This window comes from Hemiscyllium ocellatum, chromosome 7, assembly GCF_020745735.1.
Source record: "Hemiscyllium ocellatum isolate sHemOce1 chromosome 7, sHemOce1.pat.X.cur, whole genome shotgun sequence".
NCBI lineage: Eukaryota > Metazoa > Chordata > Chondrichthyes > Orectolobiformes > Hemiscylliidae > Hemiscyllium > Hemiscyllium ocellatum.
The window spans coordinates 102,523,790-102,595,878 of NC_083407.1; the positions used below are offsets into that span (position 1 = coordinate 102,523,790).

At 43.7% G+C, this 72,089-nt stretch overlaps 2 protein-coding genes and 1 long non-coding RNA gene across 3 annotated transcripts; 1 reads left to right on the forward strand and 2 right to left on the reverse strand.

The window, feature by feature from the left end:
- Positions 1-1,333: 1,333 nt before the first annotated feature.
- LOC132817576 (putative uncharacterized protein DDB_G0290521) lies at positions 1,334-15,103 on the reverse strand. The gene is made up of 4 exons (XM_060828085.1): positions 15,045-15,103; positions 6,994-7,124; positions 6,155-6,253; positions 1,334-2,297 (listed from the first exon to the last, which is right to left on the reverse strand). The coding sequence occupies exons 2-4, from the start codon at positions 7,033-7,035 to the stop codon at positions 1,851-1,853; spliced, it is 588 nt and encodes a 195-aa protein (XP_060684068.1). The 5' UTR covers positions 7,036-7,124; positions 15,045-15,103; the 3' UTR covers positions 1,334-1,850.
- Positions 15,104-23,890: 8,787 nt separating this feature from the next.
- Positions 23,891-49,659, reverse strand: LOC132817578 (alpha-aspartyl dipeptidase-like). Its single transcript, XM_060828087.1, has 9 exons — positions 49,589-49,659; positions 46,602-46,733; positions 39,594-39,682; positions 36,286-36,360; positions 32,840-32,919; positions 31,945-32,118; positions 29,920-29,979; positions 28,932-29,014; positions 23,891-24,013 (listed from the first exon to the last, which is right to left on the reverse strand). Exons 2-9 carry the CDS (start codon positions 46,694-46,696, stop codon positions 23,947-23,949), a joined length of 723 nt encoding a protein of 240 aa, XP_060684070.1. The 5' UTR covers positions 46,697-46,733; positions 49,589-49,659; the 3' UTR covers positions 23,891-23,946.
- A 12,841-nt stretch (positions 49,660-62,500) lies between these two features.
- Positions 62,501-66,953, forward strand: LOC132817579 (uncharacterized). Its single transcript, XR_009644893.1, has 4 exons — positions 62,501-62,567; positions 64,656-64,700; positions 66,609-66,677; positions 66,932-66,953. It is a non-coding gene; the product is annotated as an uncharacterized LOC132817579 (long non-coding RNA).
- Positions 66,954-72,089: the final 5,136 nt, after the last annotated feature.

Below are 72,089 nucleotides of genomic sequence, written 5' to 3' on the forward strand. Positions count from 1 at the left end.
GGTTACAGGGATAGGGGTCTGGATCAGGGTGCTTTTGGTTGGGTCAGTCTGGACTCGGGCCAAATGATGTGCTTCCACACTGTGAGGATTCTTTGAAAAAAAGTTACCTTCACAGAACTAAAACCAAAATCCATCTGCCTCTGTATTAACATATAAATTCCAAAATGATAATATATTAGAACGATTGTCGTAGCTTAAAATATTAGGCTTAAATTTGCAGTCTAACCAGAATCATTGTAAATTTAGAAAATTTGTATGAGTTTTGCTTTTATTTTGGAACACAGAAATATTGAAGAGAAGTGTGAAATGGTTCACTTTGGTCAGAAACATGGAGAATATTCTTTTAAATGATAAGAAACTATTAAACATTGAGATTCAAAGTGTACATGAAAACCTTGATTGTAATCATAATGTATGAACATACAGTTACAACAAGCAGAGTGGTGGAGTGGTGGTGTCACTAGGTTAGTAACCCAAAGCCACACGTTAATGCTTTGGCAAATTTGATTTCAAATTTCATCACAGCAGCTGGTTGAATTTTAATTCAATGGATACATTTTGGAATTGAAAGCTTGTCTCTGCAATGGCGACCACGAAACCATTATTGAGGTCTGTAAAAATTCAGGCCAGCCGCATATGTCTGCAGACCTGCATTCGTTGCTCCATGCACTAGCAGTTATGGATAGATAACAGGCACCCGCACTGGCAAAGCATGAAGATAAATTTCGGAAGGCGAATGGTAAACTGCCTTCTTTGCAGGAGGTTTAGTGCACAGGGGAAGGAATACTTGTAAATGTATAGGCCTTTGGAGTCCTGTACTGTGTGCTGCTTTAATCTCCTTACTTGGGGCCGAATAATTTATATTTTTAGAAAGGCGCAATGCAGGTTAAATTTATTAATTTTTGAGATGGCTGTTCTATGTCTAGGGAGAGAGTGGAATGGACATCTGGAGTTCAAAACAATGGGTTGCAATGTCATTGGGACACAGAATTCTCCCACAGTTTAACAGAGCAGCTTCCCCTGGTTAAAGAGTCTAGATCTCAGGATCATATTATGATAGTGAGACAGCTATTTAAGACTGAGAAGAAGAGGAGTTTATTCATTCATGATGACTGTGAATCCATGTCTGCGAGCTGGGAATGCTCAGACAGAGAGTACACTGAAGGTGGAGTTTGTGACATTAGATTAGACTTACAGCGTGGAAACAGGCCCTTCGGCCCAACAAGTCCACACCGACCCGCTGAAGCGCAACCCACCCATACCCCTACATTTACCCCTTACCTAACACTACGGGCAATTTAGCTTAGCCAATTCACCTGACCCGCACGTCTTTGTGACTGTGGGAGGAAACCGGAGCACCCGGAGGAAACCCACGCAGACACGGGGAGAACGTGCAAACTCCACACAGTCAGTCGCCTGAGTCGGGAATTGAACCCGGGTCTACAGGCGCTGTGAGGCAGCAGTGCTAACCACTGTGCCACCGTGCCGCCCATGTTCAGAGACTAAAGGAATCAAAGGATGTGGGAAGCAGGCAGGAAAATGAAGTTGAACAAAATATGTGTTGTTGAATGGAAGAGTAGGAGTGAGGTGCTGCATGGCTTAACCCTCTCTAATGTTTCCTTTCTACAGGGAGCTAAGATTTTGCAACATCAGCACAAAAGGTAATGGCAATGTAATCTTAGCAGAAAGAAAGGATAAGCAATCTCCATAATTTTTTGCACTGAGAATCAGCTGATCTTTACTTTTGTTTGTCAAGAAATTGCAACTCATTGCAGCCCTGTGCATTTTTTTTATCAGTTAAAACAAAAATCCCGAGGCTTTTTACTTTCTTCTCAATGACTGTTTTGTGATTATGATTCATTGCTATCCGACGATTCATTGCTATCCGACGATTCATTGCTATCCGACGATTCATTGCTATCTGATGATTCATTGCTATCCGATGATTCATTGCTTTTTGACGATTCATTGCTGTCTATTGATTCATTGCTTTCTGATGATGATGGTTCTGGCGTTGGTGTAGGTGTTGTTTCTGGTGTTGGTGTTGTCTCTGGTGTTGGTGTTGGTGTTGTTTCTGGTGTTGGTGTTGTCTCTGGTGTTGGTGTTGTCTCTGGTGTTGGCGTTGGTGTTGTTTCTGGTGTTGGCGTTGGTGTTGTTTCTGGTGTTGATGTTGGCTCCGATGTTGGCGTTGCAGATGGTTCAGGAGTTGAGTTTGTGGAAGTTGAGTTACAAACTAGAGAAACTATGTCAATGGTGGTATTCTCAATCATGACTTGGCTCGTGCAAGTCAAGTTTATCTGTAGATCAAAAGGCTGAGATTGTAACACAGTGACAGTTCTCCAAACAGAGTGGAAATTGTAGTGACAGGGCGCCATCAGTAAAATTTTGAATGAGCGGTCACATAGAACCATTACATTGCAGAAGAAAGCTATATCAGCCATTGTGCTATGCTATCACTCCAAAGGCTATTTCACATGCTGACACTCCCCTTCCTTTGCTCCATATCCCTGACATTCCTCCTCTATCCAGAATGGAAGCGTCAAAGGGTTTGATTTATACGGGACTTTTTTATTGTCGTGTTGAATCTTCTACTACAGATTACTGGGATACAATGATAGTTCTACAGCCATAGAGAGATTCCTAAGCACCCACTGAGGGACGCTGAATTCACTTTGTTCCTTTTCAGATCTCTGCACATCACTGTCACATCCTAGATTTTTCATTAGGAGTGACAATGGGACTGCCCAAAGGCAAACTGCAGATTACAGTAATGGGATTGCCACCTACCCATTATTAACAGTTTAACAACACAAGGCATTGGGAATACTGTTGCATTTTGAGATCCAGCATTGAGCAAGCAGTGGAAGAAGCTGTATAAAAAAATGCAAGAACTGCCTTCCATAACACAGCTAACCATGGAAGCAAACGAACTGAACCTGAAGGGGCAAAGTGAGCACAACAGATGCTGGAGCTCAGAGTCGAAGAGTGTGGTGCTGGAAAAGCACAGCCGGTCAGGCAGCATCAGGCCAATTTAACTGAACCTGAAGTCTGACGGTGCTAAGGGGTCAGGTTGAACGCTGAGAAGCAGTTTTGGAGACAAGTCCTGAATCTTTTAAATAAATAACTTTTAATATTTAGACAGATTTATTGCATTGTAGCCTCCCCTTGACTATCAAACCACAGCCTGTGATTCCTATTCTAATCAACACACCATATTGTCTGCACCCCTCTGTTTGCCATATTTTGGATATTTGGTCAGTGAGTACTTTTGTATTAAACTTTAGGTGCTATGGAATTGATGGAACAATTATTATTTCAAGCAACCATTCTGCTTGCAAACGTCAGTCACTCAGAATTGTTTAATAAAAACCGAAAGAACTGCGGATACTGTAAATCAGAAACAGAAACAGAATTGACTCAGAAAACTCAGCAGGTCTGGCAGCATCTGTGGACAGAAATCAGAGTTAACGTTTCAGATCAATGACCTTTCCTCAGAGCTGATGGTAGCTAGGGAATGTCACTTTATATGCATAAGTGTGGGGTGGAGAGGGATATGGAGTAAACAATCGGTGTGGATAGAGTCCAAAAAACGAGAAGAGCAATTGAGCAGGCAAAGGACTGGATAATGATCTCCTATGAGGATAAATAGCTATTAATGGGGTCTGTTAGTCATTAACAATGGGTTGTGTAATACCAGACTATGCAGAATAACAGTCCTTACCCCAACCCCAATCACCAGGCTTTGTTATCCAAGTTAGGAAAAGCATATAACCATGTAAAATCTGCTGCCATGGCTGTTGCCATAACTAGCAGGGTATAATTGTAGAATTTGTGCTGCATGAAGGATTGCGCAATCTATCATTGTCACAGTGGGGTGGCTATGACAGCATAATTCACAGCTCCAAGTGTTATAAAGTCTATGAAGTGGGGTGATAAATACAAATTTTTATTGTTACAAGTGATTAATAGTTGTAAGTAATTTTTAATTTAGTGAATTGATTTTTTGAGTGTTTTCTCATATCGTAATATTATCAAAAGAGTTCGAGAATGTTCATTTCAGCATGGATTCTGAGATATGTCAATGGATAATGCTGAATGAATTAACCAGGAAAGACAAAGGACGGGGTGGGGTTTGGGTCAGTATAAGTTAGTATAAAACTAGCATAGGAGCTATGAAGGGTTGTGGATGTAGATAAAAGGGCATAGGTTGGTATTGAGGCTATAATCGGGCATGAAAGCATGTGGCCACATTTTCTTTCTGACTTACATATTGGAATTTGGATTGTCATGTTCTCCATTTCTCAGATTTCTTTTTTCAAGCCAATTACAATCACAACAATGACTCAGTCCCACTCTCGTCTATATTAGATAAATGATAGCATCTAGATCATTTGCAAAAACTCCAATTATATACTTCCCCTGGAGTAGACTATGGAGCTATTGTACAAGGGTGCGGTAAATTGCCTAGCCTGTGACGAAGTGAAATATAGAAATTATTACCTCTGTTGATAACTAACAACCACTTCTGTGAAGATGCCTTTGCTATTTGTATAGTTCTTCCCAAAGCACTGTGTTTTGCTGCGTGATTATGATACAAATAGATTCCATGCTCATTTAATTAAAGCTGAAAGAACTGCAGAAATAAAAACAGAATTTGCTGGAAAAACTCAGCAGGTCTGGCAGCATCTGTGAACAGAAATCAGAATTAACATTTCAGGCCAAGTGACCTTTCCTGAAGAAACTGCGGGTGCTGTAAATCAGAAACAAAAGCAGAATTTGCTGGAAAAACTTAGCAGATCTGGCAATTTGTGGAGAGAAATCAAAGTAATTGTTTCAGGTCAAGTCACCTTTCATATTTCTGAATGGGAATTTCTTCTTACTTAAACTGTGAACCATTATCTAATGCGAACACCTCCAGGAACTGATAATTGTAAAACAGCTTCTCAAAGTCTCAACAGCTTTAGTGCTTGCAGCATTTGGCACAGCTTCAACAGCAGGCACAGGGTTTGTCCCATGAAGACAGGCTGACAGTTTAACCTTCTATTCACTGGAGTTTAGAAGAATGACAGGAGACCTAATGAGATATATAAGATTCGAAAGAGGATGAACAAAGTAGGTGTCGAAAGGATGTTTCCTCATGTGGAGAAATCCAGAAGGAGAGGGCATGGTTTTAGGAGAAGTGATGTCGCAGATTTAAAAGGAGAAAATGAGGACTGAAGACGCTGGGGGCTGGCCATACTGGTTCTGATGAAGGGCTCTTTACTGAAACGTTGATTCTCCTGCTCCTCGGATGCTGTCTGACCTGCTGTGCTTTTCCAGCACCCACGAAGAGATTTAAAATACAGATGAGCAGAATGACTTCTCCCAAAGGGTCATAAATCTGTGGAATTTGCCATCCCAGTTGTGGTGGATACTGGGACATTGAGTAAATTTAAGGAGGATATAGACAGGTTTTTAATTAGTAAGGGTTGCAAGGTTCAAGAGAGCAGACAGGAAAGTGGAGTTGAGGCTGAGATGAGATCAGCCATGATTGTATCAAATGGCAGAGCATGCTCGAGGGCTAAGTTGCCTACTCCTACTCCTAATTCTTATGTTCTGTCAATCTATTTACTAGAATGATCTCCTTTCCCCTTGAAAAAAAATTGATGTACTATTTCCCACTCTTTTCTTCTGCTTAACTATGGACAACCACAGTTAGGTCCATTTTTTGTAAGCCCTGAGACAATGGAAGATTGTGTGAGCTTGCAGAGAGATAGAGCTGGGTATTATCTGCAAATATATAACACCATCTCTTTGGGCAACATTGCCAAGGGACAGCTTGTAAATGAGCAAGGTTTGGGCACATTCCACAGGTAAAAGTGTGGTGATGGGCTGAGGGGTCATGACTGGCAATATCCCGATGAAAAATGAGGTAAACAGGGAGGGAAACAATCCAGGTCAGTGCCATTTAGCTGGAAAACACAAAAGATTCATTTGAAGGGGCTTTTTTTATTTAAAATCAACATCAGTGTTACAGTTATTAACACTGAACCAACAGAGGATGTATTTCAAATGCTCCACGACGGATCATTGTGCCATTTGCTGTTGCACTAAAAGTGACAGGATGAGGATTAACTACAAAACAGAAGCAAATGATCAACATTCTAATACTCACAGCACTTGAGAGATTCATTCCAGGGGCAATGCTGGATGCAGCTTCCTGCACGTCAAAGGCTAAATCCAGCTTAATTACAAAGCTTCCAATTTCGTTAATCTAACCAAAAGAAGAGTTATACGTAGTGAGGGGTGTTTCAGATAATGGTTAGAAATAATGACTCGATACGCCAGACAAGAAATAACTGCACTTTCCTCTGAAGAGTATCCCACCCAGATTCACCCCATCCCTGTAACCCTACATTCCCCATGGCCAATCCACCTAACCTGCACAGCCTTGGATACTCTAGGCAAAATAGCATGGCCAAACCACCTGCACAACTTTGGACTGTGGGAGGAAATTGGAGCAACTGAAGGAAACCTACAGAGACATGGGGAGGAATTGCAAACTCCATGGAGACAGCTACCCAAGGCTGCAACAGAACCCAGGTCCCTGATTCTGTGAAACAGCAGTGCTGATCACTGAGCCATTATACTGCCCTAATGTCTTGACACATTTTAGTTTGTTAAAGATGGTATGCATATTCAAATAGCTGCATTGTGGTCAGTTCATAGAATCATGTATAAAGTTATTGTGATGATCATTTGATTCTCATAAGTTCTTTGCTGAGCCAAATGATTGACAAGTGATTCACTAATGACTAATTCCAAAACTAAATGTTAACATCAACAGGTTCAGTATTAAATGCTGATATGAAAAAAAACTTATATAAATCCCTCTTTTCAGCAACATAAATTCTCAGTAACATCATGCATAGTCAAAAGAAGGAATTAATTACAGTAACACTCATTACAAAGTATGAGGACAAACAAAGGTCAATTGGATTTGGTGTTACTTACATTTGTTACTCTACAGTTCACAATCGTCAAGGGGTTACCCATTGCGAAAAGTGTATTCACCCTTGCAGTTGTAGCATTCAAGACTGAATCAATCACGGGAATGGTAGTTGATTCGCATGGACCTATCGAATCTAAAAGCAAAAGGTTTTAAGAATAATTACATTTATGACTATTGGTAATTTGGATTAATACCCAATGATACTCTGATTGTTCCTCAGCACAACGTAATACTTGCCAGATTGATAAAGAATCTGGGCTGCAGCAAACAAAAACAGAATAATTTTCATTTTGCCAGCAGAGAGGTGATCGACTCTCCAACTCTTTCTCCACTCTGCCTGCTGCCTGCTGCCTGCTGCCTGCTGCCTGCTGCCTGCTTTCATTCAATATTTATTGTGGGGCATTGATGAAACATGACCACAATCCCTCTGCTTCTTCCATTTCCTCCACACCCTTCCCAGCTGTTAGCAACATGTCCAAATATATGTTTGAGTGTGGCAATCTATTTTATAAGGAGTTTCGTGCATCAATTTCCTGTTTCATAATCAATTCAATTTGGGTAACTTTACAAATTATTTATGATGAACTGCAGTAGAAAAAAGAGGAGATCAGTTTTCAAATTAAAGAATTGAACTCCACTCCCCCAAGTTCCAAAGCACAGAGCTATCTATCACCAGCGCCTGTCCACTGTCTACAAGTCAGAATTGTGATGGAATGCTCCCCACTTGCCCAATGAGTGCAGCTGTAACAACATTTGCCACCATCCAGGAAGAATCAGCCTGCTTCATTGGCAGTGCATCCAGCAACTTCAGTGTCAATCCCTTCACCAATGACGCACAGCAACGGAATTGTGTATCACTTACAAGGTGCACTGTAGTAGCTCACCAAGAGTCCTCTGACATCACCTTCCAAAACTGTGACTTCTCCACCCCAGAAGGACAAGAGCAGCAGAGGCATGAGAACATCCACCACCTCCAAGACCTCCTCTAAACTACATACCATCCCAACTTGGAACGATATTGCCATGCCTTCACTGTCATTAGGCCAAACCCCCTCCTAACAGTATCCCTACACTCAAGGACAGCAGCAATCAACTAATCCCAATGTCCTCCAGGGCAACTAGGAATGGGCAATAGATTCTGGCCTTGTCAGCTGTGCCCATATCCAAAAGAGCATTTTTTTAAAAAAATGCCCAGCATTGTGAATGTGTTCCAGGAAAAAAAAGTCATATTTTTATTCTGGGGTCTTGTAGAGGTAAGTACAGGGTGGGGGGGGAGGTGTGTGAGGGTGGTGGTGAGGTGTTGATGGTTAAATGTCTCCAATATGTCATTATAGATAGCGTGTGGAAGGTTAACCTTAATGTTAGCTGAGAAGTCAAATGGATAGCCATTGACAGATCAGAGGCTTAGAGGGACAGGAATCATCAACTTCGCCCCACAAAACTATTCTGCCATTGGTTGAGACCATAACTGATGAATGACTGTCAACCATGAAGCTGCATATGCACCAGAATCCAAACATTGTGTCTCATGATGCTGATGGGATATTAATGCCTGCTCCGCCTCACACTTCATCCACCTGTCCATATGTTCACTTCTTTCATGTTCTTATGTCCCTTACCAATTTGCAGTGGCTCAGGTAATAATCCAGAGATTACAACTTTTGAGATCCTGTCTCCAATTTTGTTCTTAATTCCTGATCTTCCCCAAACAGGACCACTTGTCTATGTTGTTTGTGTCCATGGACAACAACAATAGGATCCTACTTCTCCCTCCCCAGTGTCCTTTCAAGTTGCCTCGAGATACCCTTCATCTTGGCACCAAAAAGGCAACACACCCTGGATCCTTCTCACAAAGGATGCTACCGGTTCCCGGAAATATAGAAACCTCTATCACTGTCACGTTTCTTTAGGCTCTCCGCACTTCACTGTCTTCTAGGACCATGGTGCAATGATCCATTTGACTATCCTCCCACAGACTCTTTCCTCGTCCATAAAGGAAGCAAGTACCTCTTACCTGTTGGACTAGATTAAACCTGAGGCTTCTACAATGCTACATTCAGAATCCTTCTACTTACCTCACTCGTTGTCACATCCTTCTGTTAAAACTATCATATCATGGAATCCCCACAGTGTGGAAGCAGACCATTTGACCCATAGAGGCCACACCAACCTTCTGTACAGCATCCAACCCAGGTCCACTCTCCTACTCCATCCCTGTAATCCTGCAATTCCTATGGCTAATCCACCTAATCTGCACACTCCTGGATATTATAAGCAATTTAGCACAGCCAATCCACCTAACCTGCACATCTTTGGACTGTGGGAGGAAACTGAAGTACCCAGAGGAAACCCACGCAGACAAAGGGAGAATGTGCATTTCCACATAGACAGTTGCCGGAGGGTGGAATCAAACTCAGGTCCCTGGTGCTATGAGACTTCAGTGCAAACCAATGAATGACTGTGTCTTCCTCTGACCAGCAGCCAAATTTGAAATTTTTAAGCTACAGCGTGTGATTGCCTAAGACACGGTGTCCAGGTAACTCTCCCACTCCCAGGTGTGTTGCAGTATCTGAAGCTCAGATTCCAGCTTATCAACTTTGAGCCAAACTTCCTCAAACTACAGACACTTAATGGAGATGTGGTCATTGTGGCTCACAATGGGATCCACCAACTCAAACATACGCAAGAACACTCATGTCTGGCTTCATTTATATAGAACCTTGGTGGTGCTACACCTGGAGTACCAAGTGCAGTTTAGGTGCCTTTATCAAGCAAAGAGTATATTTTCCATAGAGGAAGTACAGTGGAGGTTCATCAGAGACCAGGAACTGTGGGATTGTCCTTTGAAGAATGTTTGAGGAGACTGGGCCGACATTCTCTGGTGTTTAGAAGAACATGGTGAGCCCACAGAAACTTCGAGAATTCTAAGAACCTCGACAGCGCAGGTGCAGAAAGGACATTTGCCATGGTTAGAACACAGAACAATACAGTGCAGAACAGGCCCTTCAACCCTCGATGTTGCGACGACCTGTGAACTAATCTAAGCCCATCACCCTTCACTATCCCATCATCATGTGGCACGGTGGCTTAGTGGTTAGCACTACTGTCTCACAGCGCCAGGATCCCGTGTTTGATTCACGCCTCTGGCGGCTGCACATTCTCCCTGTGTCTGTGTGGGTTTCCTCTTGCAGTCCAAAGATGGGCAGGTCAGGTGAATTGGCCACATTGGATTGCTCATAGTGTTAGGTGCATTAGACAGGGATAAAAACAGGGAAGGGGCTGGGTGGGTTACTCTTTTTGTCAGTCAAGGATAGTAAAACGGTGGCTGAGAGAATTTTTAATGAGGACTCGTCTACTGAGGTAGTGTGGGCTGAGGTTAGAAACAGGAGAGGAGAGGTCACACTGCATGGAGTTTCATATAGGCCTCTGCAGAGTTCCAAGGAGGTGGCAGAGAGGATGACCAAAATTATTCTGGGTAGGAGTGAAAGGAACAGAATGGTCATTATGGGGGATTTTAACTTCCCCAACATTGACTGGAAATGCTATAAATCTAGTACATCGGATTGATCATTTTTTATCCAATGTGTCCAGAAGGGTTTCCTGACACAGTATGTCGAAGGGCCGACAAGAGGGGAGACCACACTAGATCTGGTGCTTGGTAATGAACCAGGCCGGGTGTTTGATTTAGTGGAAGGTGAGCACTTTGGAGAGAGCGACCATAATTCAGTTACATTTAGTTGAGCAATGGAAAGGGATAGGCAAATACCACAGGTCAAGAGTTATTGATGGGGCAAGGGCAAATTTAATGCGATTAGGCAAGAATTAGGATGCATATAATGGGGTAGCAAAATGCAGGGGACGCAGACAATGGAAATGTGGAGCTGGTTTAAGGAACAGATATTGTGCGTCCTTGATAGGTACGTCCCTGTCAGGCAGGGAGGAAGTGATAAGGTAAGGGAACCGTGGTTTACTAAAGAAATTGTATCTCTTGTTGCGACGAAGAAGGAGGCTTATGTGTTGATGAGGCAAGATGGTTCAGATGGGGAGATGGAGAGTTACAGATCAGTTAGGGCGGATTTAAAGAGAGAGTTAAGTAGAGCAAAGAGAGGACACGAGCAGTCTTTAGTAAATAGAATAAAGGAGAACCCTAAAGCTTTCGGTAGGTATATGAGGAATAAAAGGATGATTCGGGTAGGAATAGGGCCAGTCAAAAACAGAAGTGGGAAGTTGAGTATGGACCCTGTGGAGATCAGAGAGGTGCTAAATGAACATTTCTTATTGGTGTTCACTCAGGAAAAGGAGAATATTGTAGAGGAGAAGGATAAGGTACAAGATATTAGACTGAAAAGGATCGAGGTTAGTTACGAATAGGTGCCACCAATTCTAGAAGGAGTGAAAGTAGAGAAGTCCCCTGGGTCGGATGGGGTTTACCCAAGGATTCTCTGGAAAGCCAAGGAGGAGATAGCAGAACCTTTGGCTTTGATATTTGAGTCATCATTGTGTACACGTTTAGTACCAGAGGACTGGAGGATTGCAAATGTTGTGCCCTTGTTCAAAAAGAGCAGCAGAGATGACCCAGGTAATTATAGACCAGTGAGTCTTACTTCTGTTGGAGGAAAGGTTTTGGAAAGGATTATAAGAGATAAGATTTATAATCATCTAGCAAGCAACAATTTGATTTCAGATAATCAACATGGTTTCGTCAAGGGCAGGTCGTATCTCACAAAGTCCCCCTGCAACCTGCAACATTCTCCCACACTGTCCACCCTCCACCAACTTTCGTTTCATCTTTAAACTTATTAACCCATCCACCTATGCCTGTGTCCAAGTCATTTATAAAAATAACAAATAGCAGTGGTCCCAAGACAGATCCTGGTGACACATCACTTGTAACCGGACTCCAGGCTGAATATTTTCCATCAACCACCACTCACTGCCTTCTTACAGAAAGCCAAACTGCTAAATCGTCTTCAATCCCATGCCTCCGCACTTTCTCCAATAGCCTATCATGTGGAACCTTACCAAAGGCTTTACTGAAGTCCATGTACACCATGTTAACTGCCTTACCCTTATCCACATGGCTGGTCACTTGCTCAAAAAATTAAATGATGTTTATGAGACACAATCTGCCCTTGATGAAACATGTTGACTACCTCCAATCAAATTGCTGCTTGCTCGATGATTATAAATCCTATCTCTTATAATCCTTTCCAAAACTCTTCCTACAACAGACAGAAGGCTCACTGGTCTATAATTACCCGGGTGATCTCTACTGCCCTTCTTGAACAAGGGTAAAACTTTTGCAATCCTCCAGTCCTCCGGTACTAAACCTGTGGATAATGATGACTCAAAGATGAAGGCCAAAGGCTCCATCATCTCCTCCCTAGCTTCCCAGAGAATCCTCGGATAAATCCCATCCAGCCCAGGGAACTTATCTACTTTCACACCTTCTCGAATTGAAAACACCTCCTCCTTACTAACCTTAATCTTTCCAAGTCTAATAGCCTGTATCTCAGTCTTCTCCTCTACAGTATTCTCTTTTTCCTGAGTGAAAACAGATTAGAAATATTCGTGTAGCACCTTTCCAATCTCCAAAGGGTCCACACTCAACTTCCCACTTCTGTCATTGACTGGCCCTACTCCTACCCTAGTCATTTTTTTATTCCTCACATACCGATAGAAAGCTTGAGGGTTCTCCTTTATTCTACCTGCTAAAAACTGTTCATGTCCCCTCCTTCCTCTTCTTAACTCACTCTTTAAATCCTTCCTAGCTAATCGGTAACTTTCCATCACCTCATCTGAACCATCTTGTCTCAAAATCACATAAGCCTTCTTCATCCGCTAAACAAAGGATACAATTTTTTTAGTAAACCACAGTTCCCTTTCCTATCACTTCCTCCCTGCCTGACAGGGACAAACCTATCAAGGACATGCAATACATGTTCCTTAAACCAGCTCCACATTTCGATTGTCCCCATCCGCTGCATTTGGCTAACCCATTATTTGCCTCCTAAGTCTTGCCTAAGTGCATTATAATTGCCCTTCTCCCATCGCTAACTCTTGACATGTGACATGAACCTATCCCTTTCCATCGCTAAACTAAATGTAACTGAATTATGGTCAATCTCTCCAAAGTGCTCACTTACCACTAAATCAAACACCCGGCCTGGTTCATTACCAAGTACAGATCCAGTCTGGCCTCCCCTCTTGACGGCCCTTCGACATACTATGTCAGGAAACTCTCCTGCACACATTGGACAAAAACTGATCCAACTGATGTATTAGAGTTATAATATTGGGCCTCCCTTCCTCCTCCTCATGCCTCAAGCCACATATTGATCCTCCTTGTCTTACAGTTTTCTGTGGCTCTGTGTAAAGCTGGGTGTAATCTAGAGATTTCCAGATCCTATCTCTGTACTTTGCCAGTCATGTATGACCTTAAAACCTCCCCTCTCTATGTTGTTTTCATACAAAGTGTGGCACAGGTCCTGGCTCATTCTGCTCCCCTGCCCCCACTACAGAATAATCTGCACCCTCTTTGTGATCTCTTTGTGACATCCTGCACCCTAACATGAGGAAGGTAGCACAACATTTATGGTACTTTACAATGACAGGTACAGAAACGTGGGCTCATGTGGAATCCTTTTAAGAAATGGCATTTCACCGCTCCATCCTGTGCAATCCAATGCCCCACTTGTTCAAAAGTACATTCCATCACATTAAACATTTTACAATCAGTTGGAAAGTCAATCTTCACTTCAGTTTAATGTATCCACAAAGTAAAACATTACATGTGTGTATCCCTGAAATCCCCAGCTGCTACCAATATCAATAAGTGTCTCTTTTTAACTGTCTTGATGCATTAATCAACAAATCAATAATCCCTTTTAAGGGCCATTTAACTATCATTACAATAAAAGCAAAAACAATAAAAGAAAATGATTTACTAAAGTAATGGTGACTGATGACACACTGCAGCCCCTGTGGTGCCCATCAGTCATGGAAATGCCTCAACTGTACCCGCAGGCACCACACCTACCCTCTCCAAGGATACTCAGTGCCAAGGAGGAGAAAGTGCAGATACTGGAGACCAGAGTCAGGAGTGTGGTGCTGGAAAAGCACAGCAGGTCAGGCAGCACCTGAGGAGCAGGAGAATCGACATTCCGGTAGTGAACAGCTTATGACTGAAACGTCGATTCTCCTGCTCCTCAATGCTGCCTGATTTGCTGTGCTTTTCCAGCACCACACTCTCCACCCATACTTGGTGCTAACCTCACCGTGAAATCCAATGACCCGCTTGACTGCTCCTGTGTGACTAGGCTGAACAGCAGAATGAGGAGCAGGGCTTTTAATCTGCCTCTTGTATCCCCTCCCATCCCTCCCACCCAAACTGGGGAGCCAAAGACCAACGGGAGGTTGGGCTGAGTTGCAAACATGAATTGATCAGCCAACCTCCCTACAGCCACAGATATTGAAACCAGGCCTGCAGAGTCACACAATCAACAAAAACCTGGAGAACAAAACCCTCCAATCACCAGCTGGGAATCCAGGGATCATTGTAAAGCCCTAACACACAGGACTGTCGTATACGTCTGCCTCTAACTCCAAATCCCTGCTGGAGAAAGGGAGGGGAAGTGAAGGATCAGAAGCCGCAGCCTGGAAAGGAAACCTCTCTGCGCGGAGTGGAATGAGGTGGGGGTGGCTTAGATTGTGGAGCTAAGGCTCCTGTGGGTGGTTCACAGCCCTGGAATCTATGAGGAATTCTGTACAAAAAGGGAAACAACTCAAACAGGAGTGTGTCTCATCAATAAAATTGATTGACAAGACTTGTGTTATTATCCTCTGTGCTAAGATTTTCAATTCAGCTTCAGATGATACTTCCTATTATCAAACCAACCATCATCAAGAAAGGAAATTTATCTTTGCTTTATTCACTCATGGGATGTGGGTGTCATTGGCTGGGCCAGCATTTGGTGCCCATCCCTAGTTGCTTTGAAGGAGGCAGTGAATCATCTATTCTGTGAATAGATTGCTGTGAATGCTTCAGTCTTACCTTTTGCACTGATCTGCTGGGTTCTCCCATCATTGAGAATGGGCACATTGTTGAGCTTCCTCCTGCAGTGAATTATTTAATTGTACACCATCATTCCTGCAGTTGCAGGACTGCAAAGCTTAGATCGAATCCATTGTTGAGTTCTGTTTATCACCTGCTACTTATGCTGTCTGGTACCTTCACCTCATTTTTAGGTCCATCTGGTGCTGCTCCTGGCATGTCCTCCTGCACTCTCCATTGAACCAGGATGGTTTCCCTGGCTTGATGGTAACAGTTGAGTGGGGGATATGCTGAGCCATGAGGTTACAGATTGTGTTGGAGGATAATCCTGCTGCTGTTGATGGCCCACAGTGTCTCATGGAAGCCCAGTTTTCAGTTGCTAGATCCATTCAAAGTCTGTCCCATTCAGCAAGGTGATAAATCTAGTGCTGCTGCCAATTAACTCTTGGTGGTGAATGTTGAAATTCCTCCCCAGAGTACATTATGTGCCTTTTGCCACCCTCCATGCTTCCTCCAACTGCTGTGCAACATGGAGGATAATACATGGTGAACATCAATTATACTTAATTCCCCCATTCTTAAATTCACATAAATATGTTAGTTGCGTAATTTTTAAAGCCATTATGCCTCCTGAAAGTTCACATATCTTTATCCATTGCACAACACTCACTTCCTCATAATTTACGTGTTTAAAGATTTCTAGCAGATTAATGATGACTTTTTGCAGATTCATGATGACATGATGCAGTTATATTTAGTTTAGCTAATGATTCCTTAACTATCATTTTCTTGTCTTCTGTATTACTGCAATTTCTTAAGTAACAGAATATGTTGTCTGCTCTTTAATACCATCTACCTGTCATTTCATATCTGAATACAAAACTTGTGACTTTGTGTTTTGCTTCTTCTGATATCCATTTTAGCTATCTTTTATAAGGCTCCCATTGTCCTTACAGTTTGGTTTGCTAGTCTTGATAAAAACATTGCTTCTTGATCTTTATGCTTGTTATGACTATCTTATTCAGCAATGGTGCTTTAACTGTGTTGTCACTCCGTACTAATGCACTGCTAAGAATTGCTGTCTTTAGTATGTGATGCTTAACTGAGGTCCGACCTATCTGCTTGGTTGGATGTTAAAGAACCCATGGCCTTATTTTGTATCAGAGCTGAGCAGTTACGTAAGCTCACTGCACTGCTGCATTTCCTCCACCCATGGCCACACTGCATTAAGAACAATATCTAACTTTATGTTTAATTTGTGTTATGTATGGTTAAAAAGAGCAAGATGTAGTCTGTTAATTTTAGAGGGTAGAATCTTTCCAGGCATTGGATGACATGGGCATTGTAGATGCAATGCTGCCTATGATTCGATCAGGGCTGTGTTGGAGCATACATGGAGTTGCAGAAGGTGTGGTTCTACTGCATGGATTTGTCTGGGGGTGTGAGGTTATAGGGGAGGCTCTAGTATAGACCGGATGATGTGTGCTGCATCATTCTGGTGTGCTGTGCTCGCACAGCTGGAATAGACAATGAGATGAAGTGCTGGATGCTGAGGAACTGAGGAGTGGGATCAGTTTCCCTGGGAGGAGGATGAGACACTGGGGAAAAAGGAGCTAAAAGAGGAAGTGGTGGGGAAAACTGAGCAGCCCTGGCAGCATCTGCGTGGAGGGAGCAGAGCTAAAACCTTGGGTCCCGTGACACTTCTTTGGTACTGAAGGGTCAGTGGACAAAGATCGACTGTGCTTTCTCTCTACAGGTGCTGCCAGACCTGCTGAGCTCCTCCAGCTATTTCTGGTTTTGTTTCTGATTTCCAGCATCCTTTGGTGTTTGTCTTTTGGAGGAAGAAGCTCTCCTGGAGTATTCCAGGGTTTGGCTGCATTAGGTATTACTCGGTTCGAGTAGATGAGAGCTGGGTACAGTGGACCATCATGGAATGGTCAATAGTTATTGATCACTATGCCAATATTTAGTGAGCGTTGTAGGGGGACAGTCATAGACTCTATTTGGTCTGTTTGTGTTCAGTAAAATAAAGCTTGTGTTTGGAAATATCCAATTGTTTGCCTGTGTGTGATATTCTCCTATTGGGCAATGACAAGTCATAGGTCCCCAGTGGGCACTGGGAACAGAGTAATGTTGACATAGACAGGGTGTCTAGACACGATGTAGTTAGTGTCAGGTAAATTGAGTGACCTGGTGGTTAAACAGCAACGAAGGGTGAGGCAATGCAGCCATACGTGTGGGCAACAGTCAGCTGTTCTGAGTGTCAGTCATGACTATTACGTTCTTTGGGCAGCGTGGTTTTAGAACATGGAACATAGAAAATGACAGAACAGTACAGGCCCTTCACCCCTCAATGTTCTGCCGATCTCAGATCTAACAAACCGACATTCCCACATTTTACTATCATCCATGTGCCTACCCTAGAGTCACAAAAATGGCCCCAGTGTATCTGACTCTATTACCACCAGTGGCAGTGCATTCCACTATGAATTGCTATGAATCAAAATGGAATTTATATAATTAATTCATGGGATGAGGGCATTTCTGGCTCAGCCAGCATTTATTGCCCAACCTAGAGGGCAATTAAGGTGCAACCACAAAGCTGTGGGTCGGCAGTCACATCCAGGCCAGACCAGATAAGGATGGCAGTATTGTTTCCTGAAGGGCATTAATGAACCAGGTGGGTTTTTCTTCTGGCAATCAACAATCATTAGGTTCTTAATTCTGGATATTTTAAAAATTCAAATGCCACCACCCGAACCCAGGTCCCCAGTACACAACCTGGGTCTCTGGATTAACCTTCCAGTAACAATGCTGCTAGACCATCACCTGCCACTGTCATTGAGAATGACAAAAATTGCCACTTCAACAAATGGCACTTCATTTCAGGGCCAGTATCACTGAATAAAAATCGTATATACACGTTTTAAAATTTCATGTTTCTGTTGAATATGCCTGAACTCTCCTTCTCTAAACTCGGACAACCACTTGAATATTTTACTGGGTTATTTAAGACCATCTGAGAAATGTTGATAAAATTGATTGTTTAAATTGAATCGGACACAAATAACCCGATGTTTTGGAATTTGAGATGATAACTCTGGAGAAGACCACCAGTAACATTAAAAGTAACTTACCATCGCTCAGTATCATTCCTTCAGTGTTTCTAGGTCAAAATCCTGAATATTCCTCTCTAATGGCAATGTGGGTGTCCCTACAGCAAATGCACTGCAATGATTCAAGAAGGCAGCTCACCACCACTGTCTCAAGGACAACCAGGTTTGGGCAATAAATGCTGGCCCAGACACAGATTCCCACGGCCTGTGAATGCACTAAAAGGGCCATTCTCCAGCTCACCCTCTTTCTGGGAGCAACTTGAAGAAAGGACATTGGGAGAGTAACCTCAAGGATTATTTTTCACAACAGAACTGACCTTTTGTGCTTATTTGTTGAAATGTAAACTGGATATGTGCAACATGGCATATCGGGCACAGGGAAACCAGGAAGAAAGGAACAATGCCTGGGCTATAATGGCAGCATCACTTATGCAAATGACAATAGATGTCCCTTGTCAAAACCGAACTGACTTGAAATGTTGCAATTTTGAAAATTTCGTAACTACTTACGTCAACTACCTGCTGTGTTTCCCATCGCAATGGTTTGATATTTACTTGGTCATGCCTTCCCCCATTAATGAATGGGTGGTTCCTGATGATAACTGGAATGGTGACTGCATTTTTATCTCATCGTCAGAAGATGCAGGATGGGAATTGGACATTTGTTGGCTTGAAATCTTCTGCTCATTGACAATGCTGGGTACATCGCCGCTGTCTGCAATGTTATTCCTGACCTGGTGACACCGCCCATTTTGTCTGTGATTGTCCGATTTTGACTGAAACAGATATGGGCAACACAGTGTCTCCAGAATAGGTCCAGTGAATGGACAATATGGAGGATTATGATAATAATTGTGCACTCACGCTCATCTATATAGCTGTAATGTCCTGATGTAGTGGGTGAATCAGTGGATGAGTGAGTGACTGGGTGAGGTGGATCAGGGGGTGAAATCTGTAAGTGGGTAGCTGGTTGAGGTGAACAGCTAGGTGGGCAGTGAGACGTAGGGGTTGATTACATTAGGGATTAGGTTCATCAATGGTTGAGGGAAATATATTATTGAAAGGTTAAATCTGGTAATAGTCAGGTGTGGTAGGATGGTGATTAGTTGCTTGGGGATGAGTTGACAGTCGTTGAGTGTTTGGGGGGTAGTTGGGTCTGGTTCAGGTGAATAATCAGGTCCTGTTCTTGGGTAGTAAGATGTTTGGGACAGTTTGGGATCCAGTTAAGTCTGTTCAGTCCTGGGGCCTGGTTCTATGGTTAGTGTTAGGGGAGTGATGGTTGTAGTAGCCTTGTGGTTAGGTTATAGCTGTGAGAGTAGCCCAGCCTGGTCTCCAGATTTTCTGGATTGTGAGTGGAATAGTTGAGCTTTTGTGGGGAGAGTTGATTGGTCAGAGATAGACTGGCAGATATCAGGGTCATACAGCACAGAAACACACCCTTCCATCCTACTCATTTATGCCAACAAAGTTTCCCAACCTAAACTGGTCCCTGCATTTGGTTCATGTCCCTTTAAACCTTTCCTATCCATGTACTTGTCCAAATATCTTTTAATGGTGTAACTATACCTCACTTACCACTTCCTCAGGGTGTTCATTACACAAACACAAACCACCCTCCGTGTGGGAAAATTGTCTCTCAGTCCCCGTCTAAATGTTTCTCCTGTCACCTTAATCATATGCAAATTAGCACTGGACTTCAATATCCTCAGGGAGGAAAAATGCTCTGTCGGAAGGAAGTAGCCTGTCCAATCATCTCTCACCAGAGCCTTTCATTAAAAAGTCACTGATTGATGATCCATTGGTGCTTGAATATATGATTACCGATGTACTGCCAACAACACATACTTCTGAATGATAACTTTAGATTGTGTGGTGGGCCTGGTTTTGAATCTGTCTTTCAGATCCAATAAGACCTTCCAGATGGAACTGATGTGTTTTGTGTAACTTCTCACGAATTGTAAGTAATAAAATTATAAACATGGATCAACTCCATCTGCTTCATACACAATAGCAATATTTAAATAGACAAAGAGTTAAACACTACCTTCTTTATGAAACATAGACAACAAAACTATTCTTTTTATCTAAATACAGAGAAAAGGCTTTCTTATAATAATTATTCCGTGAAAACAAAAAATGTGGGAAATCACACTGGGTCAGGCAGCATCCATGGAGAGAGGGCAAGCTAATGGTCATAGTCATGGAGTCATACAGCATGGAAAAACACCCTTCACTCCAACCAGTCCATGCTGACCATGATCCCAAACTAAACCAGTCCCACCTGCCTGTGCTTCGCCCATATCCCTCCAAACATTTCTTATTCATGAACCTACCAAACGTCTTTTAAACGTTCTAACTGAACACGCTCCCAACACTTCCTCTTACAGTTAATTTCACACATGAACTATGTGTAAAAAAGTTACCCCTTATGTCTTTTTTCAATCTTTCTCATCTCACTTTAAAAATATGCTCCCGGCTCTCAAAATTGCCAATCCTCGGGAAAAGACACCTGCCATACACCCTACTCATGATCTTACCTCCACCCTCCTCATGATCTTATAAACCTCAATCAGGTCACCCCTCAACTTCCTACGCTCCAATGAGAGAAGGTTCATCTATCCAGCCTCTCCTTATATCTGAAACATTGGAATATTGTCTTCTGCAAAGTCCCCTCTTAGCCACGCACCATTTTGATATGGAAGTATATGACTATTTCTTGTTATTACTGGGGTAAAGTCCAGGAACTCGCCCAAACTGAACTGCTGATGTCCCTACAGCTCATGGTCTGAAGATTACTTGTATCTTCTCAAGGTCAAGTAGAAATGGGTGAGCCAGCAGCATGCACATCACATGGATGAACAAATATAGTATCAAAATCTGACATGTCTCATGTTTTGAGTCTAGACAACTCTTTGTCAGACATTAATGAACCAGGTGGGGTTTTTTTCAACAAAGGACATTCATTAGATTCTTAATTCCAGACCATTTTTCAACTCAATGCCATTACTCAAACCCAGGTCCCCAGTACACTACCTGGGTCTCTGGATTGACAGTCCATTGATAATACCAGCACCTGCCACTGCTATTGAGATCCATAAAAGCTGCTGCCTCAATGAAAAAATCTTTTCTTCATTTCAGTGCCAGTGTCACTTTCTAAAATGTGTATATATACTTCTTAACATTTCATTTTTCTGTTGAATACGCCTGCACTCTCCTTCCCGAAACTGGGGACAACCCTTTGTATATTTTACTGGGTGATTAGGAGCCACCTGAGAAATGTTGATAAAATTGATTGTTTAAAATGAATTGGGAAAAAGAAAGAATGATGTTTTGGAATTTGAGATGATAACTCTGGAGAAGACCACCAGTAACATTAGAAGTAACTTACCATCGCTCAGTAACCTGACTTGGACATTCCTTCAGCGTTTTTTGGTAAAAATCCTAGAAATTCCTCTCTAATGGCAATGTGGGTGTCCCTACAGCAAATGCACTGCAATGATTCAAGAAGGCAGCTCACCACCACTGTCTCAAGGGCAACCAGGTTTGGGCAATAAATGCTGGCCTAGACAATGATCCCCACGGCCTGCGAATGCACTAAAAGGGCCATTCGCCAGCTCACCCTCTTTCTGGGAGCAACTTGAAGAAAGGACATTGGGAGAGTAACCTCAAGGATTATTTTTCACATCAGAACTGACCTTTTATGCTTATTTGTTGAAATGTAAACTGGATATGTGCAACATGGCATATCGGGCACAGGGAAACCAGGAAGAAAGGAACAATGCCTGGGCTATAATGACAGCATCACTTACGCAAATGACAATAGATGTCCCTTGTCAAAACCGAACTGACTTGAAATGTTGCAATTTTGAAAATTTCGTAACTACCTGTGTCAACTACCTGCTATGTTTCCCATCTCAATGGTTTGATATTTACTTGGTCATGCCTTCCCCCATTAATGAATGGGTGGTTCCTGATGATAACTGGAATGGTGACTGCATTTTATCTCATTGTCAGAAGGTGCAGGATGGGAATTGGACATTTGTTAGCCTGAAATCTTTTGCTCATTGACAATGCTGGGTACATCACTGCTGCCTGCAATGTTATTCCTGACCTGGTGACACCGCCCATTTTGTCTGTGATTGTCCGATTTTGACTGAAACAGATATGGGCAACACAGTGTCTCCAGGATAGCTCCAGTGAATGGACAATATGGAGGATTATGATAATAACTCTGCACTCAGGCTCGTCTATATTGTTGTACTATCTTAATGTAGTGGGTGAATCCGTGGATGAGTGAGTGACTGGGTGAGGTGAATCGGAGTAGGGGGGCTGCGAGATCTGTACGTGGGTTGTTGGTTGAGGTGAGCAATGAGGTGGGCAGTCAGACGTAGGGGTTGATCAGTGGTTTACATTAGGGATTAGGTTCATCAGTGGCTGAGGGCTCCTTGTCCCACTGAGGGCTCCTTGTTCCAGTGATCTGAGAATCTGTCCCTATTCCTCATACAGAGTCGTGTCTGTCAACAGGCACTGGGGCTGGTCAATCTACTGAAAGCTATTGGTGCTTGTATTCTTTGTCAGTGGCTTTGAAGGAACAGCGTGGCAGTTTGACACTTGAAAGATGGTGAATTCCAGGCATGATTTCTGCCACCATATTTATTGCAGGAGCATGTTTATTTCTCTGTGCGTGTATGTGTGTCTGTGTGCATGTGTGTGTGTGTGAGTGTGTGTGTGTGTGAATGTGTGTGCGCTCGCCCCGTATGGATATGTGCATGTGTTTGAGGCACAGTCTACATTAGAAACAGCAGCAGCAGCAGTTTCACTGGGCGTTATTGGGCATGTTAACAATCTCATTTCCCAATTCTGCAATTCAAAACAATGTGGGAGTTCAATGTCAGCATGGCATAGTGCCAGTGTGCTGTATTTACTTTCAGATTGGCGGAAACAGTATTGAGGTAACACGGCCAAACTCCATGCAGCTACCAATGCAACATTACATAAAGGCCTTGTACAGCAGGAGCCCTCAAGCTCCAGAGAACAATAACCTACAATCGCATAAAGCCCTCACTCTAATTGGCTGGAGAGTCCTCCTGGCACCTTCTCCTCATCACACTGGTGAAGCACATCGACAATGAAGGAAATGGATGTTGATCCTACGTCATCGGGGTCAGTGAGACTTTAACCACCAGATGCATTGAGCTTTTGTTCACTGAGAAAACCAAGAAGTCTGGCTGAAAGGTGCACCCCACCCCCCTAGGATTTCAGACCATGGTTTCATTTCAGCTCTCCGTCACTCCTTGCCCCCCACTCAAAGCCACCTCTCTCCCTGTGCAATGTCCTGGGCTGCCATTGACAAATACAATGATGAAGGGCTCTGGCCCGAAAGGTCGAATTTCCTGTTCCTTGGATGCTGCCTGACCTGCTGTGCTTTAACCAGCAACGCATTTTCAGCTCTGATCTCCAGCATCTGCAGACCTCACTTTTTACTCAAATACAATGACTGCCTTACTGCAGACAGCTTGTGGGTGTTCCTGGGATTGGGAATGTAACGGGAGAATATGGGATGCAGTCATCACAACAACGATGCTTAATGTGGTCTAGCCAATCAAAAATGACCAAACCAGTCAAGCCCCAGATTCACACGGGAGTCTGAATTGGATCAGTTTATTTTCATTAGATATGGCATTATTTGCTAACAACTCTACTCAATATTTGTATTATTTCATCAATAGTTTTATTCATTCAATATTATTTCCTTTGTTGTATTTGGACTCCTATTAGCAGTTCAGTCAGTGAGAGTCTGTCAGAAGGAAGCTGAAGTCTGCTCCAGGGTCATGCTCTGTGGCTTTCTCTCCCCTAGGGAATGAGAACACAATTGCAGTCAGTGCCCCATCAGTCACTTGTATTTTCACACACTATTTACAAAACTAGATTATCTGCTTGTTACAACATGGCTGTTTGTGAAAGCTTGCTGTGTGTCAATTGGCCATTGCATGTCTTAGATGGCAATGACAATGCCATATATTTCATTGTCTCAAAGTGCTTTAGGTGTCCATAAGATCATAGGATAGAGGAGTAGATTTAGGCCATTAACCCATCAAGTCTGATCCACCATTCAACCATGGCTAATAGGTTTCTCAACCCCATTCGTCTGGCCTTTCCGTGTAACCCTGGAACCCGTTCCTAATCCATAACCCATCTATTTCTGTAATAAAAACCCTCAATGGCATAGCCTCCACAGCCTTCTGTGATAGTGAGCTGTCTAGATTAGAATGGTGCTGGAAAAGCACAGCAGGTCAGGCAGCATCCGAGGAGTAGGAAAATCGACATCTTGGGCAAAAGCCCTTCATCAGGAATGATAGTGAGTTTCACAGAGTCACCAACCTCTGGCTGAAGAAATTCCTCCTTATCTCAGTTCTAAAGAGTTGTTCCTTACATCTGAGGCTGTGCCCTTGGATCCTTGTCTCTCCAATAGTTGGGACATGTTCACTCTATCTAGGCCTCTCAGTATTCTGTAAGTTTCAATGAGATTCCCCTCTCATCCTTTCAAACCCATTAAGCACAGATCTAGAGTTTTCAACTGCTGCTCCTATGACAAGCTCTCATCATTCTTGTGAATGTCCTCTGGAATCTTTCCAATGCCAGCACTTTTGGTTCAAGGCCCAAAATTGCTCACAGTATTTCAAACTCGGTCTGACCAGAGTCTTGTACAGCCTCAGCAGTACATCCCTGCTCTTGTATTCTAACCCTCTTGATACGAATCCTGAAATTGCCCTTGCCTTCCGAACTGCCAGCTGAGCCTGCATGTTAACCTGAAGAGAATCTTGAACTAGGATTCCCAAGTCACTTTGTGCTTCAGATTTCTGAAGCCTTTCCGCATTTGGAAAGTAGTCTATGCCTCTATTCTTCCGACCAAATTGCATAACCTCACGCTTTCCCACGTCGTATTCCATCTACCACTTCTTTGCCCACTCTCCCAGTCTGTACAAGTCCCTCTGCAGCCTCCCTGTTTCCTTAACACGACCTGTCCCTCTACCTATCTTCGTGTCACCTGCGTCAATGCCCTCAGTTCCTTCAACCAGATCATTAACATAGGACCACAACTTTTCATGTCATAACACTGATCCCTACGGATATTCACTCATCACAGGCTTCCATCTGAAAAAAAGACCCCTTTACCAACCCCCACCCTCTTATCATCTGCCAGTCAGCCAATCCTCTATCCATGCCAGTACCTTGCCTCTAACATCATGGGCACTTGGTTTATTTAACTGTCTTCTGTGTGGCACATTGCCAAAGGCCTTGTAGAAATCCAGCAGATGACATCCACTTTCTTTCCTTTGTCTAACTTCTCAAAGAATTCGATTAGATTTGTCAGGCATGATCTTTCCTTGGTGAAGATGTGCTGACTCAGTCCTATTTTACCGTGCTTTTCCAAGTACTCTACAATCTCATCCATCACAATAGATTCTAAGATCTTACCAATGACCGAGGTCAGTCTAACTAACATATAATTTCCTGTCTTCTGCCTCCCTCCCTTCTTAAACAGGGAGTGTTATATTAGATATTTTTCAGCCCTCTGGGACCCTCCCTGACTCCAGTGATTCCTGAAATATCACCATCAATGCCTCCACTATCTTCCTCAGTTATCTCCTTCAGAACCCTGGTGTTTAGTCCATCTGGTCCAGGTTGTTTGTCCAATTGAGACCTTTCAGCTTCCCCAATACTTTCTCCCTAGCAATGACCACTATTGTCACCTCTACCAGCTGAGGTTCTGGTATGCTACTGGTGTCTTCCACTGCAAAGACTGATGCAATATACCTTTTTTTCAAGAGGCTATGGCCTAACATACATTTTGCCCATTTCTAAGGATTTATGATCCTGGGTTACTGGATCACGGAACAGTGACATTGCAGAGGGTTCAGTGCTATCACCTCCAATACAGGAGGAGAGAAAATGTGACCAGTGTGTGACCACAAATAATGTGCAACTTGAAGACCGAGTCCTGAGAAAGTTAATGGTAATCTATAAATGCAAGTCTTTATAGATTATATTTCTCTGAAGAAATAACACTGCAGTGTTATGTTGTTCTAAAGTGTACCATTAACTATTTAAGACTGTTGATGATAACCCATTCTCACTGACAGCTGTAAATCCTTACAAAGAGGTAGAAGGTATGCTAAGTCACAGACAATTGACAAAAGGTTATCAAACACATTGAACAAGGGAAAGGTTTATTGCTTGTGGTTTCCAGATAATGTTTTGTGATTCACATGTCGGACTGTACTATCGTGGCAAGGGAGAATGGGCAAAACAATGTATCAGTAACTGCTGATTTCACCCCCATGTTTGTAGATGAATTGCAGTGCTTCATACAATCTTAAGGGCAGAGTTCATGGACACACTGTAATTATGTTCCATGGGTTTTGTTGGCTAGTGGCTGCAATGATTGATAAGGTTCTATAAGCAAATTTCTCAAGATTGATCGTTAGGATTAGCCAGCTATCTCATTGCAGCATGACACTACCAAGGTGAACAGAATGTGAACAGGATAGACTTTGTTCTTTTTACATCTAGCAATAATCATGTAGTGCACTTTGAACCATTGAGGCGTATCAGTTGGTTTGCTTGTATTTTCATCCTCTCCCATGTCACCAGAAATCCAATGGACACTTTTGCATTCTTGTCTTCTCCGATAAGTTATCATTCCAGAAGAAAGTATTTGAAAAATTAGAATGAAAGCAGCAGACCCATTGTAACTTTAATTTTGAATCTCACCTCTTCGCTTTGTCACTCGGACTAGATCGCAAGAAATTTTCATTGGCGTGAATAGGAGTGACGAAAGGAAATAGATTGAGGATAATTTGAAGCAGAGGAGAGATGAGGATTGGTGAGGCCACTTTTGGAATATTGCATGCAATTCTGGTCTCCTTCCTATCGGAAAGATGTTGTGAAACTTGAAAGGGTTCAAAAAAAGATTTACAAGGATTTTGCCAGGGTTGGAGGATTTGAGCTATAGGGAGAGGCTGAACAGGGTGGGGCTGTTTTCCCTGGAGTGTTGGAGGCTGAGGGGTGGCCTTATAGAGGTTTACAAAATTATGAGGGACGTGGATAGGATAAATAGACAAAGTCTTTTCCCTGGGGTCGGGGAGTCCAGAACTAGAGGGCATAGTTTTAGGGTTAGAGGGGAAAGATATAAAAGAGACCTAAGGGGTAACTTTTTCACGCAGAGGGTGGGACGTGTATGGCATGAGCTGCCAGAGGAAGTGGTGGAGGCTGGTACAATTGCAACATTTAAAAGGCATTTGGATATGTATATGAATAGGAAGGGTTTGGAGGGCTACGTGTCGGGTACTGGCAGGTGGGACTAGATTTGGTTGGGATATCTGGTCAGCATGGACAGGTTGGACCGACAGGTCTGTTTCCATGCTGTACATCTCTATGATTGGTTGTTCCCTAATTAAGTTGGATTGGGCTGTCTGGAAGGATGTTTCAGGAATAGTTTTCAAAAGGGGATTATTTAGATACTTAAATGGGAAAAGTTTACAAAGCTATGGGGTAGTGCTGGAGTTGGGATTAATTAGATTGTCTTTCAAAGAGCCAGAATCGGCACGAAAGGGTTGAATGGCCTCGGAATCCAACTCCATTACTGTTCCGACAGCTGAGTTGGTCACTTTTATAGTTGAATATAGTATTGTAACAAAAGGGCTTTAATTCTCACCTTGCAGTCCTCCCCTTCAACAATGCTCTGCCTCTCCATAGCCACTGGCACACTCCAGGGAGACTGAAGTGGTCACTTGAATGGCGTATGAGATGGCACCCTCTTCTCTGTGGAACTGGCAAGTGACCACACTTCCAGGAGAGAAGTGATAAAGTACTGGAGGATGCCAGTTGTGTCATAATATCCATGCCAGCTCTTTGAGAAAGCTCTTTCCCCATTGTCCTAGATATCATTCTGTTTCATGTCTTCCTTTTTGCATGGAATTATTGACTCTGCTTCCACCATCCTTTCAGGCATTGCAATCCAGATCATAATTTGCCAAGAAAAACAATCTTCTGTTTTCAGGTTCTTTTGCTCACTGCTTGGCAGACATTCATGGAGATGCTTCATCATTCTGAACAAATACATATTCCATTGTGACAGAAGGGTACAGGAAGAAGGATACCCCCAACATGGCTAACTACAGAAGGCAAATTGAAAGCAAATTGTAGACAGTTTATGGGAAATGGGTAAAGTCTTAGAATCAGAAATTTGTGAAATTGTGAGATTGTCAACTTTGCTGAGAAGAAAAAAAAACAATGTTATTTAAACGGAGAAAGAGACTGCAAAATTAAAAATTAATGACATGGGAACTGCAAAGTTAAAGATCACACAACCCCAGGTTTATTTGGAAGCACTAGCTTTCGGAGCGCTGCTCCTTCATCAGGTGGTTGTGGACAATAAGATTGTAAGACACAGAATTTACAGCAAAAGGCCACAAGCACATATGTGCTGGGAGAGCAGGATTGAGGGATCAAATGGCCTACTCTCACTAATCATGTTCTGGTTACTGATATTGCAATCAGTAAAGATAATTTCTCCCCTTCTACCTTTATTAAAACCGGTCAACATTTTGAATACTCCATAGCATCTTCTCTCAACTTCCTCAGTTGTATGCACCATATTGTCCTCACCAAGCTCTCCAGGCAGATGAACCGTTAAATCATTTACTGGGAGGGGAGGGACTTCTGAATACGAACAAGCTTGCTGCGAGTTAAGGAGGACAACACTTACCGGATGAACAAGCGAGCACCAGTGGTTCCTAACAGTGTGGCCTTATCACCTTCGACCAGGAGCATGGAACCCTCTCGCAAACCCTGCCGCATCAACAGAGAAAGTCACAGTTCCAGCCGAGTCACCCAGCTTCACAAAACTGAACCCAATGATTCTCCAGTCACTGTGTGCCCGACGTTCAGGCAACGAGGAAGACAACACAGAGCTTGATGGAGATCATTTCTGTTTTATTTGGTGAATGCATTAAAACAAGATAAGTTGCTGGCAACAGGAGAGGCGATGACCTTGTGATACTACTGCTACTCAGGGTAACTTCCTAGGGACCCAGGTTCAAATCCCAATTATGAATTCAACAAAAACAAAATTAAGAGTCTATTGATGATGTGAATCCATTGTTGGTTATCAGAAAAAAACTCATCTGGTTCATTAATGTGGGAAGGAAACTGGCATCCTTACCTGCACTGGCTTACATGTGATTCCAGACCCATCACAATGTGGTTGACTCTGAACTGCAATCTGAGAAATTAGAGATGGGCCAGTGACGCCCTCCCGTCATATATGAATTTTTAAAAAACTTGGTGACATACATGGTTCTCTGTTCAATTGAAAGCAGCAGTAACTCATCCTTTCCAAGAGGATTTGGGGATTCAATAAATATATAGATTTTTAAATCACACAATCATATTGAACGGTGCGATGGTTCAAAGGGCCAATATCTACTTCTGCTCCTTTTTCTTGTCTACCTCATCTGATTGTCTTCTTTAATATCACACAACCCTCCTGATTCATAGGACAAGACAAGCAGTTGCACTCTCTTTGCTAACCTGTCCAGGTTCACTCTATGTCCCTGAGATAAAGGACGTATTAAGCAAGGAATTTCAGACATGAGCTGCTGCTCTGAGGTACAGGTCAATGACTCACTTGATGACGACACTTGGAGTTCTGGTCAAAATCCTTCAGCTCACAGTATTGTAGTGAAAATACTCACCATGACTGGTGGTGTATCAGGTTCCTCATGGTATTGTTCAATGCGCTTTGCCCGTGTTTCCTAATAAGCAGAGGGGAGATTTTTGTTAATGTGTGATCACTGTACAACATTACACCACAGAAACAGGCCAGTCAGCCCACCTTTTCTGTGTTGGTTGACTGGAAGAACAATCTGACTATTCCCTCTCCCCTACTCCTTTCCCATTAACCTGCCAACTTTATGTTGCAGTGATGCTGGAAAAGCACAGCAGGTCGGACAGCATCCGAGGAGCAGGATTTTCCTGTTCCTCGGATGCTGCCTGATCTGCTGTGCTTTTCCAGCACCACTCTAATCTAGACTCTGGTTTCCAGCATCTGCAGTCCTTGTTTTTACCAACTTTATGTTGGTATTTATCTAATTCCTATTTGGAAATCACTACTGAACCTATTCCCATGGAGATTCCCAGCAGTACATTCAGGATCAGAGCTTTCTGCTTAAAAATCATTTCTCCTCTGCTCTTTCATATTTGGGGCCGTTAGTTATCAACCTTCCTCTCCATGGAAACAGAGTTTACATCTCTACATTAGCAACACGATTCACCTTTTTAAACACCTCTCTTAAAGTTCCTCTCTGTTCTTGGAACAACTCCAACTTTCTTGGTCTCACTACATAACTGAGCTGATTCACTCCTGGTTTCAACCTGGATTTTTTTCAATAAGCACTCTCAAAGGCCTTACCGTTTTTCAGAGAATGCGTAAAGTGTGAAAAACGTCCTTCGGCCCAACAAGTCCACATTGACCCTCCAAAGAGTAACCCACCCAGACCCATTCCCCTACCCTATTACTCTACATTTACCTCTGACTAATGTGCACCTAACCTACATGTTCCTGAGCACTATGGGGAATTTAGCTTGGCCAATCCACCTAGCTTGCACATTTTTGGACTGTGGGAGGAAATCCACACAGACACAGGGAGAATGTGCAAACTCCACACTGACAGTCGCCTGAGACTGGAAACGAACCCAGGTTCCTGGTGCTGCGAGGTTACAGTGCAAATCACTGAGCCACCATGCCACCCTGTCAAAGTGTTATGCTCAGATTTGGACAGGTTTACCAGGTTTAAAAAGGTTCTGTGCAATTTGCTTTTTTAAAAAATTCTGTGTGCTCATTTGCAAAGGCGTTGTTTAACCAACAGTTATTCATATTGGAACTCAATTATAAGCATCAGATTATCACAGCCCACAGTAAAGCTTTGATGTATCCTTCCAAAAACAGCATCTGCTTCTCAATACTTCTAATCAATCTGCTCAGACATGTTATGGCACTCATCTGGAACTTGAAGCCAGGCATGCTGACTCGGAGGTATACACCTACCCCTGAACCACAAAAGCCCTCAGGATATGGCTGATGTAATGAGTACGGAATATATCACTTCAAGCAGTAAAGAGGAATGTAGATACTCAGAACCCTCTCCACTGGGAGACACTGAAAAGATGAACATGGCTTACATTGGAAGCTGGCAAAGCTGAACTCTACTCTTTTTCATGAATAGGAATATTTTCATTGTTTTACTTGATAAATCGAGGTGCAACAAACATTTGTACTGGGAGATAATGAAACAAATCACATTACATCCATCAAACAATTCCCAGGAAAGGAAATCAGAAATGCACCAAATGAATCTTAAATTTCAAGGCAAGCTCAGGCTGAACTGTCCACTCCATCATAATGTTCCAAATGAAAAACAACTTCGTGGACTGTTGACCTCCATTTGAGTAGTTAATACATGTAGCCCCATAAAAGCTCACCTTCCTGATTTTATATCAAAAGCGTAGTTAACATAACACCCAATCATTTATAAATGTGACTTGAAGTCTCTTTATAGACATACACTGAAAGCCAACTCCAACCATCTTTCAGGCAACTCTTACTATTCACCAGTGTGGACACCAGCCTTGAGCTTCTGCAATTAACAAAGTCCCTACAAAATGACAGCAGACTGCACTACTTTGTATCACTTCAGTTTGTGTCAATGTTGAGCACTTACCCCCATGTGTTGATTGTTGGGATCTTCATCCAGGTAGTGAGGGTTTATGTTAAATGGAACCAGACCAATGCCTTTGAATGAAGGTGGATAGACAATCGGCATATCATTGGTAGTGTTGATACTGACAGTGCCTACGTTTGTCCCAGCACTGGACCCCAGGTAAGGAATACCATCCTGTAAAGTAAACAGTAAATGATCAAGCTCCGAAAACTGCATCTTGCCTTAAAACGACTGCATGACACAAACCAGTCTACCATCTGAGGCAGCCAGTGTACAACGAGTGACTGAATTTGCTTCTCATCTGCAGAGAAGCCTAACTCAGTGAGGGTTTGAGTTAGTTGCAACGAATGACACTTCCATGACATTGAGTTATGACCAAGCCAGGCTGCAGGTATAAGTAGCATTTTCTAAACAGTGACTATATTTTCTATTCAAAGTAACTCACTACTGTCTTGATATCCTACTTTATTCTGAGGGGGTGTTTATGAGAACAGCACAGATACAGGGAGATTTTGTATTGTGTTGCACAACCAATTTTAGTCTTCAGGTGACATGTTATTAATGGTATTTGAGGGGGGGACAAAAGATAACTAAACCAAGGTGTGTAGATTTAACTCAATCCTTACATTAAGTTTACGGTTGGATATTTTGCCCTTAACTTTTAGAATAAATCTTCCTGTCTACACACAGTTCGTAAACTATGCACATAACTATGTAACCCTGTAATTAGACCCTCCAGCCTGTGGTAACACTGCAAAGTCTTCAGTCGGGAATGTATTTACAGTGTCGGATGTTCACATATAGTTACAATGCAAACATAGCTACAGAATATTCAGCACAGAAAATGTTGGCTTTCTGGTCTATAATATGTAGCTCTTTCTTCAGAAGGTCATACCTGGAAGACTCTCCTGTGTATCTCCGAAACCAGTTTGTTGTCGTACAGAACTTTCAGCAGGCGAAATGTGTTCCCACCACCTGGAGTAGGAAACATTAGAGGGAATAGAAAGTTAGATCCACCAAGCAGTGACTATCCAGGTCAAACGTAAACAGGAGCCAAGAAGGTGGGAGTACGCCTGATCATGTGTGGGACTGAAGGGAAGTGTGGGTATTGATCACAGTGACTCATTGAATATTAATGAACATCGCCTGTTGCTAGACGCAGTCTATCCCAGCTCTACATATCCCACATCTGATGCTGGCATCGTTCCCAATCACACTGATTATTGAATGAAACATACCATAAAGAATAGAAGGTATAACAGTTCTGAAACATAGACACATAGATTCAAATGTCCTTCATGAACAACACATACCTTGGGGACAGATCACAGGTTCATCACAGATTCCCAACAAGGAACAGCAATGGGGCAAGCTGAGAAGGGTCAATTCATTTGCAGCTTTCTTTAGGTATCTCTGCACCAAGAGTGTTTCAATATCTTATACATGAAGTTAGTCATACTGACTTAGGCTGCAAAACTGACTACAGTGCACCTGCTTCAACTGCAGCATTTTGGGATGTAAGGCACAATATAGCTGTCACCAACTCCTGTGGAAAATACATTTTTAAAAACCTTTATGTTTTAAAAGAAAAAAAAAATTACTTCAAACAATGATTTGAGTAGTAAAATGGCTAAAGGAGAAGGTAGTGTTGGAATGGTTAAAAAAAATTCAAGTGGTTTGACTAATTTCCTTACACAGAGATTACTTTTGCTGCATAGGTAAAGCTCAGATCTGTCACTGTTTTTCCCAAGATGGAATCAGACATAGGAAACTCACAAAATTTACTGCCAAAGCAAGACATTAAAAGCAAAAGATGTGTGGATATGTAGATTTTAGTATTTAACTGATGGAAAGGGATGGTTACAGCATAATTTTCCAAATAACTCATGCAGCTGTTCCATAAAAATCCAATTAATATTTAAGTGGGTTTTACACATGGTCACAGACAACAGTCCAGATGCTTGACACCATCCAGGACATAGCAACCTGTTTGTCTAGCACCACATCCACTCCCTTCACCACCAACACTCAGTGGCAGCAGTTCATCAAGGTTCAGTGCTATGGATGGTAAACATTTCATCATAATCTGTCACTTCTCTGCATATTTTCAAGTATATAAATGACATTCTTTCCTTTGAAAAGACGTAAAACTTGGAAGCAAAATTGAGAACAGCTTGTATCTTATGGTGGCTCAGTAGTTATTTTGCCACCTTACTGTGCCAGGGACCCAGGTTTGATTCCCACCTCGGGTGACTGTCTGTGTGGAGTCTGCACACTCTCCCTGTGTCTGCGTGGGATTCCTCCAGATGCTCCGGTTTCCTCTCTCAATCCAAAGGTGTGCCGGTCAGATGAACTGGCCATGCTAAATTGCCCATAGTGTTAGTCAGGGGTAAATATAGAGTAGGGAAATGGCTCTGGGTGGGTTACCCTTCAGAGGGTCAGCGTGGACTTGTTGGGCCAAAGGGCCTGTTTCCATATTGTAGGGTACCTAATCTAAATGTTCCCCATAATACCACAGCTGGGCTTGACCCAGCAAAGGAAAAAAAGCTCACAACTGCCATATCATGTCCCTAGGAATCACAGAGCATTAACTACAACATTGCAAAGTCAAGGTATGCATTATATTGGAGAACAACTTGTATTTGCAAGTTTATGACCAGACGTTAGTAATCCACTATTGCGGGGAAGTGTTATCTCATAATGTGCAACTCATCATTTTGCCAAAACAGAAGCAACTAAGGGAGAATGTATCTAATCCCTAAGTGGCACAGATGATGTCATTTAGCCTATTGTATCCTTGTCAGCACTTTGATGAAACTTAACTATTAGAGTAATCTCTCATTGAAGCTTTTCCCAAGTTTAAACTACGTCTGGTTGACCAAGAGGAAAATAAATTTGAATGGGTGGAGCTTTCTTTCTGATTTCACCTACTTCACTTTATAGTTCCTGGCCCAATGAAAGGATAATGTTTGCTACTGACCTTGAAGAAAGCTGTTGCCAAGGATACAGAGAACTCTCTGGCATCTGATTACTATTACAATTTAATTCTGGCACCAACAGATTTATGTACAGCTTCTTCCCCACTGTTATCAGATTTGTAAATTGACCTCTCAGATATTAGAGTTGATCTTTCTCTGCACCCTCTCTATAGTTGCAACACCACATTCTGCATTTTGTTGTATTACCCTGATATACTTATGTAAGGTGCAATTTGTCTGGTTAGCATGCAAAATAATACTTTTCACTGTATCTCGGTACATGTGACAATAATAAATCAAATCAAGTAACTAATGAATAACTCTGGCATCAGATGGAATACATCTCGCAGATGACAAAGAAAAAGGAAATAGGAAGCACTAAAATAAAATAAAGAACCGTGGACACTGGAAATCAAAAGCAAAATTCTTAAGAATGGTCACTGGATCTGAAAGATTAACATTGCTTTCTCTCCACAGATTCTGCCAGATCTTTTTTTAAGAATCCTTACAGTGTGGAAACAGGCCCTTTGGCCCAACAAGTCCACACCGACCCTCCGAAGAGTAACCCACCCAGACCCATTCCCCCTACCCTATATTTACCCCAGACTAATACACCTAACTCACCTGAGTTTCTCCAGAAATTTCTGTTTTTGTTTCAGCGAGTAGAAAGTCCTGTTTATCATTCTTTACCCAAACCATTTTAAGGAGAATAGAATAAATATTGTGAGGTGCTTACGAGATGAAGGTGGAAGTTGAGAATTATGGAAGAAGATACCCTTGAAAAATATCTTTTTTCTTTAGACATGTAATGGACAGAAAAATACACACAACTTCTAAAATCAGGCTTTTCAGGCCAAGGAGATTGTTAATTTAGTCCTCATTTGACAAAGCCTAACTTTTTCAATAGTTTATACAGCAAAATGTGTGAAATGTTGAGCTGTACACTAAGATGCAAATTCTGTGCTGATCATGTTTGCAAAGTCTGCAACAATGCACCATGTGGGAGAGGAGGATAACATTGATAGGCACTTGTGTGTTTCCGTATTTAACTGCACACGTGTAGACACTAGACGTTGTAGTCAATTTTATACATTAACAAGAGAGAATGCTCTCAGTTCTGTCAGCAACTGCACATTCCAGCTTACTGCGTGTGTAAATGATTCCATTAAGCTCCTGCATTATGGTTAACTCCATCTGTCCGGCTATCCCAAAATTAGCCCTCAAAACAAATCTGCTTTCTATCCTTGTCCATGAAGTGTGTCATGCCTCCACATTCCCAATGATGAAAGTGGAAGTAACACTTTATTGATTGATGATTAATGACATCTACGTTCGGCCCAGTCAGATAGCTCCAGATTCTCACCCACAAAGATTCCTTGTGCTTTCTGTACTGCTCCCACAGGATCTGGAACTTCGTGAATACTGTCCAATCCATAACCTGAAGAAGAAAGGTGCAGATTTATAAAGGAACAAATTGACAAATAAAACAGTGTTGCCTGCATTGTTGGGAAGACCTAAGCCAAATGTTGTTTTCCACTAACTTGATTGTCTGCACTTTCCACGTCCGACCGCGAGTCTGAGTTGCAAGTTTGTTAGATTAGATTAGATTAGGTTAGGTTAGATTACTTACAGTGTGGAAACAGGCCCTTTGGCCCAACAAGTCCACACCGACCCTCTGAAGAGCAATCCACCCAGACCCATTCTCCGACCCTATGTTTACACCTGACTAATACACCAAACACTATGGGAAATTTAGCATGGCCAATTTACCTAACCTGCACATCTTGAGACTGAGAGGGGAAACCGGAGCACCTGGAGGAAACCCACGCAGATACAGGGGGAATGTGCAAACTCCACACAGACATTGCTGGAGGTGGGAATTGAACCAGGGTCCTTGGCGCTATGAGATTACAGTTACCTAACACATGCAGATAATGAGTTGCAAGTCATTTTCTGATAGTTTGTTGACTTTATTAAGATGCAGAAGTTTAGATGTGATAGAATAAATCATTAGATAAAGAAAATATAACACCATGCCACTTGAGGATGGTTCACTGATAAGAGAAGGCAAAACGGAATGTTTCGATGTGGTTAAGGTAGTGGGTTCAGCCAAGATGTGAGGTAACTCTTCCCTCGATGTTTCGCCTCTTCTGGTCTGATGTCCACCTGCCTGGTTAGGGGTCCTGGGAAGTGTTGCTGAACAAAGAGACCTTGGAGTGGCAGGTTTATAGCTCCTTGAAAGTGGAGTCAAACGAATGCCTAATCTCTAGTTTAGGAATCTCAGCAGTAAGTACTTGGCCTTATTGCATTCTTTCTGCTTTCTGGTTTTGTCACCAGGTTTATCTGGCCAGCCTCCTGCCTTTCTGGCCAGCCTCTTGCCTTTCTGTTCCCTGGTAAACACGAGCTCAAAGACTCGTATCAATGTATCTCTGCTCCTAAATGCCTTTTCCAAATTGCACCACTTCATACCACTCCTCCTCATTCTTCCCAGCAACATGTATCACTTCACACTTCTTCACTTTCACTGATGTCCACCATATACCTGCCCATCTCTCTCTCATGCTGTTCTGTATCTCTCGAAATCTGCTCCCAACTCATGGAGTTTTACATTCCATCCCCCACCATTTCAGCAGTGGTGATGTTGGAGGAGGGGGGAAGTTGTGGTTGAGGGATGGGATGTAAACTATGTTGGGTGTCTAATCTACTATGGATCTGCTCACTCCCAGCCCAGTTCCCATAATGTGGTGCAGTTGGTGAGGTGCCCACAATTAGGCAACTGTTGTCAAATCATTACCCTCAAGACACCTCCACTGCCATCATGTGTGAGGGTCTGAGAAAGCTGTGTTCTTGCCCAAGTTAGTGGGGGGACAGGGAAGAAACAGATTAGATTACTTACAGTGTGGAAACAGGCCCTCCGAAGATCAACCCACCCAGACCTATTCCCCTACATTTACCCCTTCACATAACACTACGGGCAATTTAGCATGGCCAATTCACTGAACCTGCACATTTTTTTTTGGACTGTGGGAGGAAACCCATGCAGACACGGGGAGAATGTGCAAACTCCACACAGACAGTTGTCTGAAGTGGGAATTGAACCCGGGTCTCTGGCGCTGTGAGGCAGCAGTGCTAACTATCGTGCCACCGTGCCACCCACAGGATGAAATATTTCCTTCAAAGGGATTATTGTGTGTGTGCATTGGTGGCAGCTCTCCCCTCAACTCAAAATCATTTTTCTCCCTCTCTGCTCAGCTTCAGAACCATGATCCCTATCCCCTCACCCCCACAACACATTCCCCGCTCCCCCACCTTCAAGGATGACTGAACCTTGCCCATCTAAAAGGTGACAGGGGTGTACCTGTCTCAGCAACCCTGACACTTCCTCATGGGATTGTCCAAATTGCTTGTGAATGCTAGGGTTCTGGTGCTGCTGACCTCCAGCTTGTTAAGGTCATCCACATCATGTAATGCAATCCTTTGATCAGTCCTTCTCCCAGTGAGAACAAGCAAGAGGCCAGCCAGGGTAAATCCAGTCCCATTCTTCCCAGTTTTCTGTCATCTGTCAACTTTGAAATTATATCTTGCACATGTCCAAGTGCTGGTCACCAATGTATCGCAAACAGCATTCATTTCAACACCCGACCCCTGGGGGTCATCCCTGCATCCTTCCCTCTGTTCACTACCACCTGTCCTTTGGCAAATCTCATACTCACACGGCCACTGTCCCTTTACTCCCAGGAAATCCAACTTTGAGAACAATTGGCAATTTATCAAATGCTTCCTGAACATTTATGTGAATCAACCACACTCCCTTCATCAAACTTTTTTTAATTACTTCAAAGCTAAGTCATGTCTATTTAGCAGTTAGATGCAACAAGATGTCCCTGCACATTAATCCCAACAAAAGCAGCACTGTCTTAAACACATCAATGCTGCATGTCCACCTGACCTGGATATGTATCATTGTTTCTTCATTACTAGGCCAAATGTCCTGTCAGAGAGCATCATGGGAGCACCATGCAGATCAACAACACTTTACAGAGGAAGTAGGGTTAGACAATGACAGCATCATTTGCACCAAACTAATTTTCAACATTACTGCTCAGTGAGAGACTTGGAAAGACCCACGCTTATAAAAATCTTTCATGAATTCAGAATGCTCCGAAGTGACTTTCAGTCAATTTTGGCACACCGAGCTCCCATTCATATAATCTTGGCTGAGAGATAAATATTCGCTGGAGCACAAGGGAAATTGCACATTCTCTCTCTCTTCCCCCTCACCACCTCTCCCCTCCTACTGCATCTCTTCTCCTCCATTCTCAGACCTCCCACCACATTCCCTCCCTCCCATCTCTCCTCCTCTCACTCCTCTCCTTCCCACCCCGCCTGGAAGGATATTGGTGGCCCTTGGTTGAACACCTCAAACAAGAGATGACACTGCCAACAGTGGAGCACTCTGTCAATGCTGTACTGCAGCATCAGTCTACATTTTATGCTCAAGTCTTTGGAGCATCAAGTCCCACAGTCTTCTAAATTCAGAGATGAGCACGTTAACAACCTGCACTCCGGGGTGTGTGTCTGCTTTTCTTGGTGCGAGTGATCAGAGAATTGATTTGAAAAGAGCAGCACAGCATGAACTAGAACTATACACTCAGTGGACAATTTTCTTACCCAGACTTTCAAATTTACACCGTGCTTTCTTGGCATATGCATCTCTGTCATGCAAAGCATACGGGATAAATAAAATTCTCTTCACTTTGCTGCAAAAGAAAGCAAATTAATAGGAGTCAATGGAGAGCAAGTAAAAAATAATTTCAACACACTAGATAAGTTATAAATGACTGGACAAGACCATGGTGGTACTGCAGATGCTGGAGATTACAGTCAAGATTCGAGTGGTGCTGGAAAAGCACAGCAGGTCAGGCAGCATCCGAGGAGCAGGAAAATCAATGTTTCGGATAAAAGCCCTTCACAGGACTTTCCTGACGAAGGACTTTTGCCCAAAGCATCGATCTTCCATTGGATGCTGCCTGACCTGCTGTGCTTTTCCAGCACCACTCTAATCATGGTGGGACAATGCTGTTTGTTAAATTTGATGACAATACAAGGTGTTACTTTAATTCTCATACTGCCGCCACAGTAAAAATATGTTTTCCAATTGAAATTGAACTAGGGACTAATTGGGGTAGGATATTGACCCCCTTTGTCAATCTAATAGTTCAAATCTAATAGTGTTTCAGATCTCCAGTTTTTTGATTTATTTTAAGTTTCCTCTTTCATGAGATGAGGACACCACTGCCAAGGCCATTATTTGTTGACCATCCCTAACTGCCCTTGAATTAAATTGCTTGTCAGGACCATTTCAGAGAACAGAGAAGAACCAATCACATTGCTGTCGGTCGGATGTCCTTCGCAGCCCAGACTGGGTCAGAATGACAGACATTCTCTGAAGGAGATGGATGAACTAAGTGAGTTTTTAACAACAATCAATGAAAGCGTTCATGACTGAGATTGAGTTTACAATCACGGATTCATTAATTCAGCTTAAGTTCCATCAGCTTCCACGGTGGGTTTTGAACACGTGTTCAAAGGACGAGTTCAGGGGTTATGGATTAGAATCCCAGTGACACAGAAATCACAGCATCCCACAGTGCGGGGGCAGGCCTTTCAGCCCTGAGGCCACACCGACCCTCCGAAGAGTATTCTAGTGGGACCCACCCTGTAACCCTGCATTTCCCATGGCTAATCCACCTAGCCTGCACATTCCTGGACACTATGGGCAATTTGGGCGGCCAATCCACTTATTGCACATCTTTGGACTGTGCAAGGAAAGTGGAGTACCCGGAAGAAACCCACACCGACTCCCACAGCTACCTCGATTTCATCTCTTTCCACCCTACCTCCTGCAAAACTTCCATCCCCGTATCATCAGTTCCTCCACCTCCGCTGTATCTGCTCCCAGGAGGACCAGTTTCACCACAGAACACACAAGATGGCCTCCTTCTTTATATACCTCAATTTTGCTTCCCACATGGTTGAAGATGCCCTCCAATGCATCTCATCCACACCCTGCACCCCACCCCTCGAACCCCACCCCTCCAACCGTAACAAGGACAGAAACCCCCCCCACCCCCCCGTCCTCACCTTCCACCCTACCAACCTTCGCATAAACCGCACCATCCACCGACATTTCCGCCACCTCCAAACGGACCCCACCACCAGGGATATATTTCCCTCCCCATCCCTTTCCACAAAGATCATTCCCTCTGTGACTACCTGGTCAGCGCAACGCTCCCCAACACCCTCCCGTCCTGGCACCTTCCCCTGTCACCGCAGGAATTGCAAAACCTGCACCCACACCTCCTCCCTCACCTCCGTCCAAGGCCCCAAAGGAGCCTTCCACATCCATCAAGCTTTCACCTGCACATCCACCAATATCATTTATTGTATCCGTTGTTCCTGATGTGGTCTCCTCTGCATTGGGGAGACTGGATTGGGGAACAAAGCGCTTTAGGGAACATTTCTGGGACACCTGCACCAATCAACTCCACTGCATTTCAACATTTCAACATTCAAGCCCAACATTTCAACTCCCCCTCCTACTCTGCTGAGGACATGCAGGTCCTGAGCCTCCTCAACTGCCACTCTCTCACCACCCGACACCTGGAGGAAGAATGCCTCATCTTCTGCCTCGGAACAATTCAACCCCAGGGCATCAATGTGAACTTCACCATTTTCCTCATTCCCCCTCCCTCCACCTGATCCCAGTTCCAACCTTCCAGCTCAGCACCATCCTCATGATCTGTCCTACCTGCCAATCTTCCTTCCCATCTATCCACTCCACCCTCCCCTCTGACCTATCAATTCCATCCTCATCCCCACCCACCTATTGTACTCTTTGCTACCTTCTCCCCAACCTCACCCCCCTCCCATTTATCTCGCCACCCTGGAGGATCCCTGCCTTCATTCCTGATGAAGGGCTTTTGCCCGAAGCGTCGATTTTCCTGCTTCTCGGATGCTGCCTGACCTGCTGTGCTTTTCCAGCACCACTCTAATCCAGAACATAGGGAGAATGTCTGCGTGGAGTTGGTACAGTCACCTGAGGCTGGGATCAAACCTGGGTCCGTGGCGTTGTGAGACAGCAGTGCTCACCGTTAGGCCACGGTACTGCCAGGCCGCATAAGCTAGGCTTTGCCAGTATAGAATACTGATGAACGATCCCATTGAGAAGATGAAAAAGAATTTAATAAGGTAGACAATGAGAACCAATTTTGTCTCTGGGGAATCGAGAAGAGCAAGGCTAGTTGGGAATCATGTCAGGAAACATTTTGTCTGGAAACGCAAAAGACAGAGGAATTCAAGAATTCTGTCCCCCTTGGAAGCTGTTGAAAACCTGAATAAGCTTTTACGAACTAAGTTTAGGTTTTTTTTAGAATTCCTACAATGTGGAAACAAGCTCTTCAGCCCAACAAGTCCACACTGACCTTTCGAAGAGTAACCAACCCAGAACTATTCCCCTATCCTCTATTTACTCCTGACTAATGCACCTCATCTCCATATTCCTGGACACTACAGGCTATTTAGCATGGCCAATCCACCTAACCTGCACATCTTTGGACTGTAGGTGGAAACCCAAGCAGACATGGGGAGAATGCCCGCCATCGGGGAACAGGTACCAGCCGGTCTCGCAATGGTTTCTACCCTCCTGTTGATGGAATATTGAATGGACTCTCAAAGTCTTAACATTTGCCTGTACTTGTGTTTGTGCTTTTGCTGCAGTTTACCTATTAGTTATTATCTATGCTACCTAACTATGCAATCTGCCTGTATTACTCACAAGACAAAGCTTTTCACTGTGCCTCGGTACACGTGACAACAAATTGAATTCAACGTGTAAACTCCACACAGTCACCTGAGGCTAGAATTGAACCCAGATCCCTAGTGCTGTGAGGCAGCAGTGCTAACCACTGAACTACCTTGCCACCCTTAAATCTGAGGTAGGTAACATTTTAGAAACTGAAAGAACTGAGGATGTTTGGAATAAGAAACAAAAACAGTAATTGTTGGAAAAGCTCAGCAGATTTGGCAGTATCTGTGGAGAGAAATCAGTTAACGTTTCGGATCCAGTGACCCTACCTCAGAACTGATGGTAGCTCGGAAAGTGTTGGTTTATATGCAGAAAATGGGGTGGGGGGAGGGGGGAAAGGAGTAAATGATAGATAGGGATAGAGCCCAGAGAGAGAGAGAACAGCTGGACAGACAAGTGGATAACGGTCAGCCGAGAGGATGTATAGCTACTAATGGGAACTATTATTGGCTAACAGGGAGTTTTATGTAATAGCAGACTATGTGATAACAAGGCCTGGGCTGTGGGGAGGCAGGTGTCTCAAATCCTAAAATTGTTGAACTCAATATGGAGTCCAAAAGGCTGTAGAGTTTCCCAGGCAGAAAACGGGGTGTTGTTCTTCCAGCGTGTGCTGAGCTTCACTGGAGCACTGCAGCAAGCCTGAGACAGAGATGTTGGCCAGGGAACAGGGTGGGGTGTTAAAGACACAGGGAACTGGAAACTCAGGGTCCGTTCTGTGGACAGAACATAAATGTTCTGCAAAGGATCATCCAGTCTATGCTTTGTCTCCCCAGGCGAGAGGAGCTCACATTGTGAGCAGTGAATGCAGTGGACTAGATTGAGTGAAGTGCAGGTAATGTGGCGTTTCACCTGTAAGGTGTTTTTGGGCACTTGAATATTGAGGAGGGAGGAAGTAAACAGACAAGTGTTAAACGTTTTGCAGCTTCAGGGAAAGGTGCCATGGGGCTGTGGGGAGTGCCCCGAGTGGAGGAGGAGTGGATCAGGGTGTCCCAGAGGGAACAGTCCTTGCAGAAGGGTGGAAAGCCGGGGGGGGGGGGGGGGGGGGGGGGTTATGTGTGTGTGTATGGAATGTCCGTCTAATGGTGGCATCTTGCTGGAGGTGGCAGAAATAGCAGCTAATGATCCTCAAGATGTGGATGCTGGTAGGTGAGGACAAGGAGGACCCTATTGGACCCTATTGCTGTTATGGGAGGGAAGAGAGGGGGGTGAGGGCAGAAGTGCGGAAGATAGGTCAGACCTGACTGAGGGCCCTGTCAACCAAGGGGCTGGGAATCCTCAGTTGAGGAAGAAGGTGGACACTTTGGAAGCTCCTTTGTCAAAGTTGGCTTCATCAGAACAAGTGCGACGGAGATGGAGGGATTGGGAAAATGGAATGGAGTCTTTACAGGGAACAGGCTGCGAGGATGTATAGTCCAGGTAACTGTGGGAGTCATTGGGTTTATAGTGGACATCAGTGTCCAGTCTATCCCCAGAAATGGAAACAGAGATGTCGAGGAAGGGAAACGAGGAGTCAGAGATAGAGGGTAGGGTGGAAATTGGAAGCCAAATCGATAAACTTCCCTAATTCTGGATGAGAGGGGGAAGCAGCACCAATTATCTCATCGATATATCAGAGAAGGAGTTGTGGGTGAAGGCCGGAATAGGACTGGGACAAGGAATGTTCTATGTACCCCCATAAAGAGATGGGCATTCCTGGGGCCAATGCGAGTTCCCATGGCCACCCCTCTGACCCGAAGGAAATGGGAGGAGATAAAAGAGAAGAAGCTGTTGAGGGTGAGGATGAGCTCGGCCAGGCAGAGGGTGGTGGTGGGTGGGTGGGGGATGGTTCAGGCCTTTGCTCCAGGAAGATGCAGAGAGCCCTGAGACTGTCCTGAAGGGGGATGGACGTGTAAAGAGATTGCAGCTCCACGGTAAAGAGGAGGCAGCTAGAGCCTGCAAACCAGAAATTCTGAAGGGGCTGCGAACTGTGCGGGGGATGGGAGATTGAGTGCTCACTCGCCTCTACCTCCTTCCCAAAACCTACATACAGGACCTCCCTGGGCAGACCCATGGTTTCTGCCTGCACCTGCCCCACAGAAATCATCTATTCCTCCCTCAACTTGGGATTTATTTCTCCCCTTGACCAGTCCCACATACATCTGCAATTCCTCTAATGCTTCACGTCAGTCTCAGAAGTTTCCGACTGCGGGTTCCAGCCACCTTCTCTTTACCCGGGATGCGCAATCCATTATTCGGATCATTAGCCACCATTTCCGCCAACCCCACAGGGGATGCCACCTCCAGACACATATTTTCCCCCCCCCTCCCCCACCCCCCCCTTGTCAGCCTTATACAAGGACTTTTCCCTTCCGGACACCTAGTCCATTCCTCCTTCACTCCCAACACCTCTCCTCCCACAGCCACATGGCACCTCCCGCTGCAATAGCAGAAGGTGTAACACCTGCCCATTTACCTCCTCCCTCCTCAGTACCCAGGGGGCCAAACATACCTTCCAGATCAAGCAGCACTTTACCTGCGCTTCACACAATGTCATCTCCCGCATTCGCTGCTCACAAAGTGGTCTCCTCGACATTGGGGAAACGACTGGGTGACTGCTTCATAGAACATCTACTTGCTCCTTCCACAAAAAAAGACCCTGAGCTTCCAGTTCCCTGCCGCTTCAAGACACCACCTTGTTCCCCAGCCAACATCTCTGTCTCAGGCTTACTGCAGTGCTCCAGTGAAGCTCAGCACAAGCTGGAAGAACAACACCCCGTTTTCTACTTGGGAATCTTACTGGCCTTCTAGACTCAATATCAAGTTCAACAATTTTAGGCCTTGAGGTATCTTCTCCTATTTTACCCACCCCCACACACCAGGCCTTGTTATCACATGGTCTGCTATTACATACAATCCATTGTTAGCCACTAACGCAAATGGCTTTTCATTCTCTCTTGCTGATCGCTATCCACTCGTTCTGTCTTTCCAACTGTTCTTCTCTCTCTTGGGCTCTATCTCCACCTATCATTTACTCCTTACCTCCATCCCGCCACCCTTTCGTCTGCATAAAAAACTTGTTCCTCATTAAAAGTCACACAACACCAGGTTATAGTCCAACAGGTTATTTGGAAGCACTAGCCGTGCTCTGGTCTCCACAACCACCTGATGAAGGAGCAGCGCTCCGCAAGCTAGTGCTTCCAAATAACTCTGTTGGACGAAAATCTGATGTTGTGTGATTTTTAACTTTGTCCACCCCAGTCCAACACTGGCTCCTCCAAAACATAACTTTTCCCTTGCTACCATCAGTTCTGAGGAAGGGTCACTGGCCTCAAACATTAACTCTGATTTCTCTTCATAGATAATTTTTGTTTAGCAAAGATGTTACTAAATATGGGCCAAAGGCAGGTATATGGAGTTAGCCCACAGATCAGCCATGATCCTACTGAATGGTGACCTGGGCTCCAGGGGCTGAATGGCTCATTCCTGTTCCTACGGGGATTAAAAGGTTTTTGTCAGGAATGGCTATTTAAGGTTTTTGAAGCAAGACAGGTGGAATGGAATTAAGATGCAGATCAGCCATGATATAACTGGATTGAACAAATTATTTGGGCTGAATGGCCTGCTCCTGTATCTGTGTCATGGTTTCTGATTGTCAGGCTGGCATCTATATCATGAAGCAAGACAATAATTGTCTGTGGTTAGTCGTCAGTTTCCAGGGCTGACTGTGGGGGAGATATTTTAGCCCTTCCTTTCTTAAGCAGATCATTTAAATATTACTTAGGGGCACAATGAGGCCAACGATATCACATGCACATATGCTTTTGAATACTTACTCGCCAAAAAAATTGACTATTTGTTCCTGGCAATGTTCCAGGTAGCTGCCTCCATACATTGTTGAGTTTGAAACCAGTAACGCCCTGCGTTTCATCTTGACTCTCCTCAGGATATTATTTCTGGTAGAGCTCCTGCAAAGTGAAAACAGAAGTTGGAAAATGTCAACCTTCTGCTGCATAAAGACCCCAGAACCTGGGAGCGAACTCTGGATTTTACGGAGGCTACGTTGAAAGTGATACTTTGAAGGAAGACCAAATTTTGTGTGTGCTGCAGGTAGATCAGAGAACCTCTACAGTGTGGAAGCAAGCCATTCGGCCCATTGAGTCCATGTCAGCCATCCTATCAGCATCCCATCTAGACCCAACCTCCAGCCTATTCCTGTAACCCTGCATTTCCCATGGCTAATCCACCTAGCCCGCACATAATGGGCAATTTAGCATGACCACCATCTAACCTGCATATCTTTGGACTGTGGGAGGAAACACATACACAAAACAGGGAGAATGTATAAACTCCACACAGTCAATCACCCAAGACTGGAACTCAACCTGGGTCCCTGATGCTGTAAGGCAGCAATGCTAACCACTGAACCACCATGCCATATCACTGCCCTTCTCTTCAACTTGTTGGTTATAATAGCGTTAAACCAGCTTCAGTGATATACACAAATACACTAACTGGTGTGGAATGAACTCTAAGACATTATTTGGCTCTTGGTGTTCTGTCTCTGAATGATTCAGTGCCACTTTCTTTTATTGGTGTGTGTTTATATCAATGATTTTTCTCAATGTTGATTTTACACATCAAAGAAAGAACATCTTGTGTTTCTAGGGCTTTTTACAACCTCAAAACATCCCAAAGTGATTGATGCTGAATGAAGTATTTGTGAAGTGTGGTCACTGTTGGGCTTAGGAAATGCAATGGTCCATTTCTGCATAGCAAGCTTCTACATACAGTAATGCAGTCATGACCAGATCATTCGTTTCAATGCTGATATTGGTGACAATTCTCTTTGCCTACTTCAAAATAGTAATGTTAGACATTTTATGAGCGGGCAGGTAGGTACTCAGTTTCAAAGGCCAGTGTGAACACAGGATTGCCATTGGGGCAACAAGAAAAACATGGATTTGTATGATGTCCTTAGCTGGGTAAAAATGCCACAGGCTGCTACACAAGAGCAGCATCCACCAAAATTTGTTACTGAGCTAGATGAGCTAGAGGTGGGACAAGTTAAAAAGATAACCTTTGACTTCCATCATTAACTGGTGAATCTTCGAGTAGGGTTACTTGCACATTTCAATCGGTATGATCGCTGACAGTTTACACAAAGCCATTTCATACAGGATAAACAATGGCATCAAAAATAATATACATGTGACACTATCTTTCTTTGTTGGGTTGACATTCAACTTCAAAAAGACCACCTTTTTGTGTTCATTCCTAATGGGCCAGGCCTGAGAGACTGTAGGATGTCCAATCATCTTCCAGAATCTACAGGTTGACATCTTGTTTGAAATTGAACACAACCACAGTCACTCTGAAATTGAACACAACCGCAGTCACTCTGAAATTGAACACAACCACAGCCATTCTGAAACTGCATCTGACCACAGCTATTCTGAATTTGAATATAACTACTGCAATTCCCAGACAGATCACTGTAATACCGCTGGTGCAAACTTTAAGTTTAGGTTAAAACCCCAAAGAACTGTGGATCCTGTAAATCAGAAACAAAGACAGAAACTGCCAAACCTACTGGGCTTTTCCAGCACTTTCTGCTTTTGTTAACTTTAGATCCATTTTTAAATACCTTCCATCAGGAAATAGTCAAAAGATGCAGATGCAGCGCTGTACATCCCTCCAGGTAGCAACGTCGGAGCAGACTGGCATTGTCCTGGGGGAAGGCATTGAGTGCACCACCTTGGCACCATCCCATTCAGCTGGATTTCCTGGTTACTCACTGCCAAGTGGGTGTCAATTGCTTAGATTAGATTCCCTACAGTGTGGAAACAGGCCCTTCGGCCCAACAAGCCCACACTGACCCTTCGAAGAGTAAACCACCCAGACCCATTTCCCTCTGACTAACGCACCTAACACTATGGGCAATTTAGCGTGGCCAATTCACCTGACCTGCACATCTTTGGACTGTGGGAGGAAACCAGAGCACTCAGAGGAAACCCACGCAGACACAGGGAGAATGTGCAAACTCACACAGACAGTCGCCTGAGGTTGGAATCGAATCTGGGTCCCTGATGCTGTGAGGCAGCAGTGCTAACCACTGAGCCACTGTGCCATCCTCTCCAACCCCCATCTGCCATCTCTGGGGTAGATGTCAGGTTCCGCTCAATATTGATAATAATTCTCCAGGTACGCAATGGTCTTTAAAAGATGGCACCGGCACCAGATATGGTGATCCATTCCGGGATATTCTGGTGGTGGAAAGGTGTTCAGGGAACAGCGAGTGGAAGGATCGAGCTAAATGCAGAGAAGGGCAAAGCAAGGGCAAGGGGTTGGTCATGTGATGAGGCGGATTTGGTAATGTGCGGCACCAAAACACACTAGACCCAATGAAGCTGACATATCGCCAAAAACAATTGTGAAGGTCCAGCCCACAGCCCTTTCTCCTCACCGCTGCTGAGATAAAATCCTAAAACTGACAACCTCACAAAACACTCATCATTTGAACTGCGGTGGTTCAAGAAGGCAGCCTGCTCTCACTTTCACAGAACAGCTTAAAAAACAAGTGGACAATAAATTCTGACCTTGTCACCCATGCTCGCAACTCAAGAATGACTGGAAGAAAATCTCTAGCCTTGCAACGCCTTTGAAACCTCCACTCCACAAACCACGACAAGCAAACATGTTGTTACACGACCCACTTGTGTTGGGTGGTCTCCTTCCGCTTTTTATTAAAGGCTGGCGCAAGCAACACCTGAAGAATTGAACCTGACAGTGAAGGGGAGTGAGACAGACTAAAGGTCAACACCTGAATGACGCCTTTGTGGTGATTTCAATGGACAGATCCAAACTGGGCTTCAAATTAAACCGACCTCCGGATGTGTCTGCAACTTCTAAAGTTACTTTCACCCCTCAATAACTCTGTAACAATGAACTGTACTTGTTTTCCCTGTGAACCAGCCTCCGTGTTATAATTCACTGCTGAGCACAGGGCAGCAACTCAGCATCGAACCACAGCGTCTGCACTTCGACCTCAATAAACAGCTGCATGTAAACAACTGAGGGCGTAAGCAACTTTCACATCCTGGGCTGATCTAGTTTCATTTTATAAATAGAGATGGCAGCCTTGCAGCAGCCCCAGCTCTTGTGGCTATGTATCAGCTTCTGAGGAACGTTCTCCATTCCCCAGACTGGGGGCTCCAGCTTTCAGATTGACCCTTCCTTCTGGGTGAGTCATTAGTGCGTGCCTCCTACTGGACGAGAGCAGACCAGCAGATACCTTCTTGAGCATTGATCATACCTCCCACCACAACCAAACAGACCCCACCACCAGAGATATATTTCCCTTCCCACCCCCATCTACTTTCCATAAAGGAGATTCGAGTCGAGAGGGTGGTGCTGGAAAAGCACAGCTGGTCAGGCAGCATCCGAGGAGCAGGAGAATCGATGTTTCAGGCAAAAGCCCTTCATCAGGAATGAGACTTGTGAGCCGAGGGGATGGAGAGATAAATGGGAGGGGGGGGGTGGTGGGGGGATGGGAGCCCTCTATGGCTCCCTTGTCGGGTCCATGCCCCCCCACCAACCCACCCTCCCCTCCAGGCACCTTGAGCTGCCACCACAGGAATTGCAAAGCATGCACCCACACCTCCCCCCCTCACCTCCATCCAAGGCCCGAAAGGAGCCTTCCACATCCATCAGAGTTTTACCTGCACTTCCACACATCATTTACTGTATGCGTTGCTCCCTAAGCGGTCTCCTCTACATTGGGGAGAGAGGACGCCTACTTGCAGAGTGCTTCAGAAAACATCTCTGGGACACCCATACCAACAAACCCCACCTCCCTGTGGCCAAACACTTCAACTCCCCCTCCCACTCAATCAAGGACGTGCAGGTCCTGGGCCTCCTCCATCGCCAATCCCTTACCACCCGACACCTGGAGGAAGAACACCTCATCTTCCACCTTAGGATCCTCCAATCACACGGCATTAATGTGAATTTCATCAGTTTCCTCATTTCCCCTCCCCCCATCTTATCCCAGTTCCAAACTTCCAACTCCGCACCACCCTTACCACTCTCCTACCTGTCCATCTTCCTTCCCATCTATCTACTCCACCCTCCCCTCTGACCTATCACCTTTACCCCCACCTCCATCCATCTATCACACTCTCAGCTACATTCCTCTACATTATAGCAAAAGTTGACAGTGTGAGGTTACTGAAATTATATATTGAAAAACAATCCACATCTTTTTCAATATATAATTTCAGTTACATCACACTGTCAACTCTATACGCCACAATCACCTGATGAAGGACCTCTGCTCTGAAAGTTAGTGCTTCCAAATAAACCTGTTGGACCATAACATGTTATTGTCAATGTTTTCCCCCTGTGTCCACACTCATGTTCCCCCGTTAGTTCCTAATTCAAACACATGCACCTATGTTTCATTATGGATCCTGGGCCAACTTGGTGCTGATGTGCCAATTCATGACTCCACCTTTTGCCCTCTCCCTCCACGCCAACTCACCCAGTATCCCAAATGGACTAACCTGAGGAGCCATGCTATCATCGAGTAAAGCAATACGGCTGTCGATGTCACTGTTTATTTTGAAAAACCACTCAGAGAAAAGATCAAAACATTGAATTTCCTTCAACTATTCTCAGACGTTGCACTCCATTGCTTTATGTCTTACAAAGACAAAAATTAATATTCTGCAACTACTTGGAACTGTCAATCAAACTGTTCACTTACATCTGACTATGTTAATGTTAAGTACGAAAATCAGGCAGACTGCACAAACCCTATGACAGGGTGGTCTTGAGGCTCATGTCAACAGACAAAGGGAAATGCAAGGAGTTGATTTTCCTTCAAACAAAACTCCACAGACAATGTTTTAAGACAAAATAAATCACTTGACAACTCACCTGTGACATCCCTGACAACTGTGCCAGTTCTTTGACAGACTGACAGCTCTGGTGGATTTAAGCACCTTTTAGGCACTTTCACATACACTTTCAACAATCCTAAAGGGCACCTCACCCCGAAAACCAAATCAAGAGGTGCCCCTTGTAAAAGGTGTCCAGGGACTAAATCCAAAGGGCTACCGTATCCTTCCAAAGGGGTACTCTGGCTGTCCAAACAAATACACAAATACACAGGACCTTCTCTAGTCTGCAAATCCAAGTTTCACATTAAGGAGTGATTTAAATGTCCCGAACGTGCTTCCACAAACACACACATACGTGCAAAGCATGTCCTGACCCAGCCCCACCACAGGGTAAATGGGTGAGTATCATGTTTGGCTGAGGGACTTACAATTCTGGGCCACATTTTGACATGATGTGGTGACGATCTGGACCCAGACATTGATATCATCTTTAATGATCTCAGAGAGCATAAAGCACTTGCAGCCAATGAAGTGCCCATTAGAAATGCCTTCACTGTTGTAGTCAAGACCAGATGCTTGAGCATTTAATGTCAGATGACACCCTCAGTGGAACACTGAGAGGATGTTGGATACTCAGAGAATCTAGAGAAAGTGAGGACTGCAGATGCTGGAGATCAGAGTCGAAGAGTGTGGTGCTGGAAAAGCACAGCCGGTCAGGCAGTCTCTGAGGAGCAGGAGAATCAACATTTCCGGCATAAGTTCTTCATCAGGAATGAGGCTTGTGGGCCAAGGGGGCTGAGAGATAAACAGGAGGGGGGTATGGGGCTGGGGGCAAGGTAGCTGGGAATGTGACAGGTGGGTGAAGGTGGGAGTGAAAGTGATAGGTTAGAGAGGAGGGTGGAGCAGAAAGGTGGGAAGGAAGATGGACAAGTAGGACCATTCAAGAGGGCGGTGCCACGTTGGAAGCTTGGGACTGGGATAAAGTGGGGGGAGGGGAAATGGGGAAACTGGTGAAATCCAGTCAGAGAAACTGTCTTCTCGATGTGATGTGAAACCAAGGCACAGACTGTCTCCACAAGTAGACATAAAGATCCCATGATGATATCTAGAGAAAAGCTAGGGAGTTCTTCCTCCACGTCCTTCATCAATATTATTCTTTCACCCAAAATCTGGGTCATTGTGACGTGGGGTTTTGGGATCTTGCTGTGCGTACATTTGCTCCCATATTTCCTTCATTAAAACAATGACTACTCTTCTACGATTTTTATGAATACAAGTATTTTTAATGATAGCAAAGGCTGATTTAGATACTTCAGCTTTTATTTTATTTCTTATGAAAAGCTGGGCATTTCTTCCATCAATATTTTTCTTTCACCCAAAATCTGGGTCACGATGACAGTTTTTTGTGGGATCTTGCAGGGGGTACATTGGCTCCTGTGTTTTCTACATTAAACCAATGACTATACTTTAACTATTTTTAATGACTGAAAGAGTTTTTAATTATCCCAAAGGCTGATTTAGATACTTGAGCTTGGCCCCTGGAGGATACCAGGTGAGTTAGCATGGAGAGAGTGAGAGCCAAAACTGAGTTGGGGCATGGGTTGTCATCAATTCAGTATAGGGGATGAGGTAATGATATGTGAGGGTTGTCAGGGGGAGGGCTATGGATTTAAAGCTCAACAAAACGTTAGACATGCTATCCCAGAGAACTGAGATTGATCTTTTAAACAAAGGTCTCAACTCCAGAATTATGAAGCAATTCAACTGTGGGGGATGTAGACAAGACCTTTGCACTTGTGGGGAGACCAAAGCTCAGCACTGTGTATAGAAGGGGAAATAAAGGCCTAGTGGTGTTATCACTGAGGTGTTAATCCAGGGACCCAGATTATGCCATCATGGAATTAGAATTTTATAAAAGAAAATCTGGAATTAAGAATCTAATGATGACCATGAGTCTGTTACCAATTGACTCATGTCCTTTACGGAAGGAAACTGCCATCCTTGTCTGGTCTACATCTGACTCCAAATCCACAGAAAGGTGGTTGAGTCTTAACTGCTCTTTGGGCAATAAATGCTGGCCGAGCCAATGACACCCTCATCCCGTGAATGAATAAAAGTAAAACAAAGATAGAAAGGTTACCAATAAATCAGGAGAAATTTTATTCGCCCATTGAATGATGAGAATGTGGAACTCACTGCCACATTCGAGAAGCTGAGGTAAATAGTGTCAATGAGTTTATGAAGTTAAATAAGCAAGTGAGGGGTGAAATATGATACTGCCTGCAGTGGGTTGAGACTAGCATGGAGCATGAAGCCTAGCATAGACCATTGGGCCAAATGGCCTGTTTCTCTTCTGTGATTTCTACATTCAGTAAAAGCATTAGAGTGGTATCAACCACAATGTCATATTAAGAATATTTTCACTATTGCCAACTAGTCAACTGAAATATTTTGAAAACTGGTCAGCTCAGAGAGTGGGAGTGTTGCAAATGAATTGATAAGAACCTTATTCTGAAAGACAGCACTTGCTTTGATCAATGACAGATTTGGAATTAATATTATGATGTAAAGGACACGACATTCTGCAGTGCCATGGTTACTTGTTTCAAAACAAAACCACTCCCGGTGCATGGATAAAAAAAATCAGAGGGTCAGAAACATGTGCCAAGTTGGTTTGGTCAGTTAGTGTGCACTGGATGCAATGTTAATAACAACAAAAGGGCTGTGAGCCAAATATCTGTGAATCCAAGGCTGTCAGAATTCAATTATGGATAAGCTGCATATTCCACAACCAAGGAGCCATTCTTTTGGCAGCATTTTATCAGTGTCTTCGACAACTCTGAACAGCCGCAGTGATGTGAGTACTGACATCCTTGATGTCAGCGTGTCCCAGTCAAGTATGCCCAAGAAGTTATTTCAGAACTTAATCTTACCTGGTACAGATAGAAAGCGATCCACAGCCAGCAGTTCCAGATACAGCATTTCACACTCTGACAGGAGCCAGTCTCAAAGCATGAAGAACCCTGGACTCATTAAGGTAAATTGTTTGCTCCATAGCAGTTGTGTGGAAAGGTTATGCAGTGGGTATAGGTAAAGTATTGAGGGTGAATTCCTGAATCCTGGCCCCTGCTGAAATGATTCAGAACATTCATTTCAAAAAGGCCCTCTTTCCCCACAGCAATCGTAAACTTCATTCAGGTGAGGGGCGATGTATTTTACAACCTTGCAACTTCAGTTAATGTCGTACACCCATTACTCCATGGTCATTTTGAGCTGCCAGTCCAGCAACATCCCCATTTTAGAAATCTCAGCCTTGTGTTCAATTTCCTTTCATCTCTTCTCCAGTCCTACAATCCTCCAAATTTCTCCAATTCTGGTCTCCTATCAATCCCCAATTTTAATTGCTCCACCACTGGCCACTGTGCCTTTCACTAACTAGATCCAAAAAGTAGGAATTCCTTGCCTTAACATTTTTCCGTCTCTTTCTCTCTCTCTCTCTCTCTCTCTCTCTCTCTCTCTCTATCCTCTTGGTTACTTCTTAGAACCTATGGCGTTTCAGTAAGGGGTTTTGATCACGTGCCCTAATACTGTATTACTTTAGCTGGCTCTATGTCAAATTTCGTTTCATGGCATCAGTGGGGGGTTGAACATGAAAAGACATTTGTCAGCAATGTTCTGATGACTGGTCACCTTTAGTGCTCTTCACATAGAGCTTTCCCAGACTTTTTTAAAAATGGATATTGATTTATGATCATTAACTTGACTCCCTCCAGAATGAGGGAGTCAATGGAATTGTTCCCAGGTCCTCTCTCTCTCTCAGTACATCATCACCCTCAGAGGTAAACCTCATCTTTTCTGAGAATCTCTGAGCCATTGTCTTCAAGGGGTTGCAGTTACTGGTTAACCATTTCAAATACTGCATGGCGCAAGGCTCTCACCCTGATATTATCCTCTTGCATCGTTGTTGAAAAGTGTGGTGCTGGAAAAGCACAGTAGGTCAGGGAGAATCCTAGGAGCAGGAGAGTCAACATTTGGGGCATCAACCCTTCATCAGGAATGAAACGTCAACTCTCCTGCTCCTCGGATGCTGCCTGACCTGCTGTGCTTTTCTAGCACCACATTCTTCGACTCTGATCTCACTTTGTCTCATTATCTTCTTACAGCGTTTCATGGGAATTCCGACTCAAGCAGAAGATGAAGCCGATGCAGCGGCTCGTTCCCAAGCCCATCTAATAGCTGTGGATGACCCGGTGAGTTATTTGCCCCAGTCTCGGTGATCATTCACACACCAGGCCGTGTGCTCCACTTGAGATTGCTTTGGGTGGGATTAAGAGGGAGGTGCATATGTTGGGGAGGTTTCAGGTGGCCAACCAACAAAGTCAGAGAAGGCAGGGATCCTCCAGGGGGAAGGCACTGGCAAACCAGTATCGGCATTGACTACTAGTGAGAGTGATGGCACTGTGGGGAGTGCAGTCTGGAGCATATTCACCAAACCATGAGTCAAATGACTGTGCGAGGACTGAGGAGGCAGTGAACAAGCACAATTAAGCATTTATCGGACCATAGATAGACAATAAGTGGATGGACTGTAACCGTCTTGTGAGTCCCACCCAGTTTGTTGCTTTCCTGGGACCAGGGTAATGGGCAATGTTGTATCAGATATTAGTACCTGATTGGGTTAACTGAAACAGGAGATAGGCTTTGCCCATTAAGACACAAATTGGGCACCCCTGTCGTAGACTTATGCCAATAAGGGAGATGGGTGGCAGCGAATACAAGGCATTTGAGGTAGTTCAAGTGAACACAGTCACAAGAGCATAAGAGGCTGCCAACACTGGGAACCAAACATGGCTGCAGCCGTGGGCCCCACTGTCACGTACAGGTTGCTGAAAAGCAGTGCTTTGTGGGAAGAAAAGCCACAAAATCCGCAGCCGGCCAAGGACAAGAAAAGAGAAAGATAAACCGCACCCAGAAAACTGTGAGGGTATCTTTAATTACTCAGCAGCTCCAAAACGCACTGAGCCAGTCAGCTACTGTGCAAGAAGCAGCAACAGGATAACAGGATAGCAACCCTGTCTCAATACATTGAATCAGTTGGAAAGAAAGGAACAGAGTGAAAACAGAAGAACACGCAGACTCTCACCAAAACCACAAAGGGCATAATAACATGGGGAACCTGGGAAATAGCAGACGGTATTGGATATCGAATGTAAGCTAAGCCCCTTAGAGGAAGAGTGAAAATTCTTACATTTATAGAAAACTTCTAGCCTGAGAAGCTTTGAAGGCTTAAATCATGATATTTAGCGAACAAACATCATTTAACTTTATTGGGAATAGCTGCAAAGTTTGATATACGTAAGGGATTATTTTTCCTTTATTCTAGGATGGGATGTGGTTATTGCAGATCCCTAACTCCCCTTGACCTTGCCATCCTAATTCAGGGGGCAGTTAAGAGCCCTTCCTAGATGGACATTAGTGAAAGCTGTGGATTTTTCTGAGAATCATCATGCTTGCTGTTATACTTGCATTTCATTCCAGATTTCATTCAATTTAAATTGCACGACCTGCTTTGGAGAGATTTCAACTCATGTCCGAGATCATTAGACCAGGGCTTGCTATTACTGGCCCATTAGCATTGCCATGATCCTGCATTCACTTCCCAGAATTGCTAAAATGACAACATAATGTAACTAATGAGAGTCAGAAATCAAAAGAAGAAAATCAGTTTATTTTTAAAATGTCATTGAGTTGAGTGAAAATCTAATTTAGATTGCACAACTGAAATATCCTGAAAGAGATGATAACAATGTCATGCCATTTAATCAACAAAAGGCAGGCTTACCTCAGATCGGACCTGAATCATAGATATTGTTGAAAAGGGTGTGACAACAATTAATAAGGGAAAGTGAAGAGAGAAATTTTGAAGTAATTCTTCATTTTAAAGTAATTTGATCATCTTTAAGCAATTGAGAATAATATATTCAGGGCAAATCGAATCGTACGGTCATAGAGACGTACAGCATGGAAACAGACCCTTCTGTCCAACCAGTCCATGCCAAACAGGTATCCCAACCCAATCTAGTCCCACCTGCCAGCACCCGGCCCATATCCCTCCAAACCCTTCCTTTTCATAAACCCATCTAGATGCCTTTCAAATGTTGCAATTGTACCAGCCTCCACCAATTCCTCTGGTAGCTCGTTCCATACACGTACCACCCACTGTGTGAAAAAGTTGCCCCACAGGTCTCTTTTATATCTTTCCCCTCTCACCCTCAACCGATGCCCTCTAGTTCTGGACTTCCCCCACCCCAGGCATGTCCTATTCATGCCACTCATGATTTTGTAAACCTCTATAATGTTACCCCTCAACCTCCGATACTCCAGGGAAAACAGCCCCAGCCTGTTCAGCCTCTCCCTATAGCTCAAATCCTCCAGCCCTGGCAACATTCTTGTAAGTCTTTTCTGAACCCTTTCAAGTTTCACAACATCTTTCCAATAGGAAGGAGACCAGAAATGCATGCAATATTCCAACAGTGGCCTAACCAATGCCCTGTACAGCCACAACATGACTTCCCAACTCCTGTACTCATCACTCTGACTGAAGGAAAGCATATCAAACACCTTCTTCACTATCCTATCTACCTGCGACTCCACTTTCAAGGAGCTATGAACCTGCACTCCAAAGTCCCTTTGTTTAGCAACACTGCCTAGGACCTTACCATTAAGTGTATAAGTCCTGCTAAGATTTGCTTTCCCAAAGTGCAGCATCTCGCATTTATCTGAATTAAGCTCCATCTGCCACTTCTCAGCCCATTGGCCCATCTGGTCAAGATCCTGTTGTAATCTGAGATAACCCTCTTCGCTGTCCATTACACCTCCAATTTTGGTGTCATCTGCAAACTTACTAACTGTACCCCTTATGCTCACATCCAAATCATTTATGTAAATAATAAAACGCAGTGGGCCAAGCACTGATCCTTGTGGCACTCCACTGGTCACAGGCCTCCAGTCTGAAAAACAATCCTCCATCACCACCCTGTCTTCTACCTTTGAGCCAGTTCTGTATCCAAATGGCTAGTTCTCCCTGTATTCCTTGAGATCTAACCTTGCTAATCAGTCTCCCATGGGGAACCTTGTCGAATGCCTTTCTGAAGTCCATATAGATCACGTCTATTGCTCTGCCCTCATCAATCTTTTTTGTTACTTCTTCAAAAAACTCAATCAAATTTGTGAGACATTATTCCCCACGCACAAAGCCATGTTGACTATCCCTAATCAGTCTTTGCCTTTCCAAATACATGTATATCCTGTCCCTCAGGATTCCCTCCAATAACTTGCCCACCACCGAGGTCAGGCTCACTGGTCCTTAGTTCCCTGGCTTGTCCCACCCTTCTTAAACAGTGGCACCACATTAACCAACCTCCAGTCTTCCAGCACCTCACCTGTGACTATTGATGATACAAATATCTCAGTAAGAAGCCCAGCAATCACTTCTCTAGCTTCCCACAGAGTTCTAAGGTACACCTGATTAGATCCTGGAGATTTATCCACCTTTATGCATTTCAAGACTTCCAGCACTTCCTCCGCTGTAATATGGACATTTTGCAAGGTGTCACCATCTATTTCCCTACATTCTACATCTTCCATATCCTTTTCCACAGTAAATACTGATGCAAAATATTTATTTAGTATCTCTCCTATTTTCTGTGGCTCCACACAAAGGCCACATTCCTGATCTTTGAGGGGCCCTACTCTCTCCCTAGTTACTCTGTTGTTCTTAATGTATTTGTCAAAACCCTTTGGATTCTCCTTAATTCCATTTGCCAAAGCTATCTCATGTCCCCTTTTTGCCCTCCAGATTTCCCTCTTAAGTAAACTCCTACTGCCTTTATACTCTTCTGAGGATTCACTTGATCTATCCTGTCTATACCTTACACATGCTTCCTTCTTTTACTTAACCAAACCCTCAATTTCTTTAGCCATCCAGCATTCCCTATACCTGCCCTAGGAGGATACTAGAAGGATAATTCTCAACTTTTCGAAGGTTTTCAACTATGATTCACACAAACGAAGGATAATTTTGAAAAAGAAATTTGGAACACAAGCTCAAACACCAGAGGGGCATGTGGGACTTGAACCTGTGCATTCCGGTCCATCGCTGGGGACACTACCATAGTGCCACAGGGCCCTACACCAGACCATGGAAATCTCCAATGCAGATTCTGATAAGCTGGCACCTTGTACAGGCCCAATTTTCACCCATTCAAGTCCATTATATTACACAATGTTAATGGTGTACTCACAAGATGGACAAAATATCATGCTTTCCATCAATCCCCACCTTTGCTCTCACCCTAAAACTAGGCTGGGAGATGAGGTAGTCCATATGGCTATGTGGGAAGTTATGGGGTAAGAAGAACCCCTCCTCACCCTGATTAAATCTGAAGAAGACTGAGGTTGTCATTCAGCCCCTCAGCTCATTGAAAATTGTGGCAGGAACGGAGTGACCCCTTGTGCCATGTGGAAAGGCCCAGTATAAACTGATGGTCTCCCTCTGGAAGAGCCACTCTTGGCTCTCAGCTAGAGTCTTTTTTGCTGGGATTTTGCTGACCAGCTTGGGCCAGCCCACCCCATTCAGCTTCTTTAGGGACCTCCATCTCCTTCTGCAGCTCCAGAAATCCCTGCAGTCCCAGCAATGGCCACTGCTCCCAGTGGTGCTGTTGGGATGGAAGAATGCCTGCCCTCTCTCTGACAGCAGGTGGGGAACTGCCTGATGGCTGTGTAACACCATCGGGACCCTTAGATATGGCCACAGTGGGGTTTCCACTGGCTGTCCGGTGGAATGCGACTATAACCATGGCCCCTCATTCAGCACTGTGTCTTTTTCCTGGTACCACTGGATTATGCAGGGGACGAGAGCAGCTCTGTGTGCATCGGATTCTTGTCAGTGGCACTTCCATTTTCTGGTTTTCAGGAATCTCGTGAAGAATTTATTTTTCAGCTGAGACACTAACGAAAGGTTTCAGATTTTTCGCGTCAAGTAGACACACAGTAACATAGAACATTACAGCGCAGTACGTGACGTTTGTCCCTCGCTGTTGCGCCGATCTGTGGAACCAATCTGAAGCTCACCAAACCGACATTGTGATGGTCACAAAAAGATCCTCACTTTTTTTTTAGATACTGTGTCCAAGGTGACTTTGGTGGCCATGGACTTTCCTGTGTTGACACTTGGTTAGTCTTGGCAAGCTTTTTTTAAATTCATTCGTCAGATGTGAGCATCGCTGGCTAGGTCAGCATTTATTGCCCATACATAATTGCCCCTTGCATTGAGCAGCTTGCTCTGCCATATTGGGCTCCTTGGTCTGGAGTCCCACGTAGGCCAGATCAGGTAAGGATAGCAGATTTTCTACCTGAAAGGACATAAGCGAACCAGAACAGATTTTTCCAACAATTGTCAATGGTTACATGGTTGGCAATAGACTCTTAATTCCAGACCTTTTTTTTGACTGAAGTCAAATTATACCAGCTACCCTGGTGGGGTTTGAACCCACCCCAGAACATTACCTGGGTCTCTGGGTTAATAGTCTGGTGATAACAGCACTGGGCCATTATCTCCCCAAAACAAATGCTAATGTAATGTTCGCCCATTCCCTTCTGCGGGAACTAACAGGAGACTGCTCTGACTGACCACCAAAGGAATGTTGGGTCGGTAATCATCTTGTTTGGCCAGGTCTTATCCTGAATTGGGACTTGAACCCAGACCACTTGGCTCAAGGGAGAGATGTGACCAGTTGTGCTAACAAGGCTGAACTTATGGCATTGCTTCAACTTAATGACTTTCCATTTTTCATTGCAGGTTGGTTGTGTGGTGTTTCATATAAAACACTGTAAAGACTTTTCCAATACTTGTATCCTTTTTATCAGCTGAAGGCTTGACTGTTCTCAGATGTTTGATCGACCTTTTCTCTCTGACAATAACCTAGTGAGTTATACTATTGTCCTTTTGTCTATTGAAACCTCAGTTTTAATCCACTGTGTTCAGGAGTTGGCAAACAACACTAGCAAGAGGGATGAAGTCAAAAATTAGATTCATGCAGAGTCGGGCTAAGAGGACCATTGGGGAGATCGTGGAGGTGATATTTTAGAAAGCTGGGATGAAATAAGCCTTCTCCATGGAGATTGGTCTCCTGAAGTTGCAAATTGTAAGGATATCAGGTGTTTTGTGTACTCAGATGGGTTAAGGACTTTCCAGGATGCATTGGGATAGTAGTTACCAAAGCAACAGGGATCTTGGACAACTTAAAATGTTGGTAAATCTGAAGCTGTTGAAGCCACAAACAACGAGCCACGTGCTGCCACCTGCTGGTGAGATGAGTGAGGAGTGAACCAATTATGCCAGGTGTACCCTGGGGGAAATGTTAGGCTGATCATCCGAATGCAGGTTGGTTTGGGGTATTAACTGACTGACTCCTGCCCACCCTCTCTCAGAAACTGAATTGTTCTCTTTAAGTGATCCAACTTTCAGTGGTTCTAAAGAAGAGAATGGTGCTGGTTATCCGGATCACTGTGGGTGAAGTCATGAAGTGTACCACGCCACACCACCTGAGGGAACTCCTGAAAATGAAAAAGTCAAAACTGGTCATTCCCTTTGAAGAAGTCAAATACTTCTGTGTCCAGGTATTGTATAAAAACACCTAATTGATGAGCATATACTTTTGGAGGGAAACCAACTAAGTATTTCGATTTGTCCCTTTAACTCTCACTCTCTGCTAGATTCCTAGAGGGAAGAACGATGTAAGGAACAAGGTCATTGTTGAGCTACTGGGGATTGAGCGACAGAGTGACAGCCAAAAACTCCTCGGGCGAACAAATCTCCAGCTTATTGACATTGTCCAAGTAAGTCTCTTCATGTAACAACCATCATGACCATATCTGAGGCTGAAAGGCAACTGGTGACGAAGCTTCTAGAAGTTTCATTCACTCCACTATCAATGGCCATGTTCAGCTGTTGAGGTCATCAGCCCCAGAATTCTCTTCTCAATCCTCCTGTTCTCTTCTCCTGAATTCCTATCTCATTGGCTACATTTTGGTCAGCTGTCCAAAGTGATTCTGTGACACACTGACCCTAATAAGGTTCTTGCACAATGTGTTAAGCTGTTAAATGCATGTTGTTGTTGTATGAGGCATCCTGTTCCCGTAACAGGTCACACGTTTGAGTAACTAATCCATACAAAGCGGAAAGTCCATTCTATTTGTTGTCCTACGTCAAGTTAGCCAAGTGACCTTAAGGTCATGGAGGTAGTTTCTTAATGCCTGGGACTGGGGGGTATGCTGGTGGCAGGGGGTGAGGGGATGGGTGTAGGTGTGTTGGGGGTGAGGTTGCACGTTGTTAGGTAGTGGAATTGTGAGAACCAAACTCCTGTTCTGAGTCACTATTCTACCCAAAGTCTGTGTGTGGGTGGGGGCAGACAAGAATATTCCCATCAACACTCAAACACAGATAATGGCCGACAGAGCACATTTCAAGGAGACAGTGCACTCAAAGGAGGGGAGATGGCTAGGAAGAAAACTGCACATCATCATTCTCTAGTCTTGCCCTTGATTGGCTCTCCCAAACTGGCCTGGTCTGACTGAGCTGGCAGGTAAGGGGCAGGAGGAATGGAACAAAGAATAGCCTCTTCCATTAGACCACTGACAGTCCTCAGAGTCCTCGCAATTTGTGGCCAATTAGAAAGGTATAGGGGAGGGGTGGGTGGGTAGAATAGAGGGGGGAGTTCAGTCATTCTCCTTTAACTATTGTCCCATCTTTGTTTACCAAGATGTGTAGCTTCCCCACAGAAGTCAAGAGCGCAGAGTTTTTTTTTCCAAATTTGTTCATTGGATGTGAACTTTCTGGCTGGGCCAGTATTTATTGCCCATCCCTTACTTGGGCAGTTCAGAGTTGATGACCATGTTGTAGGTCTAGGGTAACGTGGAGGAGAGACCAAGTAAGGATTCCCTTTCTCTAAAGCTGCAGCATGCTGGATCAACAGACACTCTGTGGTGCCATGTCCCACAAAGCATTACTTCTTATTGCAGCACCAGTCAGCTTTGAAACAATCATTTCCGGGCCCTGCCCTTTTAGGAAGCATGTTTTGGCCTTGGAGACAGTGCATTGCCCATTTCCCGGAATGACAACTGGCCTCCATCTGTTCAATTAAAAGGAACAAGTCCAGAAGTAACTTTTGTATTCTCTGGATTATGCAACTTCAGAGATAAGTTGCTCAAAGCTTTCACGATATGAAGCAGAATAGTTGGGTGAATGGAGAGAAACTGTTGTGACTGGTTAACGACTCGAGGACATCGTTAAATTCAAACTGGACCTTTCAAGAATGAAGTTAGGAAAACTTTCCAGGTGTAAAGGAATTGGGATTTTTTTTTTCTGGAAGCAGCAACTGGTCCTGTGTCAATTGGACATCTATTGATAGATTTTAGTCCACCAGAGATATCAAGGGAATATGAGGCAAAGATAGTTAAATAGAATTATGTGGCAGATCGGCCATGATTCACTGAACAGTGACAGACCTGAGCTTGAATAGCTGAATTGCTTCCTCCAGTACCTTCCTTCCTCATCACTGCTCCATCTAAACAAGACAATCCATTGGGCCACATAAAATTATTAAGAATTTTGGGCTGTGGGCATGGCCACTGTGTATAGGGTTATCAATAATTGGGGTGTGCTCATAAATACTCTCCCTCCCGTCACTTCACCATTAATGTTGATGTCCTCATCTGCTTCAGCACCCCCTGCCTCCCGAGCTCACTGCTCTTGAATTCCCTCCGAAACGTTCCATTTCAGAGTGAGCCAACTATTAATTTGCTTCTGCCTCAGCCAGCCTCTGCCGAATGCTTTGTAGGCATTTCATTGCTTTGTTAAAGGTGTGCTATATCAGTGCAAGTTATTCTTGTGTGGAACAGTCATCATTGGGTCTGTTTGTCTTTCAGCAAGTTTCTGTCTCGGACACGTATGAACTAGGGATCAAGAATCTGGTGAGTATTTGCAGAGAAACATAGAAACATAGGAACAGGAGTCGATCATTCAGCCCTTCGAGCCTACTTCACCATTCTACATGATCATTATTGATCAACTAACCCAGTACCCTGTTCCCGTATTCCCCCCAAATCCTTTGATCCCTTTTGTCCTAACAGCTATATCTAACTCCTCCTTGAAAATATTCAATGTTTTGGTCTCAACCACCTTCTATGTTAGCAAATTTCACAAGCTCACCATTCTCTGGGTGAAGTAATTTCACTTCATCTCAGTCCTAAATGGTTAACTCCGCAGCCTTAGACGGTGACCCTTGGTCATGGATTTTCCAGTTTTCGGGAACATAGGGACCAGGTCACTGGGATAGGTGATGCTGAGGGTAGAATGTAAACATAACGTCATTTACAGGTTGTGCATTAAGTTTCCCTTCCCAGTTCAAATGTTGTGGGAATTTAAAAGAATGAATCCGGCTTGTTACAATCCCAGCTGGCGTTTCTGAAGGAAATCCGGCTTGTTGGATTTTTAGAAGATTTAATGTCAAAGTCTTTCACTGAAACACATAAAGCTGCAGATTCTGTTTTAAAAATACAACAGAAGTTTATGACACAAAATTAATTAAAAAGAAACAAACTGAGCTCTCCAAACATAGTTTGAAAGATGTAAAAAAAAAGTGACCAAAAAAAAGCCCTGACTGCTCATGAACACCATAACTTTAATGAAATTCCATAGTAATTCTATCCCTATCATATCTGTAGGTTTGAGTTAACTGTTTCTTATGAGTTCCCGTCCTGTGAGTAATGAGGCCTTTTCCCTGGGATATTTACACAACTGAGGTCTTAGACTTTCCCAAGTCTTTTAGAATGTACAGAGTTCTAAATAAACACTCCCAGTTTGGAAGTTTCATTAACTAAACTCTTTCCCTGAGGTAACATACTCACTGGTTCCTGTGAACATTGCCCTTTATCTAAAAGGAACTGGACTTGTATTTGATTTCCATCAGACCTCCTTCAAACTGACCAAATATTTACTGATCTCTGAGCTTATCTAAGCTGAACTCAATCCTTAATCATTCTAAACTCAAACTCAAGCCTCCAGAAGATAAGCAAACTTCTATTGACATTCCATAGGTCCTTGCAGTCTGAAAAATACAAGTTTAAAGTCATACTCCTGGAGAAACTAACCTGATCAATTTTTGAATACTTTCGCAAAAGAAAAGCACCCATATGCCACTAGTTTAAAATCCAAAAACTCTTAAAAAGTATTGACATCTATAAATCACGCTCTGTGCATCACATTCAGGCAGATGTTTTGAATAAAGTTAAATCATGAGTGTGTCTGTTTGTGTGCCAGTGTTGTATGATAACTTTACAGATGGAGCTCCTTACTAGTTCCCTATAACTTCGGGTTGCCAACATTTTGGGCGACTCTAGGGATTGAACGTTAATCTCTGGGATTGCATAGTCATGGGTTTAAACTCCAATTTCGAGACCTGAGTATGTGATCTGGAATGGTATTACTGAGTGAATGATAGAGGTGTTTTTTTTACAGAGGGAGGGGACAATAATCCAAGGCCCTCACTGGCAAGTGTAAAGAATCCCACGGCACCGTGCTAAAGAGGAACAGGCAGCTCTCCTAGTTCTTGGCTAACACTTATGTCTCAACCAACATCACCAAATATCGATTACCTCATGGTTTAAGTCATTCCTTTAAGTGGGAGCTCACTGTGCACAAATGAAATGTTGTATTTCCCATTAAGACATCAGTGACCACACGTCAAAAGTACTTTGAGTGTCTGTGAATTGCTTTGAGACATGCTGGGGGTGTGAAAGGTGAGCTATGAATGTTATTTCTTTCTTTAACAATATTTTTCTGTGAAACTCTTGAATAATTATTGTTGTTAAATTTTTCAGCACATTTGCAGTCTTGATATGTCGATAGACTTTTCCTATGGCTATTTCGGATATGGATACTCGAATCAGGTATGGTCACTTCACCCTGCATCGATAGCAAAGGCTGTTCTTTGCTGGTATTTTCAGGTTAATCTTGCCTTCTATCCTTTCCGTTTCCTGTTTAAATAATTCCTGTTGTTAGTCCCTAGGACTGTTCAGCGATTTGGTATTATGTTTAATCTGGCAAGGTGCTTTTTCAACTCTCTGGAATTTATCTTTTGCCAGCCTTGTTCTTGACATTTTCCTCTTCTACCTTTTAAACATTTTGCTTCCTCTCACACCAGCTGAAGAGATTTGACAAAGAGAAACAGAAAATCCAGGAGACCTCCCTCTTCCTCCGGATACCCCCCTTGGAGAGCAGGAAGGACCAAGTGTAGTGAGTAGAATGTTGAATTGAATTGAATTGAATTGAAATAGCTTTATTGTCACATGTACTGAAATGTGTACAGTGAAACGTTTACAGTCACCACATTACAGCACCATCTTAGGTACAAGGGGCCTTGGCACAGATACTTACGATCTGAGGAAAAAATATTTGAAAAGCAGAAACAAGAGTGCAGCAGTATATGTCATAGGAATACATTAGAAAATGAAAGAAATAAAACTTTCAGAATATCAGTCTTGCTGAATCAAGTCCACGCTGGCACTAACTCTACAGGGAGACCTCTACTGCCTCGCCCCCTCCCCAGATCCACCAACATAGGAGTCACCCAACATTTAGCGCCATCTCTTCATCGCTGGGCACTTGGCTGACAGCGCTGAAGCCACACACATCCTGCAACCAAGAGTCTCTGGCTCCGCTGCCAGGACAGGCCGCTGCCAGGCCGCGAGTCACCCTTTGCCAGGGCAACAACCTTGAAGCATCCACTGCCGCCTGCCCTGAACACAGGAAAACACAATCACTGCCACTCTGGTGTGGCCCACTTTTGCTGCCACACTGGGCCGGCTGACCAACCTGCCACACAGAGGAAGGACAGGAAAGACCAAAAGGAAAGAAAACAATGTGAAACAAAAGAGCAGAAGCAAAAGTAAAACAAATAAGGGAAGCAGATGGGAGCAGACAGGCTCCATGCAAGAGCTCACGTGCAGCCCTGTCACTCCCCTCCCTCTCTGGCTACGTTGCACAGAAAGATGTCAAACTTCAATGGTTCAAACCCGTTGTGATCATTGGACAATGCGGTGGAAACTGGAACGCTTTGATCATTATCGCAGGTCCTGCTCAAGGTGAGGGCCATTAGCACCAATCACCATGTGCATCAGTCATTCACTCTGGACGTAGAACACTGACAGGTCTTACATAAGGCTCCCTCCAATTTCCCCCAGTGTTCCCCGAACACCATTTCCCCAAATTGTCACCACTGCTACCTTGAAAGAATAAAGAGCAGCCGAATGGGAATACCGTCAACCTCCAATATCCCCACCCATACCACACACATGATCCCAGCTGAGTGATGTACAGTGTATTACTGTTCCTTCATGGCTGATGGGTCAAAGTCCTAGAGATCCCTTATCCAACAGGACAGTGGGAGTGCCTTCACCACACTGACCTCAGTGATTCAAAAAGAAGGCCCACTACCAGGCTTTCAGGGAGCAATTCTGAATGAGCCATAAATGCTGGCCTTGCACTGATCCCACATGTCAAGAATGGTTTTGTTTTCATAATAGCAGGCCTTGTACACAATCTGACTTAGGAACGTAGGCAGCACCTCTTTCCTCTCCCATTAGTTCCTCCTCAGCCACGAAATTCAATGCCTTCCTGTCTCTGATCTCTATCACTATCCAGTAAGAGGATTACAGCCACAGGAATTGACTGAACTGAGCTGAATGGAGTAACTTACTCCATTAACTTACCACTGACTGATGTCAGCCTAATAGGAAAGCAGGGAATATAGACCAGGTAGCCTAGTTTCTGTTGTCAGAAAGTTCAGGAATATATTATTAAGGAATTACTATTCTGCTAGAAAGATCAGCACAGACTGTGAGTATTGCTCAAACAAAAAAGATGTGTTTTATCAGTGCTGTTTATCTTGCATTCATCAGGGCAATTTGCAAGAAGTTTGGTGTAAAGAAAAACAGCTTTTTGCATTGGTTGGTATAAGATTGTCAGGAAGAATGTACCAGATGATGATGACTGACATTTAACTTCCAAGTTTTGTTTAAAGGAGGTTGAATCTGAGGCACTGCCCTGAGGAATGAACCAGAAAATGTCAAATGAGCTTGCAGAACCGTGCATTTGTACATAAGGATGGTTACACATATTAATATACAGGCCTTGTTAGCTGTAGTGATAAAAGGCATGTATATGCATTACATCTGCTTCAACAACAAAATAGGCAAGTCCCAAATGTGTACCATTTTGCTTTCCAAATGTAAGGAAGCTTCTTGCATTGAAGACAGTACAGTGAAGGTTCATTTGTATTAACTTTGCAAAGGAGTGTGGTCTGGTGACCAGAGGCTGAATGAGTTGGTTTCAGACTGGGAGAGCTGTCTGAAACCTTTGCAGCAGTATGGATTATCCAGTCGCCATTGTGGTGATTTCTAATGAGGTCAGTGAGGTGGAGCTCATAGAATGTGAGTTCCCTGATTTGGGCTGTTAATCAGGGAGCCCTGACTGACAGATATAAACAGGAGTGTCAGCCATCCTGCTCACTCTGACAGCTGCTCTTGAGGAAGCTGGGAAAATAAATGGAATGTCACCGGCACGCACGCAACATGGGTGCTGGGGGAAAAATATGCACGACCGCAGTTAGGCAGTAGTGTGGGGGTAAAAACAAAAAGATAAAAGAAAAAGAAAATAAACAGGAGTGTCAGAGGTTCTGTTCACTCTGAGAGCTGGCTCTGAGGGAGCTGGATCAGAGTCAAGGTCTCGGTGTGTGCAAATAAAGAATGACAAAAACTGGAAAAACTCCACAGGTCAGGGAGCAGTTCTGAGGAAGGGTCACCGGACCCAAAATGGTAATTCTGATTTCTCTTCATAGATGCTGCCAGACCTGCTGAGCTCTTCCAGCAACTTCTGTTTTTGTTTCTGGTTTACAATGCTTTGTTTTTATTTGGTAAATAAAGGGTAACTTGGTGATAGTATACTGGCCTCTGTGGGTTTATTGTAGCCATCAAAAAGAGTGGGCTTGTTTCAGCGAGTTAGTCTTTGGGTCATGCGTGCCTCATCCTGTTTTTTTTTGCAGCAATGTGATTACCTACCAACCCATGCCATTCCCAGCATTCCTACCGGATTATCTCCATGTGTCTCTAGGCAGGGAGAGAGACAGGGAGACTGTGTCAGAAGCGACAGCAGAGTACCTCACAAAAGTGCCCAGAAAAGTCTTGCAGCTCATGAAGTCAAGAAAAAGGCAAGTCGCCTCCTCTTATTAATGTATAGACAGAGCTCGTGTGAATTGTCCAGTTCACCCTCTGGTGTATTTCAAAAGGCAATTAACACTCCTTTATACTTTGACTTGAACTAATAGATTGTGTGTCAAGTTTGGGAAGAGAGCCCATCCTGTGGCTAAAGACATTGTCTTTGGGAGAGTTCCTGTTTGATTTAGAATCGACTCCAGTTTATGAGGAAGGACAGAACCTTTCCTCAAGGATGGGCTGCATCAGAACTGGAACAGAGTGACCGAACTGACAAAAGAAAAACAAATACAGGAAAGGCAATCAGTGAGTGACCTCAACAAGAAAGTGAGGAGAGAAGACCCATGAAGCAAATAACACAAATAAAAAAACAATTTAGTGAAGTGGTTGTAACATGTAGGGAATGAAGAAGGTGGAGGAGGAGAATGAAGTGTTTCTGGGACTTCTTTATCACTATATTGTGAGTTTCTCTTCATTGTGTCCATTTGGAGACCTTTTAAGTCAATCCAGGCAAACAGATGCACTTGTAGGCATGAATCAAACTGCAACATGCTTCTTCTTAGATAGAACCGAAGACCAAATATAATCAGATTATATTTCAAAGATTCATTTTAAATCAAGATGTAACATATTACCCTTGTTATTACAAAGACATTCACATTTAATATTTCTCAGCTGGTTTGTGTTTGAAGAATTGAGGAAAAATTGAGTTTTTTTCAGATTTTTACTCTTAAATCTAATCAAAGATGTTTTTGTTCAAATATTCCTGCATAAATGGGCTGTTTCTGCTGACAGCCAAATGCATCAGCAGCAATATTTCTCATGCGTATAGTTACAAATACCAATGAATGATTCTATTTTAATTAATCATTATATCCGATCACAGAAAAAGGAGGTGTGACTTTTCTTTTAATTTTCAAAAAATTGACGAATATTGTGTACATGTGTATGTGCATGTGCAATCAGCAATACAGAGGTTTATAAGTGTCACACAGACAGATCCTAATAAATGGGGACCTCATTCAGGTGAGTGTCCAGTTCCGAAAGGTGTGAGCCTGTCCAATCTTACATTTCAGATTGGATCACCTGAGGCAGGAGTTAAATGAGAAGCAAACTCAGGAACAGCGAATGGAATTCTTGGAACACCTGATCCTGAGGAAAATGGAGAAATCGGGAAAAATGCTGAGGTCAGAGAGGAAGGTAAATTAGTAAACATGTATTTTCAGTGATTTGAGTAAAACACATCGAAGGCTGCTGTTCAGCCAGATCAAATGCTGCTTTTGTCACATTGAACAGAAGGTGAACCTTGTCTGTTTGTTATGCTCCAGCCCTGACGTTAATCATTTGGGCTGACAGGGGGTGCAAGGAGGTCAGAAAATCTGTGGGTGTTGCCAACAAAAGTAGGTTTGTTCAGGAGTCTCCAGGAGTCAAGATTGAATATTCAGGATCCTGCTATCAGCAACTGGCAGGAAAAGCATTGAGATTGTCATCAATAACCTTCTCACTGACACTCAGTTTGGGTTCCAGCAATACTATCACTTCTAGGCTTCATTCCAGCCTTTGCTGAAGCATGGATAGGTTCCAGAGCTGAGGCGAGATTGGTGATGCTGCCTGTCAAGGGTAACATCTTACCGAATGTGGCATCAAGGAGCCCAAGCAAAGCTGAAGTCAGTAGGAATCAGAGGCAAACTGCCCATTGATGAGAGGGTTGCATAGTATAAAGGAAGATGATTGTGGTTGCTGGGGATTAATCACCTCAGCCCCTGGAAACACTGCAGGAATTCCTCAGGGTAGTTATAGAATTTAGAATTAACCTGTCTAGGAATGCTATGACACAGTTCGGAGACAAGTGGGACTCAAACATAGCCATTGCAGAGGTGTGCAATTACATCTCTGGACAGGTTTAACATTTTCTAATTATACAGGTGGGACACGAATCCAGGTCGACTGGCTCAGAGGAGAGACACTACACCACAAGAGCACCTCTTGGAACAGGTTTGTGACCCAGGCTCAACCACTTTCAGCTCCGCCCACGAACATAATAAGACTGGAAATGTGAATGTCTGCTGATTGCCTGATGTGCAGCACCTC

Coding starts and splice junctions, on each gene's coding strand:
- LOC132817576 (XM_060828085.1), bottom strand. CDS start 7,035: ATGGGTAACCCCTTGACGATTGTGAACTGTAGAGTAACAAAT. Junction 6,254..6,993: donor TGAACTGTAGAGTAACAAAT/GTAAGTAACACC, acceptor TCTTTTGGTTAG/ATTAACGAAATTGGAAGCTT. Junction 2,298..6,154: donor GAATGAATCTCTCAAGTGCT/GTGAGTATTAGA, acceptor TTTGATCTACAG/ATAAACTTGACTTGCACGAG.
- LOC132817578 (XM_060828087.1), bottom strand. CDS start 46,696: ATGAAACGCAGGGCGTTACTGGTTTCAAACTCAACAATGTATGGAGGC. Junction 36,361..39,593: donor GTGTAAATTTGAAAGTCTGG/GTAAGAAAATTG, acceptor TTTCTTCTTCAG/GTTATGGATTGGACAGTATT. Junction 29,980..31,944: donor CCAACAATCAACACATGGGG/GTAAGTGCTCAA, acceptor TCTGCTTATTAG/GAAACACGGGCAAAGCGCAT.